Source organism: Contarinia nasturtii, unplaced genomic scaffold (genome assembly GCF_009176525.2).
Source record: "Contarinia nasturtii isolate CC-2019 unplaced genomic scaffold, AAFC_CNas_1.1 Cnas_scaffold_3175, whole genome shotgun sequence".
Taxonomy (NCBI): Eukaryota; Metazoa; Arthropoda; class Insecta; order Diptera; family Cecidomyiidae; genus Contarinia; species Contarinia nasturtii.
Genome location: NW_022200487.1, coordinates 229,210 through 293,209, shown reverse-complemented (window position 1 = coordinate 293,209; position 64,000 = coordinate 229,210). Strand labels below are relative to the sequence as shown.

General features: G+C 31.8%; 4 protein-coding genes across 8 annotated transcripts; 2 read left to right on the top strand and 2 right to left on the bottom strand.

Annotated features, from left to right (window-relative positions):
• Positions 1 to 3,394: 3,394 nt before the first annotated feature.
• LOC116349887 (putative uncharacterized protein DDB_G0277255) lies at positions 3,395 to 33,272 on the bottom strand. Of its 5 annotated transcripts, none has more exons than XM_031781521.1 (10): positions 33,052 to 33,272; positions 12,980 to 13,396; positions 12,044 to 12,893; positions 11,633 to 11,924; positions 11,299 to 11,550; positions 11,072 to 11,233; positions 8,563 to 8,854; positions 8,154 to 8,244; positions 7,656 to 7,940; positions 3,395 to 7,585 (listed from the first exon to the last, which is right to left on the bottom strand). In XM_031781521.1, exons 2-10 carry the CDS (start codon positions 13,221 to 13,223, stop codon positions 7,243 to 7,245), a joined length of 2,811 nt encoding a protein of 936 aa, XP_031637381.1. In that variant the 5' UTR covers positions 13,224 to 13,396; positions 33,052 to 33,272; the 3' UTR covers positions 3,395 to 7,242. The 5 variants fall into 5 exon arrangements, with proteins under 5 accessions (XP_031637381.1, XP_031637385.1, XP_031637382.1 ...); XM_031781525.1 differs by lacking the exon at positions 33,052 to 33,272 and adding an exon at positions 20,198 to 20,375; XM_031781522.1 differs by lacking the exon at positions 33,052 to 33,272 and adding an exon at positions 18,106 to 18,204.
• A 14,312-nt stretch (positions 33,273 to 47,584) lies between these two features.
• LOC116349888 lies at positions 47,585 to 50,337 on the top strand. Its single transcript, XM_031781526.1, has 3 exons — positions 47,585 to 47,626; positions 48,788 to 49,395; positions 49,477 to 50,337. The coding sequence occupies exon 3, from the start codon at positions 49,575 to 49,577 to the stop codon at positions 50,307 to 50,309; it is 735 nt and encodes a 244-aa protein (XP_031637386.1). The 5' UTR covers positions 47,585 to 47,626; positions 48,788 to 49,395; positions 49,477 to 49,574; the 3' UTR covers positions 50,310 to 50,337.
• A 6,800-nt stretch (positions 50,338 to 57,137) lies between these two features.
• Positions 57,138 to 61,935, top strand: LOC116349886 (leucine-rich PPR motif-containing protein, mitochondrial). The gene is made up of 6 exons (XM_031781520.1): positions 57,138 to 57,530; positions 57,611 to 58,025; positions 58,119 to 58,551; positions 59,599 to 59,778; positions 59,948 to 60,554; positions 60,796 to 61,935. Exons 1-6 carry the CDS (start codon positions 57,176 to 57,178, stop codon positions 61,875 to 61,877), a joined length of 3,072 nt encoding a protein of 1,023 aa, XP_031637380.1. The 5' UTR covers positions 57,138 to 57,175; the 3' UTR covers positions 61,878 to 61,935.
• A 199-nt stretch (positions 61,936 to 62,134) lies between these two features.
• Positions 62,135 to 63,459, bottom strand: LOC116349889 (histone H3.3-like). The gene is made up of 2 exons (XM_031781527.1): positions 62,690 to 63,459; positions 62,135 to 62,630 (listed from the first exon to the last, which is right to left on the bottom strand). The coding sequence occupies exons 1-2, from the start codon at positions 63,139 to 63,141 to the stop codon at positions 62,417 to 62,419; spliced, it is 666 nt and encodes a 221-aa protein (XP_031637387.1). The 5' UTR covers positions 63,142 to 63,459; the 3' UTR covers positions 62,135 to 62,416.
• Between the last annotated feature and the right edge of the window lie 541 nt (positions 63,460 to 64,000).

Below are 64,000 nucleotides of genomic sequence, written 5' to 3'. Positions count from 1 at the left end.
TATAGCCAGTATCCCTTCTGAATTTTCACAAAAATCGAACCACCCTAGTATGCGTATGTATTGTAAATTTTGCACAAGCAGCTACGATTGACGACTGAGTGCAGAATTTGTAATACATACGCATACACAGAATCGGAGTCAGTGTGTTCCTTTGTACGTTTACACGAGCTGTATTAAAACACCACTAGTAACAGAAATCGTCGAGTTTTTTAGTAGATGTCGTATTGGTGGAATCGACAAAGAAAAATCTACGATATTAGCGCTCATTGAAGGCGAAGGAACGCTGTTCGGTGCAGTTATTATTATTAAAATAATGCCAAAATGAACGCTCCAGGCGATGGAATGAAAAACAAATATAATAAAAATAACAAGTAGAGCTTCTATATTGATTATATATGTTTTGTTTTTATTTTTTTAGCTTGATACTTTTCCGCACGCACCTAGTGTGTGGGGGAAAGTATTGTAATAGGTCAAAATTTACGACACCTCAAAAACATTTTTTCTGGACGTTTCTGAGGACACGATAACTGTCCCCCCAAAAAAGTTATTTAAAATCTGACTGTTCATAATGATTGGGAGTCGCGAGGAATAGAAATCATTAGATTTTGAGCGACTTTGGTTGATGGACAAAAATCTCATGTCTGATGTGATACCTTTGAAAAAGTGTCCAATTTTCGTCCAAAAGTCATACTTAATGTAGACTTAAACACTCAAAAATATGTATGGGGGGTTTTCTTGGCACGAGACTATTTTTCACACAAAAAAGAAGATTCTGAAAGTTTGGAGAGATTTCAATCAAAATTAGGGGTACCTCCCATACAAAATTTTCAATTTTTGGCTCAAAACCTTAATTTTGGTTGAAATTTCTCAAAATACTCCGAATATTATTTTCTTTGTGAAAAAAATAACCTGTGCGAAGTTTCACGTCATTAAGCATACAGACATGGCTCCCATACAAAGAACAAATTTTTTGTGACTTTAGTTATGAAAAGTTTTTCAAAAATAATTCTTATGGCAAAATTACCGTCAGACATATTTTTTATAGTGTTTTGTTATAAAGTAAAATACTTTCAAATGTCGTACAAAACATTAAAGTGTGAAAAATCTTTTCTCGAGTACTTCTGATATTAAAGAAAAGAATATTTCAATGCCAAGATTTGAACATATTTTTTGGTCTCGAACTTTACGCCGCTTGAAAGGCTTGAAAAATCGAACAAATATTATTTTGAACTAGCTTAATAAAATACGCATCTACCACCGTGCGGAAAACTTCGTCTTACTCCCGTAAGACTCTTTATTTTTAATAAACTTAGCGGGACTCCTACTTCACTGTCAAACACAAACCATTCAATTATTTTCATTCGCGATGGCATACAAATTGGATACGAAAAAGTGTCTCAAATGGTTTTGGCGAGCTAAGTTCAAAACAAATTCTGCATGTGTCGAAAAATGAACCAATGTGTCTTCGAACCATGTATCGTGTTTCATGGACTTAATATGAATGAAAAGATTCTAGAAAAAGCAAAAAGTCCGGTATTCCCATTTTGAGTGCTCAAACCTTTCAAAACTGTCACCGAGTGCCAAAAACCGGGTAAGTCAAGCAAACATTTATTTTTGGAGATTCTAATGCTTATATCCAAATTTGAACAAAAACAATAGATTTAGACCAAAATTTAGTAAAAATTGGGTGTTTACTTCACCTCATAGCATGTTGCACTGAAAAATTCATCATTTTGGGGAGTAAAACATTCATCGCTATATCGAACCATAAATCAAGTGCAAGTGGTTTCTTTTGCATTGATAATGTAAGGGAACTACTATATAAGGCTAGAGACGTCGACAAACCGAACTTTGATAAGGGGGTGTTTGTAAATTTGGTGCTGAAACGTAAGGTAAAATTCCATTACTTGCTCTATTATCAACCAAATATTGTTGAAATCGATTGAATTCGTTAAGAACTATCTGATTAAAGACAAAATTATACTGTGCAAACAGAAAAAATTACAATAATGGCTCACTTTTTAAAAAATAGCATTTCCATGAAAAAAGGACCATCTTTTTAACTTCACAAAAAGACACCAAATTAATTATTTCTCGTCTATTTTTGGATGTATGTTATAGCGAAGAACCAAAATACTTGAAACGTACAACAATTGGTTGGTTTGAGAGAAAGTTGATAGAAATGGACAAATCGGTCTGCCAAAGCATGATTTTGAAGGTTTGATACATACTTCGACAAATCGAAGAAAAAGACTCATTAAGTGTAATTCAAATGTGCTATTCGATAGCACATGGATAAAGGTTTATACCAATAAAAAATAACTTAATATTGTATGTTTGTTTTTCAAATGGCGGACGTCTGAATTTGTGCAAAGACTTATGATACATAATATAATAGGAAGACAAAGATGGACTGGTTTATTCTGGTCCAAAATGGATGTCAGCCAAGATTTAATACATCGGAGTGGTTCGATTTTGACTTTTTTTGAAAATCAAAAAGAGTACCCCTATAACATCAGAATGATGATCATAGGAACACGAATGAATTTTCACACATTATTTTTTTTAAATTTTGATGAATTTTACTACTTTTGAAATTAAATTAAAATAGTTTTGCGATACAAAAAATATTCGATGCACTTCAAATTAATTATGTATTAGTTAAATAATCAGACCCATTGTAAATAGTTTTTTGGTTAAAATAAACACTGAACAGAAAAAAAACTAAAATTAAATTAACAAGTTAAGAGTTTATTTTAAGGCGTGGAAAAATCGGGAATTTTTCCGGGAAAATAAAACGCTGCCCATCACTTATTATTAAATAATATGAATTAGACATAAATGTTCATAAAAATAAAAATCTTTGAATATTTTATTATGCGGTTTTTGTAATTTGTTTTATTCTCATTGTATACATTTTTCATATTTCTAATGATAATAATTAATGTTTTCATTAGAATTTTTCATTTGAAGCTTATTTTTATGGTTTGGATGTGTTATTTTTCAATAAGAGATGTCACTTCAAATGAAAATACTAAACAAATCCTGTTTTCTTAATTTAAAATTGCAATCAAAGATCTAGGAAGACGCACAGACAATGTTTGTAAAGTTGGACCAACAAAATTTATTATTCTTTCATAAAGTTTAGAATTTACTTCACGACTTGAAGAACATTTAAAAACAAATTGTTAATTTATAAAGTTTCAACTAATATTTCGGCAAATAAATCATTGCATCTTCATTTTATTTTTCAAAAAGACCGACATGTCTCAAAATCCCCCATGGACCATAATAAATATAATAATTTAAAAGCTAATTTTGTGATTTTCCAATCAATAAATGAATCAAAATAATGTTTATGTCAAACGACTCCAGAATACATTTCTTATGGCTGTATTTTGTATATTGTATAACATTTATTCATTCAAATTTCTTTTATTACATTATAAGGCATGCATAGTTTCTACATAAGAAGAAAAGCGCAAAAATAGATTATACACTTTTTTATGTTTTATACAGTAATAAATGTGCAATTTTAAGTTGTCCATTTGAATCATTGCAATTAGCTTGTACATTCAATAACAAATTGAACTTAAATTTCATAATCATTAGATGTTTTTTACAGCTTTTAATTAAACTTTGTTAGGTGCAATAACAATTTTGGCACGTGAACTGCGAATAATACAGCTCGGTGTAAATTACCGAAGCGCATGATTTGTTTTTATGTGTGTGTCATTTTCTGTGTTTTAATAGAGAAAATTAAAAACCAAACAATTTTCTTGTCCAATCAAATAAAAAAAAATCGATTACGTATGCATGTATAGTGTGTAAGTGTATATATGGTTTCAATTGATGTCTTTTTTTAATGTTTCGATGAATTACATTTTTATAAAAAATATTCAATAAAATTTGGGTGCATTGTAAAAGTTATGTGTGTTGGTTTTGCTTTTTTCATTCATTTTTTGTGTGAAATTCCAATCGATTGAATAGTTTACAATTTAATTTAAATTTTCATATTAGACATTCGTTTAGAATTTGCGGATAAAATCAGTTGATTCAAAAATACAAAAACAAAAAGTTTTCTATTGGTGATTTGTGTTCTCTCTAAGAAAAGTGTTTGCAATTTTTCAAATTGTGTTTTATATTTTGTTTTTCGATTCACTTCATTTTGTTTACAATCAACATGTTTCGTTACAAAATAGCCAATATTTACAGCCAAATTAATTAAAAAAATTTAATTTGCGCACTGAATGTAGTTTTTTCGCTCCCAATTAATATATATTAATATTCTGCTTTGTCATATATTCCACTATTTCTGTTCTTTGCATTTCTTCGTTTTAAAAGTTTGGAATCTGGTTTATTTGTACAGCGCATTCTGCTAAAAAAATATTAAAATCTTTTCTTTAACAAATAAATACATTCGTAGCGATCGATAAAAGTGATTAGAATTTCTCATAGAATTCAACAAAGTTCAACAATGGTTTTTTTTTTTAAAGGAAAACAATATTAAAAATAAGCTGAAAACTATAAAAAAAAAGTTGAACAGCAGAATAGCAATAAATCTTACACGCGTTATTCATAAAATGCGACTAGCTTTTTCACTTTTGTCAATTCATATCCATTCATTCATAGTCATTCGGTTTCATTGAATTTTATTTACTGTATGCGGGTTCCGATTCTTATTGCCATTGGTCAATTCAATGTGATGATTAAATATCTGATAGTCAGTGTATGCTTTTCATTTAACAGATTTGTTTTTTTCTCGGTATTTCATAAAATTTTCCTTGTTGTTATTCTTAAAAATATAAATGTATGCTAAAAACACTTAAAAAGATTTGTGAATAAATAAATGGGCATCAACAAATTCTGTGTCATTTAATTGTATTCACATTGTAAATCGATTTATATTCAGACTCCCGAAGAAAAATAAATTCAATTATACACAATGTGTTTGTGTATTGTTGCGATATTATCAATATTGTTATTATCAAGTGCTCGGAACTCTCCAGTTCACCTTATATTGCTTATATCTCATTTGAATGCTTTGCAGCTATTCTTTAATTGTTCGTTTATATTCTTAAATAATGTCTGCAATTTGAAGATATCCGTATGATGTATTTGATGGAAAGAATATAAATAAAAAATGTCCGTATTTGATTGTATAAAGAAATGAAATACATTTTTTCAATGAAGACTTTCTCAACGTATCAATTTCAAAAAACAACATTTGTGATCGGTATCGACCAGTGGCAACAGAGTGATGATGACGGTTCACAGTTTAGTTGTCGACATATTCAATCGAATCAAAATGTTTTATTCTGAACTCACATAATAACAGGATTGCGAGATGAATTTTGCCGTAAATTTTCCATTTGATTCTTGTTTTGAAATAACAGAACATTTGCAAAATGACGTCTGCAAAATTCATCGCTCAACCGAAAATAAAAAAAATTAGTTTTGCTTACATGGAATATCTATTGTCCATTGTTTTAGCTGATTCAAATCGAGACAATACTGCACAAAAAAAATGTGCAACAAATGCTTCCTATTTAATCCTTTTCACACAAGCCATTTCAAATAAGGAAATTTCGAAAGCTATCGCTGACAACAGCTATTAAACAAGAATATCATGATACGAACGGCTTCTTCTAGAAAGACTAGAAAAGAAAATTTCTCGAGAAACATTCGAAGGATTGGATGGCGACAGTCGATTCAAATGGCCAAACAATAATTATTTTGACAACCATATTTAATACATGTATCAACAGTACTCACGTAAAAACGTCTTAATGCTTTTTTAAGATTGAAAGTTTGGGAATTCTACGAGGACAATCTTGATTCTTGATTCTACGAGGAAAATCTTGCCGTTATTGCGTACATGCGAAAATTCGTTGAAATAGATGCAGATGTTTTATACCGGATGATGTGCGAAACTAAAATAATTCCGTTGGATGATAATGTCTGTCAAGTTACAACGGGTCATATTTGTCAACATAAAGAGTATTATTTTGGTTAAATCTTCAACGTGGAAAAATTCGGTCAAGTGTTTGCACGAACAAACAATTACATTGCCAGGTTTTGATTGCTTTATTGTCACATGTCAAATGGACTTTCAATGTAATATGCGAGTTTTTCGAGAATAATTTCATGGATAAATAGTGTCTCAAATTCAAATATTTATTTATTTAATTGCTAATGGCATTCAACAATTGAATTTAATTCCGAATTTGCTTCGAGAAGTCTGAATATCAATAAATGACACAGAATTTCTCGCTCTTCTTATCCAAGATTTCCATTTTTTTATTTACAGATGCAGAAACACCCTTCATTCAAATTCACGCACATTCGTCTAAGAGTACCATTTATTTATTTTCGATTTCATGCACGTATATCATAGATAATTCATGTAAATATAAATATATCTATAGTTCTGTCTTCAAATGTATTTCATCTTATGATACCCATGCTAAAAATATTCGTCTAGGTCAAGATATAGTTTTATATGTATATATATTTGCTATTGCTAAATATCTTTATATATACGGTATATAGAATTTTTCATAAAACCTAAATAATCTGTGTTTTCTCTCTTTCATAATATGTATAATTTGTGATTAACATATTCATTTTGTTACTAATAATTTGCTATTAATGTTCAGTTTTCAAATTTCGCAAAAATTTGAAAACAACATCTCGTTTTTTTTTTTGCTTGATTGAAAACAAAATGAAAGAAGTCACTAAAGGAGTGACATCGTCACAATTCATCGAATTAAAATCGTAACACGTTTTGCATAATAACAATTAAAATTATGTGTTAAAAATAAACAATTGCAATAAATTTGAACTTTTATGCAAACTCATAAAATCATAAATAAGTAGATAACACCATTCAATTGAAGAATTCAAACTGTTTAACTGTTTACAATTCCAAGGAAGAAAAAAGCACCAATTGTGTATAAATTCTTTTCATTTTAAACATAAATTATGTTTTTTCATTTTTTAACTTGCATTTTTGGTTTTTTGCATTGCTTTTTCAGTCAGAGAATCGATCTCAATGTACATATATATATATATATATATATATATCATTATTGGCCAACAAGCACTGATCGGCCTTTTTCGAGGGGGGGAGGGGATCATTTTAGTTTTTGCTTTGTTTGTTTGTTTCATTTTCCATACACTTTTTAAAACGAAAGGAACTGAATTTATGGTTTATGAACACATCTTCATCGGTTCCATATCTTATCGCAGCCATGTCTTTTTCTTCAATTTGGTACGTAAAGTTCGAGAACGAGATTTTTTCGGTGGTGACGGCGATGACATGTATGAATAAATGTTTTGTTGACCATATTGCTGATTCGAACTACTGTTATAGTAATAGTTTCCATTACCGAACATATGATGATTATTATTGTGGTTAGTGTTATAATTTTGCAAAGGTACATTTTCAACGTAATCAGATGAAGATGGAGGTCGTTTTAAAGGCGAAGACATTGATGACACTTCGGTTGCAAATGACAAAAACGCATCTATACCTTCCTGGTGACGACGAGCTTCTTCTTCTTCACGCGAAATGTCATTTTGACTGTTTGATGAAATGAATTCATTCATTCATTAATTATTCAATTCCAAAATATCAACTGAAATATCTTTACCTTTCTTCACTGCTTTCGTATGCAGCATCAGATGATGTGCCATTACTCATATTATCGATAATGATTTCAGTGCCATGATTATTTAATGTATTAGAATCATATTTTATTTGGACTTGCTGAGGTGCTGTTGGTGGTGAGCTGTTGCCATTAAATTGAACAATCGGTTCATTCACAGTCTGGCCAAAATTAACAATTGTCGATACTGTGTTCCCTGCTGACTTTGTAGTACCACCACCGGCAGAATATGTGTGGTCTTCGCTGGGTTTGGTTGTTATAATAGGCGTTCTATCCAATAAGAAGAAAATAATTTAAATTCGGATACAATCGGATCGTGACGTTTGTGAAACATCGAAACAATTTTGTCAATGAATAAACATTTTTAATAATTTTTTTAGATTTTTCAATTATTTTTAATATCCTTGCAACTCATATCCTTTTTTATGTAATTAAGCTATTTAACGCTTTTCCAAAAAGCAATTAAAAATTACTTCAGCTTACCCAGTTTGAAATGTTTCCGAAAAAATTTTCGGACCATGTTTTAGAGCAAGCATAGCTGTAGCTGCATTCACATCATCTATATTATCCATACCTAAGGGGACAATAAAAAAAAAAAGAATATAATCAACAAATAATCGAAATGATGAAAACATAATAAAAATGAAATGCAATTGTCTGTCCAACGATTGTGTTTTTCTCACGCATACACACACACACAACCACACACACTCCTTCTATCTCACGTACACTTTGTTTGAATCAACATCATTGTTTGGTAATCTCACAGTACATTCTATTATCATGTGAATGATGATAATAGAAATAATCGAAAATGAATCAATAGGAATCAATAAGAATTATTAAGTAATTGAAAAGCAACTTTTAAGTTGATTGCCCCTATTATCCATACCCCAATCACGGGCAATACGTTCAACATTCCGTTGAGCTTCTATTGCATCCATTTCATGATCATGCGCTGTATGATTTGTGTGAATTCCATGTGATGTGGTCACTATCACACTTTCGCCATTTACATGATTATATTCATTATTGATAATCTGGTATTCTTTGTCAGCGATCAAATGCATAACATCGTTGGTATTGTTCGTGGCCGATATTTTAACGCTATTTCCATTTTGTATGTTTGCCATGTATTTAGACAAACGAGGGAACAACTCTGCATCCAATGGCCGTTTACTCGACTGAAATTCACAAATAAAAAGATAAGATCAGCTGTAAATTCGTCACTGAGCAAAGTAATATGGGGAAATTGATTTTGCATTCTAAAATTGGGGAAATGCATACCAAAATCGGAAGAACGAAAACTAAAAATGGAAAAATGCATACCAAAATTGGAAAACGCGCAGGATAAAAATGGAGAAACACTGATCAAAATTGGAAAAATGCATACCAAAGTTAGTAAAAACGCATTCCAAAATTAGGAAAAACGCATTCCAAAAATGGGGAAAACGCATTCCAAAATTGGAAAAATGCCTACCAAAATTGGAAAAATCTAAAAAAATATAACGGAGTCTATACTAACTCCATTATCAACCAAATTCATGTTAAAATACACTATCTGATCGAATAATTAACTTCTTCTTTCTTTTTTTACTGTGTAAAGTTTCGAAAAATGTGAAAAACAAAAAAAAACTGATAAAATTATTGGTGACAGGCATGAGAAGAACTCGTTCAGTTTTTTGTTTCATTCCAAAGTTTGAAATTCATACCCCTTATCTCCTTTTTAATTTAATTCATTCATCTTTCGTTCTACCCAAGTAAGGGAAGAATTTAATTTTATTTGGCTCAGGGTTCGGAAAAAAAGGGAGAGGGGATTTAAAATAGAACACAAGACCTTCATTCGCGCGCTCGCTCAGAAAGAGAGAATGTTGACAACGAATTCATTGAGTTAATCTCATTATCGTATTAAATCAAATATAATAATTATGGATGTCAAATTAAAACATATATATTTTCAGCGCATAGAACAGCAAATTTTTACCGTTATGGCTCTAAGCATTCTATATGTTGTTTAACTCTAAGACCTCTATGTTTTCTTTTAGCGCTCAATAATTTTACTTTTTCGCACACATCTAGTGTGTAAGGTAAAGTACTGGAATCGGTCGGAAAATTAACACCCATAAAAAACGTGTTTCCTGGGTGTTTTCGAAGCCAGGGAATAGAAACCATTAGATTTTTAGCGACTTTGGTTGATGGAGTGAAGTGTCATGTCTGGTGTGATGCCCATGAGAAAAAAACCGAATATGACGTTAGTTTTGCGATACAAATAATTTTCGACACACTTTTCATACAAAAATTTCAAAAAATTGGATTTTTGTATGAAAGCCATGCTTCTATGATATCGTAATGACCTGAAACTTTGCACAGCTTATTTTTTTCACACAAAGATAACATTCCAAGAGTTTGAAGACAGTTCCATACATATTCCGATTCAAAAACGAAAATTTTGTATGGGAAGTACCCCTAATATGCATTGAAATTTCTTCAAACTTTCAGAATGTTATCTTTTTGTGAAAGAAATATGTTTCTTTATATAACCTGTGCAAATTTTCACATGATTACGATATCATATATAGGCATCGCTCCGATACAAAAATTCCCATTTTTAGTAGTTTTTGTACGAAAAGAGCGTCGAAAATTATTTGTATCGCAAAACTAATGTCAGATCCAAATCCCATTTTTTCCGAATCCCAAGCCAAGTTAAATTGAAATAAAAATGGGAGAGAGTGCATAGAATGGAACACAAGACCGAACGAGCGCGCGCGCTCGTTCGGTCTTGTATTCCATTCTAAGCACTCTCTCACATTTTTTCCGGACCCCAAAGCCAAGTTGAAATAAATTATTCCCTTACTTGGCTAGAACGAAAGATGAATGAAATAAATTAAAAATGGGATAAGGGGTATGAATTTCAAACTATTGAGTGAAACAAAAATCCGAAGGTGTTCTCAGTGAGAACTTCTCATGCTTGCCACCATTAAATTAATCAGCTTTTTTTGTTTTTCACCTTTATCGACATGAATTTGGTTGATAATGGAGTTAGTATACACTCCGTTATAATTTTTTGGATTTTTCCAATTTTGGAATGCATTTTTCCTATTTTGGAATGCGTTTTCCCTATTTTTGGAATGCGTTTTTCCTAATTTTGGAATGCGTTTTTACTAATTTTGGTATGCATTTTTCCAAGTTTGATGAACGTTTCTCCAATTTTGGCCTGCGCGTTTTCCAAGTTTGGTATGCATTTTTCCATTTTTAGGTTTCGTTTCTCCGATTTTGGTATGCATTTCCCCAATTTTGTTATGCATTATTCCTACCACCAATAATATAATATTTAATGGAAAAATAGCACTATTGGCTGTCCAAACGTCCAATTTTTTCAAACTCAATTTCGTTAAAAATACCTTGGATGTTGGACTATCTGGTGAAATCGGAGTATTTTTCAATGAAGCTGTGGCTTTCTCCATTGCAGATGTGTTCGGATGATATGATGACCGGGTCAATGCAATTATCAAATTCTGCTTGTATTGTTGTTCAACGCGCCATAATGACCCTTTTCCCATATTCTATCAGAAAAATAAACATGAATTATAGAACATATATGAAAAATGTGTATATAAAAATTGTTTACCGGTGCTTTTTCAACTTTTTGGAAACATTTGTTCAACGATAAGTTATGACGAACACTGTTCTTCCAACCAGTTGGTGCAGTTTTGAAGTAAGGATAATGCTTAACAATCCATGCATAAATTTCTTTGACTGGAAGTGCTTTTTCCTTGGCATCTTCGATGGCTAAGAATATCAACGAACTGAAGCTCAATGGAGGTTTATTATTGGTATGAATGAAAGGATCGTATGGAACGTTATTATTTGATGGCTTGACCTAAACAATAGAAAATTAAAATTGTCCGAAAATGAGAATTCGAAAGTCAAGATTTTTTCAACTTTTATAAAATGAGATTTACTTGATTTTGCGTTGAATTTGGTGATGCTGATGATAATGGAACGGTTGGTTGAGACAATGATATGTCTGTTGGTGAATTTGCTGTTGAATTATTGTTTGAATTCAATAACTTTTGAGGAGCAGCTGGTTGTTGTTGCAATCTAGGACTGCTTATCGGTGTTACATATTCATCTGAATGACGATCGATATCGTTACCATGGTAAATGCGATGGTTTGAATTTGAAACTAAATTTATTGCTGAATGTGGGTATTCATTTTCAACAATAACTGTTTCGTGCTCGTACTTTGCAGTGCTATCAAAGAAACAACAAAATACATAAAATATCGGAAGATTTAAAATAATGGAATGTATTGAAGCCTTCTAAAGTAGTTTGTCTTATTAATTATTCAGAAATAATGGAAAATAACATACCTGAACTCTGGTTTCATGGGTATTGTGTAAATTGCATTCGGTGGTGGTGTTCTAACGGAAACAACAGTCGATGGGGATGAAACTTGTGCTTCTGAATTTGAATTTGTGATTTGCGTTGTGATTAGAGTAGTTTTGGTCTCGGTGCCACTTCCATTCAACGCATTCATAGCCTTAATGTACTTCTTATGGAAGTGCGTATGCGGTGTGGATGTTGTAGTAGACGACGATGTTAATGATTGTGTGCTCAACTTTTGGTGAGTGGAAATGGTTTTTATAACATTAGTTGTGCTATTTGCAGCAAATACCACACCATTATTAGTCGATAGGATCACTGGATTGGCGTTGCTTAATGGAGACGATGTATTTGGTATGAAATTCGACTTTTGCGTTAAACTAGATACAGTTTTATATTCGATAACAGTACTACCACCTGGACTCAAGTGAATAATGGATGAGTTGGTCGATGGTACTTGATTAGCATTAGAAATGGTACGATTTTTGTTGATCGTATTATTATTTGCATCGTCAATATCTTCATTATCAATTGTATCGCTGTCACGTTCTCGTGGTGTCGTTGCAAACGATTTCGGTGTCGTTCTTACTTTTCTATAAATGCTATTTCCTTGCTCTGAACCCGAAATGTTGTCCGAAGTCATTGAAGACACATTGTCTTCCGATACACCCGAATCGTCAACGAAATCACTGGTGGGTGTAGCGGCACCCGAGCTTGGCGATTTACTACTCATTGCTTGCTGTGATTGCGGCTTTATCAATGCGTTGTCAGTTACTATTTTCAAGTGATTATTATTCATGTGCTTAACGTTTGAGGGACACGATATACTATTTATACCTAATTTAAATAAAGTTAAATGAATAAATCTGTTGTTTTTTTGTTTAAATGAAATAACTACAAAATTGATGTGTGAGAAAAGTAACCTTTAAGTAAATTTTTATCATGTAGCCAAGTCAACGAAGTTAATTCTTCATCGGTACCGTTGTTTGATGTGGATGCTGTTTTACGGTTGTGATCGATTTCCATAGATTCGCTTGTAACTAGAACCACTTTAGCGCTGCTTCCATTCTGCTGTCCATTTATATATGGAGTAGTGGTTGAAATTGTGTTTGTGTTCACTGAATCCTTAATGTGATTCTGTTGCAACATTAGCTTCGAAGCTGGCATTTTAGTGCTTAGGAATTGTATGGCCGATTACAAAAATCTATTCGAAGCTGCTTTCGATATGGTTTCTGGTTGCTTAGATGAAAGTTGCATTAAATGCGATTGATATGGATAAATGGTAACCACATAATTACATCAGTGTCCACTCCCAAAAATGATAAAACTTGGCTACAGCTCTATTTGAAAAGAACGAAAATATAGATACATATAAATACATTTTTGCCTATCAATATTGTCTTAAATACATATATTACCATTCTATTTTAAACTGTTTTATAGTGATAAAAAAATAATTTCCTATTGAAATTCATAGGCCATTGATATTGATTTGTTCCATTGAAGCTTGATATATGCCTATTGCTAATCGAACCAATATTAAAGAATTGAGTTGTGAAATGGAAGAAAAACAGGCAACGTAGCAACAGACCAAATGAAAACAAAACCGAACATAATGAATATTGATAGACAACCCTACGCTTTCCATTTCATTCTTTGTTGTGCATGACGAAAAACCAACGGCAACAAATGTTGTTTACTACAATAAAAAAAATGGAACACCTAAATGTGAATCAAATAGTTTATTATGTATAAGTAAGCCTTAATACGAATTGCAAAAGGAATTGGTGTGGCTTTTTTATGTTCTACTCTTCAAATTTCATATATTTTATAGGGGAGAGGTCCGTAGGTTGAAACAGTCACATAATATTTTAAAATATGGCAACTGGTAGCACTGTGGTTTATACTTTCAAGTTGCTGTATTTTTAGCAGCTAACTTTTCATGGTAGACAGACTTACTAACTCCCATTCCTTATGTTTAAGTTAGATCATACCAAAAAATTTGTTGAAAAAATATATTTCGAGAATTTTCCTCAAGTGAAAAATGTCAATTTTCTTTAATGCTAGAAAAATATGAATATGACATTTGCACCACAGTTTTTGGTCCATTTTAATATGCTGAAGGAATTTTGAACATATCTTTGCATCCACAAGAATTTTTGTGTCAGGTAAAAATGGTGACAATGTACGTACGTTGAAACACTCGAAGATCCGTAGGTTGAAACACTATATACCTCTACGTCTTTTAGAGGGAAGTGCATACTTAATTTAAATAAATCAAATGGAACATTCTAGAAGCTCATACTACTATGTTCAATACACAGAAGTCCATGGAATTTTTGTCCGAAATTGGACCCGTTCAGCCAGCTATACCACAGAAAAAATCCAATCGCGGTCGTAGGCGTATGAAGAGCACAGTACTCACATCAATAGAAAATATCGCAAAAGTCAAGGAAAATCGGTAAAAGCGTGAAGATGCGAAAAATAAAAAGAAAGAAAGCACACAAAAGCGAAAACTTTCATCTCAAAAAGAGCTAACCAAAAAGCGAACACAGCCTACACGAGCAGCCACCACAAAGAAGGAATCGTCATCGTCGTCGGATTAAGATGTGGATTTCTGCATGATCTGCATGGAAAACCTGTCAGCCAAATTAACCAAAAACAACTCAATCGAATGCAACAAGTGCCAGCGGCCATTTCATTTAAAGTGCGTTAACATGAAGCTATTTCACGTGCCAAAATTGTGACTCGGATGCCGATCTGTTTGACGAAAATTAATGAAATTTCGATTTTTTTATTCTCTTTTTCATGTTTGAGGCCTTTCTGATAAATAAATGAACAATAAACACTTGATAGCTAGCGTTTTTATTCCATTAATTGCACCCATTTCTCAATTGCAATGTGTGTTTCAACCTACGGACCAAATTTTTTTTTGGAAAAAAATCATGTGGTCGGAAAATTGGTCATAACTTTTTTGTTCTTGAAGTAATTCAATTAATTTCTTCGGCAAAAATGTAGCCAAGAACTTTACCATTTCAACGATATATGACTCTCCGTAATATTTTTTTTTAGTAATTTTTTTTGACTAAAAATCAAAGCCCGTTTCAACCTATGGACCTCTCCCCTATATATTTTTTATAGTATTTCAATAGGTTTATATAAAAAAATAACCACTCTTTGCAAATAACCACTTCACAATTGCAAACGAGAACAGAAGAGCTTATGCGCTTAATAAATGTTTCGGACAAGAATCCATTTAATTTTGATTTTCGTCTTATAAATGTAAAAAACTTTACATACAAGAGCGAATAATCAAATAGTAAAAATAGCATATCTGTGCAACAATTATTGATGTCTCCATCACCGTAAAGAAACGTGGCAATTGTGTCGTGCGCAAAGTCGATGAGTATTTTACATCGCAGACATGCTCAAAATGTTTTGGACGATTGGATCCAAACACCAGAAGCAACCATTTCAAAGTTTGTAAAAATTGTGCACCGGTGCCAAATTCAATCATGGCTAACTTTTTACCATCGAAAATCGTGGCACAGCTCAGCGAACGGCGTTTAAAGTATAACAAAGTTTATATTGAAGAGAGTTTGGCGCTATTTCTGGCACGAGGTGAAAGGACTGAGCATGATTTCGACATTATAGGTGATCGTTTACTGTCTAAGGTGGCCGTGTATTCAAAAAATGGCAAGTAAACGCAGTGACTGGTGTATTGGAATATGCTGACGTCAATGTTGATCAACAACCACATGCAGTTGATGATGAAAATGCAGCAGAAATCGATGGATAGGTCGCTCAACAACCGTATGCAACATCTGATACAATTGTGCATCAGACAACTTTGGATCGTGATATCATGGCCGCTAAATGCATTCTCATCACATTTATGTATATAAGAAATGGATATTTGCATATTATTTACAGATATGGGAAACACCCTAGCTGTACAGTGTGTTTGGTTCGCTACAATACGGCTGAACGAGACTTTATTTTGATTACTGCGCAATTAAACCGCGTTTAACAGTCAGAGTCAATGACGCACTAATGAGCCAGATAGATTTTATCGATATTTGTTATGTAAAATTTGATCAAAAGTGCAAAAATAATCAATCAATGATGCGGCAAAAGAGCTTAGATTGTCGGAGTCGTTTGTTCAGAATGTATACGCCAGATGTATACGGTGTTGCATAAAATATGAAAATATGGATGACATTCACATCATTCATATATGCTATCGCTATAGCGATCTAACAATTTGTAAAAAGGTTTTTTATGATTTTTTGTTAAATCGTATACATGTGGCGAACTTTGAATTTTTTTTTGTTTGCAGTAATTAATCATCGTGAAAACTTGTGAATCTTATTTTCTTGCCAAAATAAATAATCTCACCAAATTTAAAGAAATTTTAATGCGAATAAAGGGTACCTCCCATACAAAAGTCCAAATTTTTTGTGAGTTTTGTATGAAAAGTGCATTGAATATTATTTGTATCGCAAAACTAACGTCATATTCGGATTCCCCGAGCCAAAAAACCCCCCAGTACATATTTTTACAACGAAAAAAACATTTTTTATGAATTTTAAAAATAGTCAAATTTCATCAAAATTTGAAAAAAACATGAATATCGCCTAGGCCTGGCGCGGTGTGAAAATTGATTTTTTTTTAATTTGTCACAATATTCGTGCTCCTATGACCATCCTCAAGAGGTTATGAGGGTATTTTTTTTTGATTATCAAAAAAAAGTCAGAATCGAATCACTCTACTATCCAGTGTCACCAATACATACTACTGGATAGTATGCAATCAAATTGTTAAGTTAACAAAACAACCTATTTGCGTGAACTAGCATTTATTTTTATCTTCGTTTTTCCACAAATATGCAATTTTCTTCACAAGGTTTTAAATAGACTATTATTAAATGGAAAAACCTGCAGGCTTCTATGCATCTGAAGATCTCAAAAAGTGCCTAAAGTAATTCAGCAAAACATCCTGACAGGAATTCGAATTGAAACATTAGCATGAATTTTATTCAGTCGATGTTGTTATGGTTACAAGCAAAACAAAAAAAAAACGTTAATATAAAATTCGTACACAAATTCCAATAAACCGTCACTATGTCGCAAACGACAAACAAAAAAATCTGAACGATGTCATAAATACACTTATACGTATACGTTTCTGTGTCGAATGCGCGTCTCTTCAATCAAATGATAATGGATTGTCGGAACCACGTAACATCGATATGAATTTTTAGTTTTTTATTCATAGTGGTTGCTATGTTTGCCACTTGTCTCAATGTGTGTGTTGTTGTGGATACTTGGACCGAAATATTTCCATTTTTATTGTTGGTACTTGATAGATAGAGAGAGAGAGAGATGTTTACTGAACGTCCTTGAAAATGTAATCCATTTTGTGTACAACTGACACAGTATGTATGACACTGGCTCGAATAAAAAAACGCAAAAATTCAAATGAAGATTGATGAAAAATAAGTAACAATAATATATAACTAACAATTATCCGTACAATTTATATTGGACAACAATGAATGACTTATAACGTAACATAACCATTTCCGAAAAATCACAATAGAATTTAGTTCAATTCATGTCCAAGTCCTTTTGGACGTTTTTTCACTCGCGGAATGATTCCCAATTGAAAATCGAATTCGAGTATTATGGTGAAAATCATAGTTTTAAATAGCTTTGAAACTCGATTTAGTAACATTCAATTGAAATTTCATTAAATTCAGGATAAATTTAAATTTGTATTGCTCTATTATTTAATTAAATAAAAAGGAAAATATTACACACACTAATGTAATCAATAAATTGTATTAACTGTATCAGATTTTTGATAAGCCAAAACAAAATGTATTAAATCACAAACGAATAGTTTTGAAAACGAAAATTTTCCACGGCTTTCGTTAGCACACGCATTTTATTTATTCTCACAAATGTTGCAAAATTACGTTTTTTCGTTTATTTTCTTCTCACACTTACAGCAGTACCTATATTGATACTGAGTCCGAATATGTTACCTTGAATGCAAAAGGTTTGCGTTGTCAATGCGAAAGAGCAGACGACGCGAACTATATGTGTACACTTAAGAAAAACTGCTTACAAACTGAAAATTGTTAGGCACAAAACAAATGCAAATGTGTATGTGGCGCAAGCTCTATCTGTGTCAGTTTCTGTCGTTGCAAAAGCAAGCTTTCGGTACATATTTTCTTTCTTGCTGTTCATATATTTGATAGAACAGCGCTTATATATACAAATCTGCCTTCCGTTGTATAGTCGGCTCTTTTACACACGGTACAATAAATTTAGAATGCCGCATCGTTGGCGCCCATGGAATATATGGGATAAACTGATACAAAAGCAGCACACACAGTTTATTTTACGCAATACTTTTCATGTACGTTTGAATGTTCGAAAAAACGAATACATGTACAGATTTTCGTTTCATTTGATTTTGTATACAAACAAAATCATTCTAAGTGGAAAGGTGTCTGCAATACCAGCAAGCACATGATACGGAAAAAAGGATGTTATACGACCATGGTTGCTATGCTTGCATCGCTACGATGACGGAGACATCCTGAATCTATTACGAAATCAAGCAAATGACGTCATAAACACGCGTTGAGAATTCAGTGATGTTGACGTTTGTATGTGCTACATTGCAAAGGACTCAAGCGCTCGTAATTCAATTCCACGTGATTGTGTATTTGATGTACAACTTATACATATACAATGTTTATTCGCGCGCTATACAATGATGCTTTGTGTGGGTTTAATTATATTTTATTCCTAGAGGTTTTAAAAGAAGTGTGTTAGTAATAGTATGAGAAGCTGTGATCGCTAAGCCAATGCTCTGACGCTATCAAGAGTGTTTTTTCTGCATTTATTTACGTCATATCATTTTTTATCTTCTCTTGGTTCAATTTCTGTTATTTGGAAATTTCTTTTATCTTTTAGCATAAACAGCATACACATTATTTATTATCGTTTTTTCTAATATTTATTATCTCTTTATTTATGGGATAATAAAATTAAATGCGAATCAATCAAACATTATCATGAAAACAAATAAAAAAATAATAGTAAAAACTTTGCCACAAGATGAGGAGGTGTTGGAAGTTTATTTCAAATATTTTATATTTATAATAATAATAAATCACACTATAAAATTTAGATAAACTATTTCTATGGATTTATAATTTGTTGAATTTTTTATGCCTTCTATTGTGTAACTTGAATAAATCATGATCACAATATATTTTAGAACTTTTCGTTTTATAAATATTAACGAAATGTTGGTTCACTGCCTTTTTTAATGGAAATTTTCAAATAGTCCTTTGCCTACCGTATACCTGTGATCAAAAATGACAAGGAATTGAAGATTTGCCGAAAAAAATTGAACTTCGGAAAAAAAAAATCGAATATTCCCAGATATGACATATGTATGCATCATCACATATTTGGTCCCCAACAAACGCCTAGTTTTTGAATTGTTTCTATGTACGAAAATGTTGACCTGGTGGACATTTTTGAAAATTTTGACTCTATCGGAAAGATAAGTCTGGAAAGATGAGTCTCCTACCTTTCCAACGACGTATAAATCATTGTAGTATCATACAGATGGCCAGAGAATTGTCCGATTGATGAAAAACTCACAAAGGGTCTCCCAAAAAATTTCGACCCCAGACCCGAGAGATATACGAGACGAAATCGAAAATGTCAAACGACAGGTATTCTCAGTTTTCCATCTACTTTCAATTAAAATTGGTTTCAAATTTTTTTTCAAAAACTACGGAGAAAAAAGCGGATATACAAACAAACCAACAATTTCGTGGTTTCGGCCATTTTTGGCGAATTAACCATATTTCGGCAACTTTTCAACCGATCGTGATGATCTTTTTTTAACGTGATTTAGGCGATCTTCAGATTCCGAATATGGCCATATTTTTTTCCGAAAAAATAGTTTCGGTGATCTCAAGAGGCCGGATATATGGGCAGACAATTCTTGATTTTTGCATAATGATAATGCACCGGATCACACTGCATAAATTATTCGAGACCATTTCGCCAAAACTTCAACTCATATCGTTCCACAACTACCGTATTCACCTGATTTAACACCGTGTGACTTCCGGCTATTCTCCCAACTCAAGAGACCGCTCCGGAGACATTGTTTCGAGTCGATTGAAGAGATACATGCCGAATCGAAGAAGGCATTGAAGACCATACCGGAAAGTGACTTTTCAGACTGTTTGGAAGACTGAAAAAAACGTTGGCATAAGTGTATTGTGTCGGAAGAGGATTACTTTGAAGGGGACGAAATTTATTTGGAAGAATAAATAAACATTTTAAAAGTTATAGCACGATTCCGGGTTTTGTTCATATAAAAAATGTATGGACATATTGCTGTTTTATTTTGACAAATTTCTTGTGGTCACGAATATTCAAGCCAATTCATATGTATGTTGTTATCGGTGGGAGCGATTATTGTATACTTTCAATACAAATTTATTTTATCGATTTCACAATACGAAATCTGTTAAAAAAGATACCGATCTGTTGCTTTACTAGCTAACTATACGGCTATGGCTGGATTACAGGCGAACCAATACAAAAGAACACACAGACTTCTATCCTGTGTATGCGTATGTATTGTAAATTTTGTAAAAAGAAATAATCGATAAAGAAAAATCTACTATATTTGCGTTCACTGGTTGGTGTTGCGTCACTTGGGGGACTACCGTCCTCGTGATACAATATATAATAAATATGTTAATTATATACAGGGTGTCTCATACAGGTGGCTCACTATCAGGGTGTATGAATTTCGAAAACCCCTTTGGAAAGGCGAAAAATCAAGAATTTCTATCTGAATATTATTTTGATTTTTTTTTTTGGGGTCGATGAGTATTTATTCAACCAAATTTTGAGCTGCTCTGCCGCGAAATCGATTTTTGGTTGAGACACCCTGTATATTTATTTACAATACTGCAACTAAGTAATTTACTGTTCACTGAACACATTTTCACGCAAGACATTAAATCGCGCCTAACATGTAGTACAATGGCAATCTCTGATGTTTTTGGCGCTACCGCACGACGTCCAATATCACAAGGTTCACCGTATGCAATAATAACATGTTTAATAGCCAAAAAATTTGCTTGTGTAACCAGGCACCATTTTATTCATACAAATTAACGAATTGCCGAGAACAAATAACTAAAGGCCAAAGCTGGTAAAGATGGTAAAGAAAATGATGAGAGATGGTAAAGAAAATGAGCAAACTTCCAATATATAGAACAAAGAAATTAATTTATGTAATAGCTACATGTTCTGTGTAATCTTGGTTTCTATACATTATTACTTTAACGAAACGAAACGAACCACATAAAAATTGACAGAAATAGTACAGAACACATTCTCCATTTTTTACTAAAAATTATTGCCTTATTAGCTATTTTAATTATTTAAAATACCAATTGGGGCCACATTTATCTTCTGTTTGCAGTCGATTTGATTATTTTTGTCAACTAAATTGATTGCGTACTCGCATTCACATATGTACATAAAGCACTGTTTTGATTTTACGCATAACGCGTTACAAAATTGTTCGCTGTGGATAGTATGAATGTTTGAAAAATGGATTACATAAATCGCACTTTTGAATGCCTTCAAAATGTTTGATTAGGAGAAGTGGATATCATTGAAATCGCTGTTAGAAAAAGATAGCTGCAATATTGTAGTTGCCATCTTTTTTCTACGGAACAAGCTGAGACAGATATAGAATTGAAACTATTTAATTATGCGAAGCGTTTAACAGGGCGAATCAAACTGATAAATTTATTTCATAAATATGTGAGGACTTAATATATAGATTAAATTGCATACGTAACTCGTTCGATGAAGTTAAATTAGTGGCACACAGCAAACACTCATCAAAACTATTTAAATGTAAAATTCGTTGCTCTTTGCGAGTTGAAAGGCATCGAAACATCGAAAAGAAAAAAAATTGCTGATGAAAATGCGCAAGTAAATCGGATCTTATTTAATGATTTGATCAAAAATGCTCCCAGACATGCTTCTACCAAATTGTTGCCGAAAATATGTTTTTGAGAATAAAATCCACCATTAAAACATGGTGTAAAATATCTCATAATCAATAAATATTGATTTTTCTACAGTAAGGATTTGACTTTCCCGTAGGCTCAATAATCATAATTTTGGTGCGCACTAAACATAAGGTGCAAGATGCAGTGGATGATAAGCATATCAACTTTCGTATCGTAATCAAAATTATTTCAAAGCACAAATAAATATCAAATGGCCAAAATTGATGTCAGGGTTAAGTTGTGATGTGCAAAAATCGTTGATACACTCGTTAAAGTCGACAAAATATTCACTTCGGATTCAATAAATGTTCACTTTGCAATGCGACAAGTACGTCAATTTAATATTTTTATTGCTGTTGTGTTCGGTTCAAAGCAAGAAAAGACTTTGTGTTTTTCGTTGCGACAGCATACGTTCATTGCATCCATTCGCTTGTATATATAGCAAAAGTCATAGCGTATAAGAATAACTTAATATTAACTAACTACCGTAATATCATTCACAATATATTAAATGATGAGTAAAAATTAAATGTTCATGTATTTAATGGCATCATTTCAATTTTTTTCTAAATCAATAACAATACACATTGAATCGTTAACGCAAGAGAGTATACTTTTATAAAATAGGAGCACACCAGACTCACACTGATTATAATAACAGTGATGGACATCATGCTTATTTGAATTTATGCACCTCATTGAATGGCGCACACAATGATACGGCTAACGGTTTAATTGTAATCTAGTTGCTGCAAACATTCATACTAGTTTTGTACAGTGTATACTATGATGTGGCTATGCATAATTTTGTTGCTGTTGCTGGAGAAGCGAAAAGGAAGATGTGCATCCGGTGTTGATAGTTACGCTATTGGTTTATCGAGTTTTGCATGAGAAAATAACAAAATACAAATATATCAACTGAATGTCATCTCCCAAATTATACATATCGTAATGAAGAATTGTGAAAACAAAATTAACAAATATCTGTTACTATTTTGATATTTTTATATTACATTACCGTCCTGATTTGCATTTAAAAATTTATTTATTTTTTCGACGAATTTAGTTTATGTTTATGTTTTGTGTTTTCTCATCTTTTGTAGAGATCGTATTTTTTATTGTTGCTTACATCGCAATCACTGTACCTAACGAAATGTAATTATTACACAGTCATTGGAATTGAAAAGAGGCAAATGCCCTTGTTTTCTTCCTAATTGGTTAAAATAGCAAGACACGTTATCAAACAGCTTTCAAACGTTTCGATAGAAATATAAAGAAGTGTTTCTATGAAGGTTTTATTCGGGCCTTAATCATAGTTTCGCAATATTATAAAATGCGGAAATGATATGAAATCAAAAAATTAAGCATAACTATGCGTATGCGCACAAATAAAAGGATATATCATCAAGTAAATGATCCAATTCCGAAATCATGTTCCGAATAAAGAAGTAAACAATTATGATTTGAAGATTCAAATTTATGCATTACATGCATACAGTTACAATGTTCTATATAATTTTTTGATTGAATTTAGGTGTAAATTCTATTTCGAGATATAAATTTTACATGAATACTCATACAGTGGATCGGATTCAAGTGACTTTGGCGATTTGTATAAAACCAGACTTATTTGAAGCTAAAATAAAATTTCATTTTTTCATGATAGGTGTTTGGTATGTTCAGCAAAATTGTTGGCAAGTTCATAAACTTTAATCATGTCTGCAAGAAATCAAAAAAATATTTGAACCTTCGACGGTAACGGCTTAAATCTGAAAATAGGTCAAAAAATGAGTAATTTTCCACTTTTTACATTAATTTAACAGAAATTATAGACCCTCGCCAGATTTTTTACATCACATTGAGTTGCTTGACAATTGAAAACTTTTTCAATTCATCGTTTTTTCCGAATTTTTCAATATATTGTATGGTCATAAATGGATTAAACCATCTCCCTTGATTTTTTTTTTCAAAATTTCATCATTATATGCTCAAGGGGATCTTAATATCTTGCCAAAGAGCCAACAATGACGTATTTTTGTTGAAAAACACACGATATACCTCAATCGAGGAATGCTCCAAAATCAAAAAATTTTGGAAAAAAAAAGAATTTTTTTAATACAAAGAAAAAGAAAGAATAGTTCAATTCTACGGAAATATATGTTTAAAAGTTTATTTATTTCAACTTTTGTTTATTCACTTCGGAACAACGCGTTGTTGGTAAATCCGAAAATTTTAAATATTTGTTAAACATTTACATTTTTGCATCCGTTCGACAAAATTACACTGTTTCGTTACACTGTATTCTTCAAAACTAAGTGGATCTAAGTGGATTCTAAATATATACATATGTTGTGGGGGTTTTCATGAAAAGTTTTTTAAAATACTGCACCCTAATAAACATTAATTCTATATGTCGCTTAAATTTTTCCGTTTGCATTTCCCTAAAATCAAAGTGTATCGCAGTATATATTTTGTGTGAAATATATTATGTGAATGTATAATTGTATAGTATAAATGGACACTCGCCCAAATGTCGGACTATTTGTTTGAATTTTCAACTTCAATTTAATATTTAACATTTTTGGTTTCATGAAAAAATATCACTTTATACACAATTCGATACAGAATTTAATTGTGCTTCATTTCACGTTTCTCAAAAGATAGTAATTTCCAAAAATGTATTATTTTTTTCCATTCTTTCGTCATAACATCGAAAATTCCAAATGTCGGATATTCGTCGTCCAATTCTCGGCTCCATAATCTCGACATATTTCATGCATTTTCACTACGAAACTTGTAAACTTTAAGTTTTGACAGCCCATGAACGCACTATTTACATTGAGGTAAACAATACAAAATATTGGAGTTAAAATTATTAGATTGATATATTTTTGCTCCATATTTTATTTAACTTATTTTTCTATAGTAAAGTGGCAAAAATATTTAAAAATATTACGTTATTTCACTGATCTAGAATATTTTTGGTTTGAATTTCACAATGATCCAAATACGACTTTAACTGTCACATCTGTCAAATCCAAAGTGTTTCACTTGAAACTTCGGTGCTTTATGTGTCGGCAATTGGACGATTTATTCCGGAATAATATTACAGTGAAAAATGAAAAATAAATATAATTGTTTTTCTTTATATTTTCAAAATTTCTGTTCAATAATTAAATTAAACTATCTACAATTCGCCGATATAATTTTTTTTCCAAACTAGTTATTTTTTCATATAAAAAAACGCATTTTACCGGCTTGTTTCAAAATGACATAGTTTAACTTTTGACGTGAAAAAGTGATAAAAATGCCGAATTTTTTTTGAACGTAATTTGTGAAAGCAATAATAGATTTTTGATTAAAATTTGGATTATAATAAAGAGATTTGATATTGATCTTTCATAATTTACTTTTAAAAATGCAATTCAAATGAATTCACCTCTCGGTATTCCGACATTTGGTCGTGTGTCGACATTTGGCAATCTACTGTAAATATAGTCAGTGTGTTGTATTTTCAATCTTTTTTCATGTCCAAAGTCCATTTTGGTCATTAGGCATGAAATGAAATTTGTTCCAGAACATCAAAAAATTGGTGTCATTAGTTCAAAGTGAGCGATATACATTTGTATAAAACGGTATGAAATAAGACAGTGACATTTGAACGTCAGATTTTGTTGGGAAATTAATCAAATCGTGGTTTTCGGCCGATGCAAAGCACAATAGGATTATAATCTTACCAAAAATCGTTTCGGTTCTGAAGGAAGAAAAACGAAAACTAGATGAATTCAATTCAAAGGAAATGAGAAAAGCATCGAAAGGATCATCGCAGAAATAGCCAGCCTTAAAACGTTAAAAGACCGCCGTTAATTGCTGCCCTTCCGAATAAAACGATGAAATATGGAATTAAGGTGTATTTTGAGGGTGGTATCTTTCAAGCTCTGTAATTTTTGGGTCAATGGACGGATTTGGTTCAAATTTTTGATTTGGAGGTTTGAAGGATGGTACTTCTCAAAAATAATATCAGTTTGGAAAAAGTGACACCTTTCATTCAAAAAGTCACGTCATTTTCGATCAGCCTAGTAATTTTTTTTGTCAAATTTCTGTTTTCACGTACAACCGTATTTATAATTAAACAAGCGATTTACATCCAATTGTCAAATGAACGGAAAATGAAAGCCTGAAACTTACTGAATGTATTCTAGTTCATAAATAAAATCATTTGTTTTTAATTATATATCTATTGGTGAGATCTAAAAGAACGCAAGTGTGTTCGACTTTGTCGCAATAAGGGAATGTATGTTTTACGCTAAGTAAATTTTGAAAAAAGAGAGTATGTATTACGGCTGAATCAGTTATTGGAAAAGGAATGCATGTTTCGCACCAGATAAATTTTGAAAAAAGAGAGTATGTATTTCGGCTGAATCAATTGTTGGAAAAGGGATGCATGTTTCAGTTTTGTTGGTTTGGATAAAAGAACGTAAGTGTCTTTTTTCTGGAAGTGGGCTTTGGTGGATCCTCAGGATCATCAGAACCGCTCCCAGTTCTGGAAGTGGACCCTCAGGATGGGCCAGGGCATTGTCAAACCATAGTCTGGTCCATCCTGAGGATCCACCAAAACCCACTTCCAGAACTGGAAGCGTTCTGATGATCCTGAGGATCCATCGAAGCCCAGTTCCAGAAAAATCATCGTTAAACATGCATCCCTTTTTTAACAACTGATTCAGAATCACTTACTTTCATTTTGCAAAATTTATTTGGTGCGAAACATGCGTTCCTTTATCAGCAACTGATTAAGCCGGAAAACATACTTTCCTTTTACAAAATTTTTTTGGTGCAAAACATACTTTCCTTTTAGTAAGACAGAATTGGCAAAACACATACATTCCTTTTCCAAAATTTAAAGCGAAAAAAAAACATACGTTCTTTTAGATCTCACCCATAGATATTTTAGATAATAATTTATACACTTCGCCTAAAGGCAGAGCTAAGCACTAGAGGGTTAAAGTTGATTACAAATTTTCAAAACAATAGAATGACTTTCTCAAAATATTATTGATGAAAAAAATAATTTGAATTATCAATAACAAAATGTCATACTCCAGTGTCGATAAATAAGTTTTCAACAATGTGAATAGCGACAAAATGTGACATTATATTTGACAATGAAATGATGGATTGGTGGAATAGTGTTTATATATTGGAATCATGGGTTTAATCGTTTGTATCTCCCCCCTAGTAGTATCATTAATATACCCAAAAATCGCCTATAATCGTGTTTTTTTTAACATGAAATATGCAATGGAAAAAATGTTTTGGGGTGACTTTAGTTTTTTTGCCTAATACAATACTTTTACCACACTAAATGTGTGGAAAAATAATACAAATGAATCGTTGCGGCGAAAGAGTAGCTCTTATTTTTCTCCAAATAATACTGCAACATAAAGTTTTTTATGAATAGTTTATTTGTTGTATTACAACAAATAAACCGTGTGAAAAAAACTTCATGTTGCAGTATTATTTGGAGAAAAATAAGAGCTACTGTTTCGCCGCAACGATTCAAATATAAAGATGAAAAACTGCTAATATTTCTAATATACATAATATGTATTACATATAATATATTTGTGTTGCGACTCCAGAAGAGAATGTGACAGCAACAAATTATTTTAAACTTTAAACACAACATCATTAATGAAGTAGAAAATGGTTTGTTTATGATTTTGAATCAGAACAGTTAATGTAAATTATGATAGATTAGAAATGGCAGATAAAAAATTGAAGCCTGACGAACAACGTTACATGTGTGCAGCAATTTCCAATTTATACTTGTATAAATATAATAAAACGGCGACAACAACAGTAAAATGAAGATGCCCGTTGACGGAGACTCAAAAATAGGTGCGTGCTCACGCTCTGCTGAGAAGTGATTTTTTGATGAGACAAAGGAGAAGTTTGAATTTAGAAATCAAAATGTATCTTAAATTTTGCTTTTTAATTCTACTGAAGAAATTTCAAAGCGATGAGTGAAAACGCACATCTATACGAAGTTTGTGTCTTTGGCTGCCAACAGAACCACATATCGATATAATTTATGGTGGACACAATGCGTTGTTTTAGGTTAATCATGTACAGCACTTGCTCCATCATAAATCTTTTAATTGGCTCTAGAATTACACATTGCAAGAAACGCGTCGTAGTATAGCTTTTAGTTGAAACGTCAGCAGCAGGTTTCAATCTTCGTAATATTTTTTTCCGATCTATCAAAAAATATGATCTATCATATATATATATGTAAATTTTTGAGAGCCCACAATTCTTCACTCTTTTTTTGTTTGTCAAATAAAATATAAACCATATGTTCGATGTGGATTTGGTCGAAACAAAACTTTAGAAACAAAGAACGTTGTGACAAAGCCTCAAAAATAGGTTCGAGAATTTAAAAAGAAAACGCTCGAAAATAGATTGGATTTCTGGCAATCTGAGTTCGTCTTTATTTTTGAAAGAAAAACAGAAACGAAACAAGATGTCGCCAAATGAAAAACTACAAAAAAAATAGTACAAAATCCGAAAAATGCCATCGCATCTCAGGCAATGCACACTCTGCGACTGTGTAATTAATTTTTCACGCCTATTTCACCAGGCTTACATACTGGGCTCAACGTATCACGGACGTTAAATTTTTCATATGATATCGACGGAACTTCTCTTTTTCTGTTTTCAGCGTATGTTTTCCGTGCAGGCAGTTGGCAATGTTTATTTCATTGTTTGATGGATGTTCGCTGTTTACTTGTTTTTGGTCAGTTTTTAAAAACACAGACACGATATAAATGAAACGAAAATGCCAACACGAAAGAATAGTTCGTTTGCTCTATAATGTTTGCTCTATTTTCCTTTCCTCGAGAAATTCTTTCTGAAGTGTTTTATACTCCAAGTAAAAAATAACATTTGAATCTTTGTTTCAAATTTTTGTTACACTTGTGTATTTTACGGATCGAAGTTTGAATGTTTAGAATTTTATTTTTCAATTGGACTAAAAATAACTACAGTATCTTTTGATTTTACCAATTGCAATTAGTCGATGTGAAAAATGAAACTTCAAAAGTTGAATCAATAGTAAGATGAATTTCATCTCATTAAGTAACAAATACAATATAACCAGTTAATTGATGAAAGAACTTTTACTTTTCTTCCATATCTATTCAGACCAATCTCTAGCAATTGTACGTTTAATCACTTGGTCACAATTCTTTTTGGGTTTATCAATAATATTTTAGCATCACTGGAGGATCGATGATATGACGCATATAGATTTTGTACACTCTTCTCTCTGGCCGAGTCCAATGTCAAATTCGAATATAAAACAAACACACAAACAAACAATCAGCATGTCACTAATGAAACACAGTTTTCTCATTCTCGAATCGCTTTATTTTTCAATTTTCTTAATATTTGTATGCCAAATAACGACGAAATTCATCTTCTGGTTTGTATAATAGAAATTGAATTGATGAAGAAGCGTCCACAGCAAAAAATGTATTCCTCTCTTGTCATTCCCTCAAATTTCAACACATACGAAAGACTGTCACATAATTTAATCGAATGTTAAGCAATACTACCGTCGTGTGTGTTTAAAATAGTAAAAACGCAAAATGCGCATGATTAGACTGAATAACGCGATACACGCGCGAGCTTGTTTCAATGATCAAATCACATAATTTAGAGACTCTTCTATCGAAGTCTACATGGCATACCAACAAGAAAACGAATGAAGCAAAGAGCAAAATAACGCACATATAACATACGGAAGAAAAAAGTCGTACGTCGAGAAATCAGTTTTAAAAAGATAACTGAATTGAACAACGTCGCAATGACGAGTTTATAAAAACATTGGAGAATTCTATATTTTGTCACCATACGATAATAATATAAATGTTGAAAACATGCGAGACTGAACAGTGAACATACAAAAAGACCATTATAAAATTAGAATCTGCGTTTTTTGTGTTATGTGTGCGTTGGTCTTTCACTCTCTTATCAAAATTTATTATTTTTCAGGATTTTTTCTTTTCCTCAATTTTGAGCCGTAAAATAAAGCTTCTTTGTTAACTGTTTATTTTACCGTTTCGATTTTTTCGTTTATGTTTTATTTTTCAACTTCTTTCGCTCGATATAAAAAATGGAATGCTCTTAACAAATTGATCAACTATTCGGGCGTTTGTGTTCTACACACTGACTTGACGCTGTTATATTACTCGTTCCTATTTTTGATAGATACTAAAAGATTATTACATAAAAAAGGCAACGGTGAAATCAAGATGAAAGTTTTCTTTAGAATCAAACTAAACCTTCTCAAATTTTACATTAAAAAATTTCATGAATTAATCGAATAAGTTAAGAAATAGTAATTCGATGACAAGTCATTGCTTTTTCCTTGACTAGTTTTTCATAATTTTGTGTACAAACAAGACAAAACTAAAGAAAAAAGAAACTACCTAAAAACATCAACAACAGAAAACAAAACGCTAGACAAAATGATTGTTTATTTGTGTACGCCTGTTATGAATATCATTGATGTAAACAAAAACAAATCGAGCGAAAAAACGATAAACTTATTTGCATATGTTTGGATTGGAGGAGTCATTGCGCCATGGACAGCAGTATTCTGAAGTTGAAAAAGACATTGGACTGGACTTATCTTTAAGTCTGTATATAGTTTATTAAGGAATTCTGATTACAGAAAAGGGATTAGCAGGTAGAAAGCTTTCTTGAAATAAATATAAAAATACTTTAGCTTAAACATTGCTAATTCAAAAAAAAAAAAAAAAAAAAAAAAAAACAAAAAATCTGTAAAATCATACAGAATATTTTAAAGAGAAGAAGTTCAAAAAAATATTCGCGTATACAATTTAACGGATAGTTAAACATCAACGTACATGTGATTAAATAAAAAATGGTCGCATTTCGGCTATACTTGACATATCTGCAAAGCGTTCAGCTTGAATGTTATTGTATTGAATATTGTGTTTTCTGTCAAGCGAATATTTAGTATTGAATAATGTCGCATGATTGTGATTGTGAGCACTCATGAGTTACTTGAGTTACTCGATCAATTGCGAAAAATCCAAAAGATGGACTCACCGCCGTGATTGATATGTATTAGTAATATGGAGTGAATCCATTGAGCAAAGCTGAATAATACTTTTTTTTATTTTGAAACTACAAATTCGGAATGTTGATATAGTTGTTGTCGTCGTAAGTATATTGTTTTGATTTGTTAACACAAATTCTGTGTATAGTTCTATTATACATTTTACGACTTGTTGTCGTTGTCATTACTGTTGTTTTGTTATGTATTTTTTTCCACAGTTGTATATAATTTAAACTATAGCTATAGCTTCTGTTTAAAACGACTGAAAGTGAACTATACTTCATATGTATGTGTGTTCAAGTGTCCCAGATTACAGGCTCATTGTGTATGTATGCGTGCTTAACTCTATCTTTCTGTCTGTCGAATGTGTGTCAGTTGACTTTATAAAGATTGGTGGATTGACGTATGTGTGTATTGGAGAGAGAGGGAGTGTGTTCACTTTAACGCTCGTACATTTGATCATCACAAATCGTAAATTCAATAAACTAAATAAAAGTGATTCTAATTGATCATTATCGAATTGATTATAAACATTTCTACTACATTACAACAGGAGACGACTCATTTCGTACACTCGTTATTATATTTATTACGGACTTTCGGTTAATTTCAACAAACTCAATTTATTAATTACCCGAAAATCAGAGCTGATATAAAATCATGACATTATTTCATACTATACTAATATATGCAGTTTTGAAATAGCAATAGTGTTGCTTTTGCTAAAATAAATGAGAAATTTTTCACAAAGATCCAAAGTTCGTCAAAATAGAGCTAATAAAACCATTATGCTGTGCAAATCGATTAATGGTTGGGGCAGATTTTGATAGTTAAAGACGTTTAGTTAAACGTGCCTTAACGTTTAAACGAAAATTTGAATATTAAATGTTAAAAACAAAATAATTTTATAAAAAATGTATAACTGAATTTGAAACTCCTCTTAATTGCAGTAAAAAATTTGTTCCACCTTTTCATCGTATTTTTTGCTATACAAAAAAACCTTTGAAACAAATAAATTGCGACAAAATAAAACGCACAAATTTAGATACAATATGATAAAATAATAAAAGCAATGCTGCGGCTTCAAAAATACAACCCATATAGCTCTATTTATTGTGTATAATCATCGAAATTGGATTTGAAATTAATTTTATATGATATTGTTTTTGTAAGCACATTACAATTTTTTACTTATTGTTATTATTTTTCGTTACATTTTTCTATTGCTATTTGAATATTGATTTGGCGTGTGAAATAACGTTTTCTGTTGAAACTTCGTTTCCTAATTTTATTTTCCATTAATTTTCTTTAAAGTTCACGATTATAAGCTGAGCGCGACCACAGCTGAAAACTGATAACATAAATACAAGTGTCACGACATTGATTTGCTCTCATAACACTGAATTAATATTGAAAACCCGCATCGCTCATAAAAACAGAGAGCAGTATATTAAATTCAAACAAACACAACTACAAACGATTCTTCATAATCGCATGGAAGAAGTCGTAGCAGTTTTATATAATTTGGTTAACGACAAATATAATACACTTACATTCAAACTAAATAAAAAATTTGTGATAAACAACTTTTTGTTCGTTTTGCTTTTAAAAACTACTGTTCAACAAAAACCGATTTTATTCAACGAATATTTTTCAAAATTTCATCTTTTATAGATAAAAAATATATTTGAACATTTTCCACTCACACTGGTATATTCCACTCACTATGTTGATTGATGAACGATATATCTTTGTCTTCTTCCTTCTTCTTGAAGAGAATTTGTACTTTGTAACTGATACTTCAGTTCGAACACAGCAAATTTTATATGTCTATTTTAAATTATTATTTATTCAAATATTGTTTCTGTATTCGTTGAAATGCGTTAATGTGTATATTGTTTTTAAAGTTTTCGTCTTACACTAATGTTCAATCGTACAAAATATTAAAGTATAAAAAAATTAAGGTGCGTTTTTTTTAAATTTTGTAAACAAATAAAATGCTTTTGAAATTGTGACTCAAAACAAAAACGATATCACCGAAACGAATGACAAAACTGTAATGTTAGTGAAAATTGTGTCGAATTTTGTTTCGACCAGAGAACCGAGGTGAGAACCTCAAATGAGTTTATACATAGATATGAGAAAGAGACAACTGAACATGACGAGCAAGTGTATGTCTGCGGAACAGAACGAAATTGAAAAATGAGCCACAGACAGAAAATCGAAACACTCGAGTGGTTGTCGAAACGCATAGACAACAAATACACATTAAGCATTTTCAGACATTATGAGCGTTGAAGCGCTTTGTTTATGTGTAACGAAAGAAATTCTATAAAAAATTAAATGATTGATCCGATGTGTATGTAATATATAATATGATTGTGTGCAAGTATTCTTGAGACGTACTATGATCGTTAAAATCCAATTAAATGAGACAAAAAATCGCAGTTCTAGCTATTGAATAACTTAATAGAAGCGATTAATTTCGAATAGTTTGAAAGTTTGTCAAAACGAGGACAAATGGTTGAAAACTATGAAAATATGCAAATGGCCACTAACATCAGCAGCGACAACGATAATGATTGGTAAAATAACAGTAACAACGAAAAACATTTGATCAGAGAAAAAGAAAGACATATAGACATCATGGCACGAAGTTGAATTGTCACGGCTATTGTATATATTTATGTGCATGTGTTTATATATTACGAAACAATTTGAATTGAGAAATAAAAACAAATCCAAAATAACATACACATCAACAAATAAACAAACAAGAAGCGAATAGCGAAACGACGTCAACAGCGTGTTCGGTCTCGCTGTAAATATACTCACGCAACGCAATGATCAACAAAACAGAACGTCGACTACACAAAAAAATGTGTTCTCTTTCTAAGCATGAACGAGAACATCACAAATATGAACAGTACAGTGCCGACTCTTTTGCGAAACGGAAAATGTGTCTTTCAATGCGTCTCAGTAATATACATTTATACTTGTATTCATAGACTTATGTCTTCATTAAATTCATGAGCTTTGAGTATATAAAGGAATTTTTCGTGACGTCATAGTACACATTTCGCCCATGTTTGTATATCGCATTCGCTTGTTCGTTCGATAGTCGCCGCAGGCCGCATTCCTGTAATAAAACGTTCTAGCATGTCGTTGTGTGCGCGAGATGAACGTTTCTGGTTTTCTCTTTCCATTCACTTATACAAATTACACAAAAGAGAAAGCCAATATATTGCTCAGGTTTTTTCCATTCAAACAAATACACACGTTAACCATATGGAGACGACCTACGAAGATTTTTGTTGTCGACGCGACACTTAAAAACAACAACAAACGACAAGTGACAAGCTTTGAATTTGACCATATTGCTTTATATATATGTATGTGTCTAGCCGAATATTACAATAATAGTGTAAAGCTCAAGCAAAATGCGGTCACCATAGTTACGATGTATGTCTACGTATGGCAATGGCAACCAAACGGCATTTCTTTCTTTTTATGTGTTCTCGTTCTTGCTATGTGCGCGTGTATGTACATCATACATATATACATTTTGCTGTTGCCGTTTCTTAGTAACGAAACGTTCCTCGCTTGAATTTATGAAAGGTGATGAAATAACGGTAGTCGTGCATATGCAAAGCTCTCTTTCTCTATAAGTCTATTCTTCTCTTTTCTTTACAAACACTTACATTTATTGGATTGGTTGCGTCGGAAGCCAAACAAACTTCTATTATTCTGTACAAAAATGCTAACATTTCAATTTTGATGGAATGAAATTTTTCAGGATTTATAAGGGGTTCTCAAAAGTAATCATTGGAAAATTTTCATTTCAAAATCACACTTTGAAAATTTGAAGAAAAAGTTTATCTTATATTGTATTCAAAAATACAAAATATATTTTTAATTTTTACAGGCCTCCTTCGCATAAAGAGAACTTTTTTATTGAGAAATGATATTAAGTCGATGACGACTTTAATACACGACTTTAATGTATGCATTCTTTAGCTTGTGCGAGTTGTGTCTACTCAATATTCATATGTTGAATAAAGTATTTAATTCGCCCATGTGAAAACCATAAAATTGTTTTAAAAAAGAAGAAAAAAGAATGAACATATAAATTATAAAATATTCAGTGATTCGCACCGCACATTCAAAGATCACACTATATTGAAATATTTTTTTAATAGCCTTATTGTACTTATTTGGTTTAACCGACAAAATAATAAATATCAAACTTTGACATTGAAAGCAATAAATTTTCATTTCTTAAAAAATAAATTGGTGACGTAATTTTATTTTTTCTTTATCACACTTGAAAAATATCTCAAAAGTGTAAAAACAATCTAACATTTATCTATCTTTATGATTCCAACTGGGATCGCTGAGTACATAACTCAATTAGCACACTTTAAAGGCTGTTTGAATGAAATAGACTCAAATTATAAAATCCAATATAGTGCAGGCGTTTGTATACAAATCAAATTTTGCACATAATTTATGCTCATATTTCTTTTTATGCTTCCATCTTACGCATCATTTGTCTCCATTTCTATTTCTATTGGTCACAACTATATGTGACAGTAGGTATGTAAAAATAAATGGGTGTGTATTTTGGCGCACAATGGTCACTACTTTAAATATTTAACGAATGTAAAACTTTGAATACACATGAAATTTTTGAGAATGGCGTCTCACTTTTTTGCTTGAGGTGTAAATTGATCAAAAAGTATGTATACACTTTATGATCACATGATACTCTAATAATGTAACACATTGAAATCGGTTGCATTTTTTTTTTGGTTCGAGTCGTGCTTATATTGTTAGTGAGCAATTTAAATTTGTTATTGTTATTGAAAATCTCAGAGTAAGCAATCAATATTTTCCGCCCCAGAAAAATTATAATATGTTCGTATCTTAGCACTTAGCAATTCTAGAGATATGGATTGGAAAAGAATTTATTGCAAAATAATCTGTGATAGAACATTGTAGGTTCGCCTCATTCACACTAAACTCCCTGCTAATTTGTGAGTGATATTCTTTCAATAATGAGTTTTTCATTCGCGGCCAAAAATGAAGCATAAATGATCATAAACGCATTCGGTATGCATTTTACATGCCGGTCAAAAAAGATATAGCCACCAAAAGTTTTGTCTTGGGTGTGAGTGTGAATTTTGAGTGTTCGTGTGCGCGTATTTTTGACATGACATTAATTGGTGACTTTAAGTCGTCTTCCTTGATTTCGAAGTGATTCTTAGTTTCGGCATTGTTCTATCTGTCTGACATACTACTATTTTTAAACATCAATGCAGTAACAAAACACTAGGAACGGTTACTATTTTTTTGTTTCTTTTGTAACTTTACTTTTGTTTTGCTTTCTAATCGACAATTACAAACACCAAATATTAGAATAAAGAATCTTATGATGATCACTTTGGTCGCTCTTCCATGTTTATCATTCGGAATTTTCTTTCGACCTACAGTATTGGCTTATTGCATATTTTGTGTGACTATCGTGTGTAGGACGATAGGCTTTGTGTCTCATTTCATTTGGATGTCGAAAATGCCGTAATTTGAAAAATGTAAACGGTTTTTATCTTTTCGTCCTGTATTCATATGACAAACACATCAAATGGTCGTCCATTCTCTGTCATTTAGCATCTTCAGCACACTCTGCCATTTATATAAAATATTGCATTTCAGCATGAATACAATAAAGGCAAAACAAATACAACAAAGTGTAAGAGATTTAAAATAAAAATAAAAAAAATAAACGAAAAAGTACACACTCGAAAAACAAGAGCAATCTGAGCTGAACCAAGTAGTATCTAAAAATAAACTGAAATAACGAAAACGTTACCATTAAATAATCATAGGAATGCGCATCATTTGAATAACAGAATAGCTGTCGCTTGACTTTTATCGTTATTTGCTCTCTTTCACAACGTATATCTATTTGGTAAATGGTAAACGCATATAAATCAAAAGAAAGTCACTTAGCGTGAATAAATGCAAACGTGTACGACCGACGAGAGTCAAGTCCCAAAAAAAACTACGAGAATTGGGAACGACAAAACTAATGTGATTTTACTTTCTGAAATGCGTAGCTGTTATATGTAACCAAAATAGTATCTGTATAATGATGATTTGTCCTGCAATCGTGTCCGTCTTGCTTCTCTATCAACTGTACACTTCATTACATTGCAACTAACATTTTTTTTTATCTCATACGTAATGCTGGGACCAAATGGTATTTTGATTAAATGTCGCCAGAACGCAATTTCTCTAAAGATGCGCTCTCCTTGTGTATGCATGTGTGTGTGTTTTTTTGCTTGCCAAACGTATCGTCTCAAATCACTTTGCCTGTCTTTAAATAAAAGTGGAATAAACTGAATAATCCGGGATCATTAATTGCAAAATGTTGTAAAAAAAGGCTGCATGTTTTCGCATTTAAAATGCGTTAAACATATCGTGTTGTTTTTTTTTTCATGAAAGAAAATAAACTGCTTGTTCCAACAAACCAAGCAACAATTTTTAATTTAACGCAAAATCAATGTACAGGGTGTGCCAGAATAACTGTCGGGTTTATATGTTCGGACATGATCGGAAAATGATAATTTAATGAAATTAATATGTTCTTATAAGGAGATATTAAGATGTTTCCGACCATTTAAAATAGTATTTGGATAATGTTTTTTATTCAACGACTGATTTTTGAGCCTTTTTCTGAAAAATAAGGAAAAATGAGGTTAGGTAAAATATGAGCCTGGCGTAGCCAACATAAAGACATTGTGGTTTTGCTGGTCAGTTATTTTGCTTCCTTAGGCATCAATAGTTTATGATATAAAAGGAAAACTATTTGTGTTTCGAGACTTGGTCATGACTGGGCCATATAGTCGACCAAAGCAACTTTCGTACTGCTCCCGATTTTTTTCTGACGCATTGACGTCTCCAAAATGAACAGAAAATTTGGGAAATCAAGTCTGCCTTATTAGTCTGCCCTCTACACAACGCAAAAAAAAATTCTCAATTTGGTTGAAAAATATGCATTTTTTCTCCTAAAGTAAACCCGACAGTTATTCTGGCACACCCTGTAATGCACATCATGTGTGCAAATGTTATTCGGTCAACAATGTACATTAATTAAATTAGAGTTGGAGATTCCTCGCAGATACTGCCGAACTGTCATCAAATCCCAGCACTACATTTGTATCGTCTTTATCGAGTTGGACAAAATGTAAAATTCTTATTCTTTCCATAAAATGGAAAACTTTATGCCTAAAAATTTATGCTTTGAATGCAAATCTTTTTCTTGTTACACATGTTTTTGGGCCAGAGATCATAATTTTAAGTTTAAAAAAAATACAGTATGCGTCTTACATGTGTGCGTGTATGGGTGTGAAAGAGAGCCGAAAGTATAGATATCTATGCCATCATGATGGATCTTATGATTCAAGTCTTATGACACACTCTTAGTTAATATACGATCACAATCTTTAAATTTTGATTAGCGTTCGCAGCGAGCTCGATATCCACCTACGTCATTATTTCAATACGAAATCAAGTGGTTATGTCATTCAAAAGCGATTCTTCTAAATACCGCAACACAATATGATCATCTTTTCGGTTATCACACGGTTTCACATCTTTTAGGTTATTTAAACCCGGATTCGTTTTTACTTTTCCGCTCACACGTAGTGAACGAAAAGACTGTGAAGCGAAAAGACTTGGGCCTAAAAATAAAATATTTCATATTGGTCGGAGATGATCTTTTCTGGGTTGGGGATGAAAAATTAATCGATTTCAGACCAGATTGTTGTAGGTCTGTTCCACGTCGTACGTCGTGTTTTTTTTTACTGTATTTGTTGGGTGAATCTCTTTTCTCGTGATAGTGTTTTAAAATCTGATTTTATAGGATGATTTGGAATATTAAGGAATAGGTACCATTAGATTTTGGACCAATTGTTCTACTCCATCATAAAATTTTTATTTTTGAAAAATTTGTATGGAGGATGTCAAAATTTGTTAATTTTATAGTCAAATTTGGATTCCCCGACCCAAAATTAGGGGTTTAACACGGTTAATTAACTAAATTTCACATTATTTTTGATCTTTTGACCAATAAACATGATAATTTTGGCAGACATTATCGTTCATCATAGTTTAGACACGTTTATTGAGGTACGCCATCATGGTCCATCATGGTCTAACACCATTTAACACGGTTATTGGGGTCGGTTAAACGTCGTTAAATTGAGTATATTTATCACATGATGTTTGGATTATTGGATTATTGGATTAAAACGGGGAGTGTCCTATTTAAACAGTAAATTTTAATATAGTTACTCGTTGCTCAAGTTTCATAACTTATTGCAAGACGCCCGTGTGTGTATTGAATACACGAGAATAGTCTTTTATCCAAAAATGTTTCTAAGGCATGGATTGTCATCGCATGCCCGTTTGAAAAACGTTACCAATTTGAATACACTCGGTGCATGAATCAAAGGGTAGGATCTCCAGCCCGTGAAGTCAGCCCGTATGGTATCCAACATTGGACATCTATCTATGAGGTGGGCAGTGGTTTCCCCTTCTCCACCACACAGTCTACAGTCCGGGTCGTCTCTGAGATTTACAGTGTACATACTTTAAAAGTAGGAGATTTTAAAATTTGTCCGTCCGTCCAACTTTTAAAGTCGGACATTTCTATACCCGCAACATGACAGTGTATTTGCAATTCCATGACATGGTGCGCCATGTGATTGCGGCAGCGAAAGTGGGTGAGAAAGAAAATACGCATGAGACAAGAGCAAACAACGTATTTGCGACTAAATTTGTTTTTTTTTTTCGCTCCATTTTCTTGCTTGAAATTAATTTTATATATGAAAATGTTGAAATTGCAATGCATTTTTTATTTGTAAAAAAAATTATTTTTGAGAATGGATAATTTTTTCTACACAAATATCTTGCATTTGTGACCACAAACTGCTGCATCCAAATTGATGACAACTTTGTTACAGTGTAGTAAGAATTTTTTTGTTTTGCACTCTTCTCACCGCTTGCATTTACAGAAGCTTAAATTGAATTAGATGCCCTCATAATTTTAGTAATATTAGTCATCATTTTCGGTTTCTTGAAAATCCAATCGGAAAAATACAACAAGAGAAAGACAAAAAGACCAAATTGTGTGCATTTTTCGCATCCTTTCCCTTAAATGTTGATCGAAATTCTTCAGCGATAACTTGAGCGAAACAGTAACTCAATCAACAGAAAACTTAAAAACATCAAATATTGTCAAAAAAATTAAGTTTAGTATTTTAATTCAGGTGGATATTGTGCATATTAAAAATGAACTCTGAAATTAAAATGTTTGCATTACAAAGTGAAAGTAAATTAAAATAAAATCATTTCAGAATGGAACAACAGGATTTTTTTATAACATACACACGTTCTCAATAGGAATATTGAGATACATATTGCTTGCGTCATAAGCGCACGTAAAGTTATAGTTACAAAGAAATTTTGAATTTGAAGCAATGTGCAAATCGCTAGACTTGAAAATAAAAGCAAAAGCGAGTTGAATAAAAGATAAAATGTGAAATGTTGAATGGTGAGTTGTGTCACATGTGAAATTTGGGCCATTCATATCAATCTCTTGACAGCCAGAAGCACGCTTGCAAATGACCGATGTGAAACTTAACGCGTTCGTGTTTCATGTTTTTAAACTTTTTTGGTTCCAAATTTAAATTTGAACAATAATTAAGGTTTTTCAACAAGCTAACCGGCAGTCAACAATTTCACATATTTTTTCACTAATGAATTTATAATGAATGAATAAAAAATTTCTGGGATGCACGTAAAATGTAATACAATACACAAAATGACATTCTATCGATATTTGGAATTTAAGACATCCTGAATGTGGCCAGATCTCTTATATTTTATATTTCTCTCCTATATATATTGTTTATCGATCTCAAATATTTTTCATATGTTTAACGGTAACCATTGTTTTTGGTTTAGAAAAAGAGGGATGTGTGGATTGCTTTATTACAGTTAACGTTCGAAAATTCAAAAATTCAAATTTTTTTAATTATCATAAAAAATGTTAACTTTTTGTATACTAATTGAAGAAACATATTTTTCATGATATTTGTTACATTTTTTATTCTCTTATACTTGATTTGTCCAGAAATCTAAAGAATTCACAAATCTAAAGTCTTTGTTTGTCTTAAGATAAAGTTACATGTCATTCTGCGTAAATACACATTATTCAAAATGATATTCAATTTTTTTCAGATCGAACTTTTCTGTCTATTCAAGATTTATCTATTATTAACATTGACATCAAATTACTCATTGAATGTTGATTATTAATCACTTTGGTAATATGAAGCATCTATTTTATCGTTTCTCTTTGATGCCGTTTACAAAATTATCACTATATTTTTGAAAACTTTTTGAACTATTTTATCTATTTTGAATTTATAATGTCACATCACACTTGATGTAGATAACAACTGGATTATCGATAAGATAAAGGAATAATTTAAATTGAACATCTAAGTTTTAAACGAATTGAACACTAAACAGAATTATCTGTCCTTCGAATGATCCTTTGACATGTATCATTACTTTCACGTTGAACTGATTTTTTTATGATCAACTGAATTAAGTTTGTGTTGAATTGTTGATTTTGTTCTAATCAGTTGTTGATTAGTGTAGTGTGAATCGATAAAGTTAGAAACAGTACTTTAAAATGAAAATAAATTGATTCTCCAAACCAGATTTATGTGATTCAGTAACGCGTGAGAACGCAATGATAATGCTTAATCGAATTGAGTCAAAAAATCAAAGATTGTATAAGAAAGATGCTAAAATGATTCGATCAAAAAACGTTGAAATCGCGGACAAAATGCGTGTATTTGGACGACTTATTAAATAAATTGGTAAACATTTTTCGGCGTTCATTTTGAAAATGTTTTTGTTCGAAATAAAATTATGGATTGTTTTTTTTTATTCCGCATGTTGGAAATTTTGGAAATATTGAAATTTTTGGTAAAATTCAAAAAATGGACCCCTCGAAAAATGGCACTACACCTGTGACTTCAATTATGTCAAAAAACGTCATATTCGTGAATCCTACATATTTTTCCATAGCTTATAGCCAGTATCTCATTCTGTATTTTCCAAAAATCAAACCACCCTAACCGACATAAGACATTGAAATGAAAGGTAATTTTAATCAAGTTGTATCTTAGGGTGGCCCAAAAAAAATATGTGAAAACTTGTGAATCTTATTTTTTCAACAAGTTTGAAGATATTTCAATCCGATTTTTGGCCCAAAAACGAAAATTTTGTATGAGAGGTATTCCTTCTTTTTTTGGAATTTCTGCAAACTTTTAATAAATAACATAATGTTATTTTTTATAAATCAAATGGTTTCTGCAAAGTTTCATATCATTACGACACCATTGAGGCATGGCTCCCATACAAAAACCATATTTTTAATGATTTTTTTCGATTTTTGTACGAAAAGTATCGTATTTTTAATATATATTTTTAGACATTGAAAGACTTCCAAATGTTACCAAAAAGGCAGGTCGAGGAATTTACCAAATGGATTTGTAACGCCATTGAACAAAATAATGGTGTTGAAAATTAAATACTTATTTTTTGGGCCACCCTCCAGATACAAATCTGCATTTGTTGTCGGATCTGAGTTAATTATGTAGCAAATGCGGGTATTCCAGTGACCCCTGCAATAATTACTTCAATTTCTGTCTGTTTTCGTATCGATAGTTTAGTTATTTCATTTTGATTTTTGTTTTCAATCTTGTTTGTACTACTAGAGTGTATGGTAAATTTACCGATTATTATGACTTTTTTATTCGTATTGAAAGCGAAATATTGTTAATTAAAAATGCATAGAATTTTTTTATGCGACGGATATTCTAAAATAATTTAAGAAATTACGTATAAGTATACGTGTATACGTATTTACGCGATTTTTTTAAATAAAAATATTTATTTTAATAATCGCCGGGCAATCAGAAAATGGTGGTAAAATGCATTGATTTTTTCTATTTTATTAAATTTTTTATGAAAACATTATATGTGATTGATAATAATAATATTACAAAATTTGGGCTTTTCATATTTCTATGCACAGGGGAACAAACCAGACAATATTTATTTAGGTGATAAAATAAAAGAAGATGTGGTTCGTATGCATTTCAACACTCCAACAAAATAATGTAACAAAACACATTTTTTATTACTTTCTTTTTTCCAACATAGGCGTAAATCTTTTAAATTTTTATTTGTTTAGTTTGTATGTATTTTTGCATGTAGTATACAGAAATTGAAAGTACAGAAATAAGCCGGTTATTTTTGTTGATATCATATTTCGCCTATGTGTGAATTTCAAAATCCAAACAAAATCGGCAGAAATAAAAAGTCTTACACTGTATGATGAACTTTTCCGCCGTATACATCATGATGTTAAATGGTGTTGGACCATGATGGACCATGATGTCCGACCTCAATAACCGTGTATAATGGTGTTAGGTCATGATGGCCTACCTCAATAACCGTGTTAATTGGTGTTAGACCATGATGGCGTACCTCAATGAACGTGTCAAATGCTGTTTAACTATGATGAACGATGATGTCTGACCAAAATTATCATGTTTATTGGTCAAAAGATCAAAAATAATGTGAAAATTGTTTAAATACCCGTGTTAACCCCTAATTTTGGGTCGAGGAATCCAAATTTGACTATAAAATTAAAAAATTTTGACATCTTTCATACAAACTTTTCAAAACTAAAATTTTTATGCACTATAAGACCCAGATGGAGTAGACCAATTTGGTCCAAAATCTAATGGTATCTATTCCTAAATATTCCAAACCATTCTATAAAATCAGATTTAAAAATAACTATCAAGAGAAAAGAGGGTGAACAAAAACGGCAAATCAATTAATTTTTCATCCCCAACCCAGAGAAGGTCATTTCCGACCATTTTGAAATTTTTTATTTTTGAGCCCCATTACAAAACTTTTTCCTTCACACTAGGTGTGTGTGGAAAAGTAAAAAGGTAAACTCACTCATTTTTTTTCACCAGTATACTTTTATTCAATGTCATATATTTCTATATATTTTGCTCAGATTTAAGAAAAATATTTTTTTTTTTTTTTGAAAATTAGCAATTTTGGGAACTTTATTTTACAAATGTTGCCATTTTTACAATTTTTTTGGATTATCTCTCCATTTCTTTCTCAGTCTCTTTTTTCGTAACACAACCTCATAAGAACGGCGAAAGATTTTTTACGTTACAGCATAATACGAAATCAGGAAGTATGAAAGAAATAGAAGTGATCTTCAAAAGTGATTGGCGAATCAATTACTTTGCATGTGCCTCTACATTTCAAGCGGCCTTTCATTGTTGAACTGTTGCATTTTTCACGTGTTTTTTTTCTCTGTCCGCTTGTATTCTGCTCGAATTTGTTTTAGGTCACTAACAGCATTCTTGTTGTCATGTTCAAAATGCGAACACTTGAAAGCATACCATAACAAGTAAAACCAGACTGGAAGAAAGCTTGCTGAATGAAAATAAAAAGACAACACTCATGCAATGTTGTGAACTATATTAGACTTATGCTGTATGATTGTAGTTGTGAAGTGTGTCAGAGAAGAAATATTATGGAACTGAAAAGGAAACCGTAATCTTCGAAGCAGGTGTAACGACCAAGCGCAATAGAGAGGTAAATATCGAATTTGAATCTGTTACATTTAGATACAGATCAAGCCTGTTGTATAAATGTATAATGCATATGTGAGTGTGTGCACTATGTGAAACAAATCTACGTCAATATGTATATTTAATACCGCCTGATCGTGAATAAAAGCACACTTGGATTCTCGATCGATTCCGAGTTTTATACTTTGTTTATCATTTACAATTGTTCGAATCAATCGTTCGTTCTTTATTTTCGAAATTTATTAATCTATCATTAATTGAATCTTTTTGTTCACCTTTTTTGCGACGATTACAAGAAACTATAAACAAAGTCCAGTCCATGACAATAGAACACCAATTTCATTAAACTTATGAAACCTATGGAAATAAGCAACCATCAAAATGTAAATATATGACAAAAATCTTGAAGGTCAGATCATTTTGATTCTCACGAAATTAAAATTTCAATATGTACAAACGGTACGATTTAGTGAATATATTAAGCGGCTATTAACATTGGCATTGCTGCGATCGCCCTACTCAAAATGCGCACACTGAAACAATAACAACAACTGACTTCCAAAAGTATATATTGCTTACAAATGTTCCAAAATCGTAAACAGTCGTAGTGAAAATTCTGTTTCCAATAAAAATGTTGACCGTTCGAATAATATTAATAAAATTATTATACATTTGAATCTCCATTTTATTTGGCTACTTCCGTATTGTCTCTTAAGAAAAGTTTAGAATGTATGTTTTCGAAAGAACCGATCAATTTTTTTGTATTAATATGAACGAATTTGTTCAAGAAAATTTATTTTGTGTAATACTTAGTATTCAAAATTCCAATGTTTGGAGACATCAATTTTCTTTCAGCTTTGAGCCATACGTCATTGTCGCTCGTTTTTAAAACGGGGAATTTTATGAACAAGTCGATTTACACATTGTCGACACTGAAACCAAATTAGCGGAACATAAAAGAAACTAACAGCAAACAAATTTGTAAGGTTTTTAGTACATTACTATATAACGTTGAAATAGATTTTTTGCATAGTTTTAATCAATTTTAAGAATTCCAATGGGATGAAATTTTTCTGGAGGCAACATGGCGGTCAAATCGAAAAGTCCCGGAACAAAAAAGTCTTAGTTTTTTATGTACTTTAATCACAGAAAGTTTCAATTTTCTGTATCACCTGGTCACCCAGTACAAATCCGTCGAACAAGTCGACGACAGCGATTTGACAGGTGGACCACGCGAGAAACTATCAATCCCTATTAACAAAACTACACTTGACAGTTATTGTATTGAATTTTGTACGGGATTTATTTATTATATAAATATAAAAAAAACAATGTGAAATGTGAATAAAAAAGATAAAAAATTAATGTCGTGACGAATTATGTGAAAAAATAAATATTATATTTCAATTACTCAGCGGAAAGTATGCTTGAATACGCGTATACCGCTGCAAAGCGGTACCAATATATACAAACACATAAAGGTCGACCCGTTTTAGATAACATTTCTATTTTTTACACCTAATGATGGCTCATTATTTTTGTTTTTATTTTATTAATAAAACTAAATTAAAATTAAAAAATGTAAGTTTTTTTACGAATGCGATTGCGTGGTTTCATTGCTCTGCTGTTCAGCAGCAGCAGGAACATATGGAGGTTAGGTGTCCTCCTGATTCAATTTTATTGTATTATTTTTTTGTTGTTCGTTTATTTAATGCACGTTTGAAAAATTAACAAAAAACAAATGAGGAAAATTGATTTATTGTTTTATTTTATTAAAAATATTTTCATTTATAAGTTTCATCGTTGTTTCAAATTTTCTGTTCGCTATATGATACTCTTTTGTTCCACATTTGAAACAAATATCAGAAAATTTGAAACAACGATGAAACTTATAAATGAAAATATTTTAAATAAAATGAAACAATACATCAATTTTCCTAATTTGGTTTTTGTTAATTTTTCAAACGTGCATTAAATAAAAGAACTACAAAAAAATAATACAATAAAATTGACTCAGGAGGACACCTAACCTCAATATATTCCTGCTGCTGCTGCACAGCAGAATAATAAAACCACGCAATCGCATTCGTAAAAAACTTACATTTTTTAATTTAATTTCAATTTTAATTTAGTTTTATTAATAAAATAAAAACAAAAATGATGAGCCGTCATTAGGTGTAAAAAATAGAAATGTTATCCAAAGTGAGTCGACCTTTGTGTGTTTGTATATATTGGTCCCGCTTTGCACCGGTATAGACGTATGAAATCACACTAGCCGCTGAGTAATTGAATTATAATATTTATTTTATTACATAATTCGTCACGATATTAATTTTTTTTATCTTTTTTGTTCACATTCACATTCTTTTCATATATTTCTAAATAAATAAGTCTCCAACAAAATGTAATACAATAATTAATATATAACGTGCTTGACAGCAGATTTCGATAGGGACAACTAATGACATTTGTGATTTGACATCTCGGCCACGGTTTGGCCTGTCTGCACCTGGTGAAATCAGAATGAAAAAAATCGCATTCCTTATCATCTAAATCACGATCTGGATTTTTTTCACTCTTGGAGTGCTCTATACCGATTCTCCGAGAGTTTCATATGATTGTCCGAGAATGAATGTGAGTCTTCTCCTGAGAGTTTATTGAAATGTAACACCGCCATACAAAAATTGCTGACAGTCAGACATCTTCTCGGACATTCATATAAACTTGCCATGTGATACCTATTGAATAGTAAGCGAATACCAATCGTGATTGAATCGATAGGCGTTATTTGGCTATTACAAGGGAAGTTTATATGAAATTCTCGGAGACTGAGTATATTGCACACAACAGTGAAAACAATATAATGCGATAATAATAATAGCATACAACAATGAAACTTGTTCAAAAAATAAAAAGTTGTTATTTTATTTACATTTTTATCATGTTGAATTTTTTATTCATTTCAGCGGTCTCCCGTTAAAAAAATCGCTAAAAATGAAAAAAAAAAATAATTTTTTTTCCTTCGATTTACAAATTCTATTCAATTTTCTGTATCATCTGATGAAATCAGAATGAAAAAACTCTAATTCCTTATCATTGAAATCGTGATTGTCATTCGGTCACTATTCAATAGATGTTACATGGGAAGTTTATATGAAACTCTCGGAGACTCGGTATAGAGCACTCAAACAGTGAAAAAAGTACAGATCGTGATTGGGATGATAAGGGATGCGATTTTTTTCATTCTGATTTCACCAGGTGATACAGAAAATTGAGTAGTATTTGAGAATTGAGGAAAAAAAATTGAATTATTTTTTTCATTTTTCGCGATTTTCTATACCATCTATATGGGAGGATTGTATGAAAAACACGGAAGACCGCTGGAATGAATAAAAAATTCAACATGATAAAAATGTAAATAAAATACCAACTTGATAGGACTTACAATAAAACGGGAACTTATTTGCTTTGAAAATAAAACACCACCGTGCGCAGCGTAAAAATAAAAGTTCAACATGTTTAGAGTGAAAATAAAAGACCAACATGAATCATGTTGCTCTTTTATTTTCATCTCAGTTTAGTTGGTCATTTATTCTTACCGATTTCATGATTGAGATTTTTTTATATGAAAATTTGAGCTCACTTTTATCCTAACCCATTCAACTGTTTTAAGGCCGTTCTTGTCGATAACATTGCTAACATATCGCTTATGTTACCTGGTTTCCGCAAAATTGTCGACGATGCACTGGCCCACAAAGGGTGGATTCGGGAATGGTTTTAAATATTTGAGGGAGCAGTATCGCGACAACGTCAAAACAAACCTGACAACGCATTGCGAGTCTCCATTGCGGAAGTTTTTTAAAATGAGAGTATTCGAACTCAACGACTACATCATCAAGTACAATTATTTCAACAATTTGTACGGTTTGATCGAATTCGAATTGCCATACTACGACGATGAAGATATAAAAAATGCCATCAATTATACTTATCGTTGTCGAAACACCGCAATTGGCGACGTTGAACGTGATATACGATTGGATGAACTATTGGATGAATTGCGTTGGTTGGCAAATAAAAAACTTTATCGTTGTGCCGATGTGCACCGACGCATTGTACTGCATTCTAGCAAGTGCAAAATTAGATGTTGAGAAAATTCTCAAAATTGTGCACAATAAAAAGGAATTCGATTCTCAAATTTGTTCCGATGGCGTATCTGTATCGTTGATGTACAAAAAACTGAAAGTACCACTAGTCGAGAAAACAGATGACGAAATCAAGGTAATGAAGATTTGCATACCAAACAAGAGGTATATTTGCCATTTAATAATGAATGAATCATACGATTGTTTACTTTCGAAGAGCAAGCTGATCGTAATCGAATTGCAGCTATGATTGGTGAAATGCCATCGCCAAAAGGACCATCATGACGTTTGTACATTGAACATCGTTTACGTGTAATGAATGATGGCATTGAAACATATTCGACCAAACAGTATGCACGCTTGGGACTGGACAAGCATATCGAATCGGTTCGTGCAATCGACAAGACGGCATGCAAAATGCTTCACAATCAACCATCAATTTTCTACATGGGAGCCAGCGGATCAACACCAGCCAATTCGCCGATTAAGATCAAGAAACATGTGCGATGTCCAGGCACACGGAAGCTGCTTGCAGCCATTATGAAACGTGGCAATTGCATCATTCGAATGGTCGATGAGTACATGACATCACAACATTGTCCATTGTGTTTCAAACGATTTCCACAAGCAACTCGAGGCGATCGATACAAGAAATGTGTGGATTGTGTACCAAATCCAGTTGTTGGCTTACCAACACTCATTGTAACCAATGTGAGCAAACGATTACTACAAATGCGACGAACAATTGAACGAATGTGGCGCGAGATGCGAGATATGGGCGATGTCATTGCTGCAACTCTTCGAGATGGATCGAATGCAGGTCGGTTGGTGTCAAAGAAGCAACGCTTCTACAAAACATGGCTACCAAATGTTGCAAACGTTGAAATCGAGGAAGCTGCCGGAGCACAACCAACGCTCACAACTGTGGTGTTCAAGCGGACAATTCATCCAAATGTACGGAGACCACGCCATGTTGACAACAATCAGCCATTGCCGTTGTATCGAGGTCAGAATCAGAATTTCAACAATGAACATCTGCAGCCGCAGTAGTAGCAACCCTCATTCAACAACAACAACATCATCCAATAAAATTATAATTTAGAAATTAGCTTATAACAATTATTTGTTAGTCCGCAAGGCTTGATAAATTTTGGCCTTGTCGAAGTACGAGTTACCTCTTGGTATAAATTGTACTCGGTAAGTGGAGTTTATTGCATATTGATAATTATGAGTGATCTCATTTTTTTCATATTAATCTAATTAATTTTATTGTTTTTTCTCTTTTTTTTCATTCCATTGTGACGTTGAATATTACTGAAACTACACACAAATCCGACCCAAACTTTGACCGTGAACATATGCCTGGAATGGATGATTTTGCGCCAACAATTGTTCCTTGGGAAATAATTGCTATACCATTCGCTTGTGTTTATTTGGCATAACAAACTAGTGTTTGTCAGAATAACTTTTGAGTTTTGTTCAAATAAATTCTTCGCTTTTTAAGCGGAAACACTATCTAGCAGACTCTTATTTTCCTTATTGATGGCACATTTTAAGCCGCTAATTTTTCAAAATAACAAGAGAAAAATTGAACATTACTGTAACAGTTGATTTTAAAAAAAATTCTCATAATCGAGTTGCAATTGTATCCACACTTTAAAAAATCACCATTGTTATAATGATAGCTTTAAAAATGTCCACTAAAAAATAAAACAATTGCGAAGAATTAAATTGTTCCTCGTCCATTTAAACTATGGAAACTAATTACATGTCAGCTTGTATGTATATTGTTAGAATGTTATACAAATTGATATGTGAAGCAATCGTATTTGAAGCCGAGTAATACGCGAATATCTATTGGTGATTATATCGATTTCGGCCTGAAACAGTGCACGCTTTCCGTAGTTGAAAATCGTAAACTCGCTCACATAAGCGAAAATATCACACTAAGTTATATCTTTCTTTTTATGTATATATTCTCGGCACCCTATTAGTGAGCACCATTTAAAATACATTCATAATGAGCTTCATATTTTATTTCTCACAACCAAACACGGTCATTGCTGATATTGAATTTGTGTGCAAATCCAGCCAATAATTTACTACTACGTTATGCGTATTTGTATATATTCATTATAGTTTAGTCGATGCTTTTGAGTTTACTACACTTCTTGTTTGTTTCAGTATAACTTGATGTTATTATGTGCGTAAATATGAGAAGAATTCACGATTCTTTGTTGCTGCTATTGCTATTACAGACATTAATACCGCTACCGCAGTGGGTATTATTGTATTGTATGTGTTAAGTGATAATAGAGTCAAGGATAGAGATGGATATTACCACGTTATACGTCTCTAATGCTCATTCTAGCCAGAAGGATTTTTTATAAAATTAGGTCACGCTTGTCAAGCTTTTACACATTCGTGTTTGTTGTAATGAATACGTTTTTATTTCTGGAGATGAATAGTAGGATGTAGGTGTGTTTCGATCCATGTGAGTGTGTGTTTGTTTGTGTGCTATTCATTGATCGCGCGTGAATATATTTCTTAATTGTGAAACGTACATAAGCATTGCTGCAATTATCTGGTAAATTTTATAGCTTGCTGTTTTTCAATTGGAATATCTTTATGTGCAAAATATTCAAAAAATCACTCATATCACAATGGTATAATGTGATATTCTTAATTTTCTTAACCTACTATATAGATATGACGATATAATACATCTAATAAACAAAATGTCATTCATTGTTATGCTTTATTTTAGAATTTTCAATTACACAAATTGTACAAACAACAATCGCACAACGTAAAAGTCAGTTTTCAAGGGAAAAATCGATTTAAAATCATGATTGAGCTATTTAACTGAAATGAAAAAGTGGGCAAAATTGTACTGACGATGAGTTCGTATTGCACAATTTTTTGCTAAAGCAAAGCAATTATATTGATCTCATTTCGTTTATCGCTATGAAAATATTCCCCAATCCGTGTTTTATTTCATATTAATGTATAATAAGATGTGAACAAGAATAATGTTAGTTGCAAAACTTTTTATATAAGCCGCATAACGAAAAAATCGTCATAATTTTTGTATGTGTTTTTCGTATTTCAATGGAATCGATTGTCAGAGTGAAGCGAAATGAAAACTTATGTAGTGGACATTTATTTTCCATTCGAAAACAATATTCACTGAAATCTTTCTTTGACTGAAGCTTTGAAAGGGTTAACTCACAACAGAAAACAATAAATCAATTCCATTTTTAAATTTTCAAGAAACTATTACGAACACCAAAAATTGGTCTACTTACACGTTGAAGCTAGCTTTTTTCTTTTTTGATTAATAAAATGAAATGAAATTTCTAAAACACAATCTACTATACACAATCGAATTAGTTTCATTTAATTCACGTTAGACTTGCTTTGCGGTATTTTCTACGTTTACAATGACCATTAATAAACACTTCACTCTACCTTCACAATTTTGATATGTTCATAGTTGTCCCCGAACTAAAATCAAACAGTTTTGTTCATTTGCTTAACAAAATTTCGGTGATTAAAAAAAAAATAAAACGTTCTTTTTGTTGTAGAGAAATTTTACGCCGTAGTGTTACGATTGCTGTAGTATCGGTAAAATACAAAAAAGCAATCAAAACACAATGTTCACTGCTTATTTGCAATTCAATAATGATGATGAATAGAAATGTGTTACATTTTCATTCTGGCTATCGTGGTCTGCGCTCATACATAGATGAAAATGAAATTCCACCACATTTAATGTATGCGTATGCGAGTGAGAGTGCACACTTACAAATGCTACCGTTTATCATGAATGCCGTCCTCTTCGCACATTTGGTGACTTTTGGGAATCAGATTGTTTTGGTCACACACGGCTGTCGACTATATAACTCTCCTTTTTGGTTTTGCTTTGGATACAAATAGCGCACTTATTCACTCACCTACTCAGTCCCTTGTACTTTTTGTTTGCAAGAGATACTTTTATCTCTTTTACTTTTTCACTTTTTGTAGCATTCATTCAAACATCTCCACATGTTGTTCACTCTTTCCCCACTCTGTTCAAACATTTCAAAACACTGCTCTTATCAGCTACTCACACTAGGAAAAATATTGTACCCATGTACTTACACATTTAAATTCAATATTATCATGTATTTATAAAACATACATTTACAACCAACACACGAACACTTTCATTCAATATTAATGCGGTTGAACGAATTAGAACAACTCTTAGAGAAAAGAAAGAAACCATGTGGTTCCTCATCTCAAATTCCAAGTATTCCAATACAATAGGGTGTTTCTCGCATCTGTTAAAATGTATATAGTAATTAAATACTTGCATTTGAGACCTTCACTCTATTTATCCCTGAAATTATAATCGAAAAACTCAAATATTGCATTGAAATACCATTAGACATATGACAATCAATACATATACTCGCTCTTCTAAACTTTATCTGACAAAACCTGGTTCACCAAATTTTAACCAGCTACTAGTAATACATCACAGGGGACGGTAGTTCGCGCGAGTTACGAAACCATATTAGTGTGTTGAAAAGCCGAACTCGCTATATATACACGAAATATGCGAAACCCAGACCAATCAAAATGTCTGTCTGTCCGCGATTTTGCGTACTCGATTCTGATCTTTTTGAAACATTCTGGGATTAAAGTACATAAAAAACTAAGACTTTTTTGTTCCGGCACTTTTCGATTTGGCCGCCATGTTGGCTGTAGCCGGCCTCCAAAAGTCACTTTTTGACTTGTGTCCCCACGGTTACCGAGGCACATCCACTGACACACCCCGGACATATGCATATCGTTGGAAAGGTCTTGTAGTGAGCTATCGAATGATGTTATTTGCGGTCCACAAATTTCAATGTGGGGTGGACAAATTGGCCAAAAACGAAAAAGTTACCATTCGGCCGGACACATAACGTCCATTACCTCGAAAACAAGCTCAAGGATTTTTTTGAAAATTTCACCGATTTTAGGCCCATGTCTAAGCTATAATTTGCCGCATAGCTCATATCCCAGAAAATTCTTGTTTTCAAGATATGGCCTTCGATAGTGCAAAAATGGTCAAAAATGGCCATTTTTTCAAACAATCGCTATGGCACCTATACTTGACTTATCCAGGGCATAGCATATTCGTTGAAAAGGTCTTAAAGTAAACTATCAAATGGTGCCAATTGCGACTTACAAATTTCAAGTTTAGGTGGCCTAATCGGTCAAAAATCAAAATTTGACCTTCTGGCGGGACACATAACGGATATTTTCTCGAAAAAGACCCCATAGTTTCTTTTTAGAATTTCATCGATTTATGCCCCAAGTCAAAGATAAAAAAAGTGTATACCACACACCACTGAAAATTTGCCGTCCCCATTATGAGCCATAATTTATGACATTTGGAGCCAAAAAAATAACCTAAAAGTCCAATATTTTAATTGTATTTTAAAATTATTAAAATTCATGTATTTGAAAATTACTCTCACAAAATTACTGATATCAAATAAAAAAACCTCTGACGAGGTGAAAAGCGAGTGACGAAACCAAAATGTGAAACACAAAATTTCTGATATCAGAGGTTTTTTATTTGATTATTAAATATACATTTTAATTTTAACATTTCAATCTTATTTCTATTCGATTAGCTGTTTGGAATCCAAGTCTTTCAACGGTAAAGTTGGGGTGGAGTTCACATTAGTGTGGTTTTATGGGTATTTTTTCGGAATTTGTTTGGCAAATAGCTTTTTTGCATCTATTATTATTAGACGTCAGGTGTAATTTTAGATTTTCATATTACCAGTAGGTAGCGCAAGAGCTATCTCGATTCCATGATGGATCCCTTGGAAAATTACATTTTGTACCAATATAAATCAATCACATTGCCCCAAATGAAGACAAATCATTATTTATGACCAGAATTTAGGTACTGATGATGTTTTAAGCGATTTGAATTGAAATAGAACAATTTTTACCCAACATTTTTGATTTTTTTTTTCGATTATTCCTACCAAAAATCGAAGAATGTACTAAAGATAAAACACATGGAGATAAATTAATGTGTTTTGAAGCTGGATTGCCTTTCAACCAAAAAATAGTTGATTGTATCTTTAGTATACAGACGTTTGAACGTTCCATATAACTAGTCTATATGATATAGATCGAAGACCGATACTTTTATTGAACATTAGAAAATGTAGAAGTATGGTCGAATAGGTATTTGATGGTTACCTTACAAAGATAACTAAATTGACTTCAACAATGACTTACTTCGTCGATTTTAAGCTTGAAAACAATTTCCATGCCTTTTAAAATATGCATTTTTAAAAAAACCAAAACTGACATTTGACTTTGAAATCATTATTTTTCACTAAATATCTATTCGACTAGTTGAGTTGGGGACCAATACTCTTTCGTGTCTTCTACAATGTTGTCGTCATCACTCAGCAAGCGGTAGCGTTTGTTCAATCTGTCAATTTATCACGAGTTGAATTGCAACAATAGATTGCGCAGTTTACTGCATTTGTTATATTATATTCATCGAAAACGTAGTCTGGATCAACATTGTCCTCGTTGTATTCCCAAACTTTCAATCTTAAAAACGCATCAAGACGTTTTTCATTGTACAAACGGGTTGGTAAGGTTAGTTATTACATTTTGTGCGTTTTGTTGATACATGTACTAAATATGGTTTGCCAAAATAATTATTACGGCGATTTCAATCGATTGTCGCCATCGAATTCTTCGAATGTTTCTTTCACCTTCTTTGTATTATATGAATGCCATCCCTTAAGAAAAAAACAATGAGAATTTTTTTATAAAATTTGGGAATATCAAGCTGAAAAATGAACAAACAATAAAAAAAACAATTTAATCATACCATCGTTGAAAAATTCCCAATCGTTAGTTTGTTTTGCCTTTTCATTTTCTGCTCTCACAAAATAAATAAAGAGTCCGTTCGCAAATTTTTGTGGGTTCAATACTATTTTTTTCTATCCGCAGTAACACTGTGTCATGATAGCCTTTTAGTTCGATGAAAACGTCGACACAACTGAAGTCCGAATAACACTCGGCATGAGCGATGAATTTTGCAGTCGTCATTTTGCAAATGTTCTGTTATTTCAAAACCAAAAAGAATCAAATGGAAATTTGACGGCAAAATTCATCTCGAAATCCTGTTATTATAAAAATGTGATAAATTCAGAATAAAACTATGGTTACAATTACAACAATTGAATACACTGTGTGAATACATCAAAGTTTAACGTCGTCGGCACAGATAACAACTATTTCATTTTGATATTATGAAGATAAAAAAACTAAGTATAATTTTGGTTTGATTGTGAAATTTAATATGTAACACAACTAACCTGTGAACCGTCATCATCACTATGTCGCCACTGGTCAATAGCGATCACAAATGCTTGTTTTTGAAATTGAAACGTTGAGAAAGTCTTCATTGAAAAATGGTATTTCATTTCTTTATACAATAAATCAAGGAAATTTTATTAATATTCTTTTCACGGATTTCTTCATGTTGCAAACATTATTCTTAGAGTATAAATTAAATGATAGTTGCATAGCGTTCAAACACAATGATATAAAAAATATAAGGCTAGCTGGGGAGTTCCGAGCACATGATAATAACAATATTGATAATATCACGACAATATACAAACATATTGTGTGCAATCGATTTTATTTTTCTACGGGTAGTTGAATATTACTTCTAAGAATTTTCCGATGCCCATTTTTTATTTACAAATGCAAGAAACACCCCATTATACATTCCTGTCATTGAACACAGCTTGAACAATTAGAATTTTCAGATGTCAAACAAACTAACCTTAAAATCTTAAAATTATTAACTAGTAATTTTTTTTTCGAGAAAAATGTCGTACATTACGAAAAAATTAAGTGGTGTCATTTTTTGCAATCTAAGTCGTTCTTTTGCACCTAAAAGTTTTAATTATTATTATACAAAAGATTTAAAAATATTTTCTACACGGTCAAATTATTTTTTGCCAAATGTTAGTTTCTCCTCTCAAATTCAAACCTATGCAAAGATTGATGAAAATCATATCCCAAACATACTAAAAAAATTAACATTGAATAATGTTTCCCTTCAATTTGATAAAATTATACAAATTCGTCCAAATTTGTTCAAAAATTATGGCATAAATGTTGAAAATGGATTCAAAATATTAAAGTCATGCAGTCAATTGATTGATCGAAGTGCCGAAGAACGTAAATATTTTAATTTATTTACAGTTATTCCAAAAAAATTTATTGCGTTTGAAATCTGATTTTGTGTTATTCATTTACAGGCATTAAACTAGTAAACGATGTATGGAATGAACTGTTAAAAATTATTGGAACACCAACAAAAGATCATTTAATACTTTTGTTGAAGGCGTACCGACAAGCCGGCCTAAAAAAGATGGACAATTACCACTCATTTTTCGAAAAATACAATTGTACAATCGATGCTGATATATTTGGGGAATTGATGTACATTATGTGCAAAAATGGAGACACGATGGAAAGTGCTGAAGCACTATTGAAGGAAATTGAAATTCTCGATATCCAGTTGAATGACCAAGTTTACAATGCTCTTATTCTGGGATATTCCAAACAAGGAATAGACTCAGTAAAAAATGTTCTCAAAACTATGGAATCGAAAAAAATCACGCCAACTTTGGACACTCAGACCGAATTGATTAAATCATATATCAAACATGGGTATAATGACAGTAGGCCATTACTTCCATTACGTTCCATTACATATTGATTAATTTCCATTATTTCCATTCTTTTCTTTGTGATTAACCCTAGGTATAATGACACGGCAATGGAACTACTTCAGCAATTCAGGGATTATAATAGTGATCAACTTTATGATATAATTCGATGTGGTGCACATAACAACAATGAAGCCATTGTAAGCAATGCATTGAGCTTATTGCCACAAACAATCATAAATGCGAAAATGATAGAACGAAACATTCAAAATATTTGCATAGAATTGATTCATTCTAATCGAAACCGTTCAAATGAAGTCAAAGTGGATCTTTATAAATTTATTATTCGACATTTGCCGGTACCGAAACAACAGATGGACGATAATAGTTCAGAATATGGGACATTTTTAATTAGAGAAATGGTTGTAACAAAAGAAATTGAAGCGAATATTTTTCAATTTTGTGAAAATCTAATAGAAAGTGAAAGAAACTCATATTCATTTCATGCTTGTTGCATGTATTCGCTAGTAAGTTAACTATAAAATTAGTATGTGAAATACTATTTTTTATAATTTTAAACAGCTTTAATTTTTCTACTTTAAATTACTATCCAATAAACTCAATTAAAAGAGAAATGATTTTGAAAAAAAAAACACCTTCAAGTCGTTTATAAAATGTTTTTAATATAAATGACTTAAAGGTATTTTACTTTTCCACACACACACCGAGTGTGTAAGGTCGATAGAGTAAAGTTTCTTAAGTTGATATGCCCATGAGAAAAATTCCATTTTTCTTCCAAAAGTGGTGTTTTATGCGTAGTTTAGAGCTCTCAAAAATATATATTGACGTTTTCGGCACGACAAAAACGAATATGATATTGGTTTTGCGATACAAATAATTTTCAAAAAAAAAAAAAATGTTTTGTATTGAATTCTTGAAAAAAGGTGGATGAGAAAAATATTAAAACTAATAAGGTATTTTTGCATGCTGATTCCGAATTTCGGAATCTGGTCAAAAAAATCACACCTTGGGCCGATAGAAATTTTTTATTTTTTACCCCCAAAGGGTTTTTCAAAATTCCCACCCCCTACTATATGCGCCACCCTGTATACAAAATATTCAAAAGCAGAAATGTTAGTACCCCCAAATAAGGGTCCCTAATATGAATCGGTAATAATATTCGTGAGGTCAGGAGATTTGTGAAAGTAAAAGAGCAACATGTTCATACAAAAAATGTATAGGCACGTTGCAGTTTTATTTTGACAAATTTCTTGAGGTCACAAATATTCTAGGTGGTTCATATGCATTGAAATTTCTTTACACTTTTTTATGAATTAACAACAACAATAATATGAAGAGTGTGTCAAAAATTATTTGTATTGCAAAACAAATGTCAGATTCAATTTTCTGGTGAAACAATTTATTTCAAAAGATATATGTACATCATATAATATGCATGATCACAGTGCGGAAAAGTTTATCTTACGGATGTAAGACGTTTTATTTTCAACTCATTTCACTTTTAATTTTCGACATTTCAAAAACCATAATTACCAATCACTATTTATTTACAGATGTTTAATTTTCCAAAATCTCGTGCTTTTCTTGAAGCATTAGCTGCACGGGAACCATTGCGACCGCACTACTTCTGGCCACTGTATATTCATGCTAACACACAAAATGAAGTTGTAGAAATTATTAGATTTGGGAAAAAATTGAATGCCATACCTGATACAATAACAATTTTGAAATGGGTGATGACACTTTTCCAATATTCAATCATATCTATAAGATATTCATCATTATTTATCCATTCTGTCTATTATCTTTATTCGTGCTATCGAAAGATTAAGATTATGATGATAGAATAGAATGGAAGTCAATTCATTATTTCCCTTTATTTCAATTATGATTATTCTCTAGATTCTCCCACGGGCCAATACATTGATAAATTCTGAAGAAACGATTAACACATTGGCCGAGGCTGGCGTTCGAATGCATGAGTTAAAAACGGCTGCTATAACTTATTTGTTAAGTAAACACCGACCAAGAGAAGCATTGAACATAGCAAGTCGTTCAAGTGCATATATTGATCCATTTCCATTTGTTCAACCAGCAATAAGCAACTATTTCCGAAGTCCAAACTACAAACGAAATGTTGGTCCTGCTGTCACATTGATAAAAAAACTTCGATGCCGTGATAAAGAATATGATTTAGCTGGAGAAGCTATTTTATCGATTTGTACTAAAAAAGACCAAACCGCTGGATTTCCTTTAACTCAAAAGATATTAACAGATTTTGCTTTCCATAAAGTGAAAATTTCGGCACACGCAGCCAATAAGATATTGAGTAGATTGTCTAAGCATCGACAAGTTCATGAGAAATTTGGTTCAGTTGTACAGAATTTGATTTGCTATGATATGTTTCCCAATACACAAACCACCTCGGATACAATCAAAATCGGATCGGAGGTTGAGACATTACAAAAGCAACTTAATGAATTTAAAGAAAATGGTTTACCAACGCATGGTATGAGGCATTTCTTAATTGCCGCTAATGCATGTTTCAGAGCAAATTATTATTTGACATTTTCAGTGTTGATTTGATTATTTTGACATCTAAAAAATATTTGTAAATAGAGAAAATGTTGTTAGAAGTCAAAATTTTTAGAATATTGTGCAACACAATTCGTGGCGAATAATAATATATGCCTTTATTTCCTCTATTTATATGAAAAAAATAAAAATAATATATTTCTTCTTTCTTATAGGTATTTTATATCGTCTTTTCTTAAAACACGTTCAATACGAACAATATGACCAGGCAATTGAAATAAAAAAGGAATGTGACAAAGTGGGAGTTGTTTCTGAAACACCGGCCATGCTATCATCGCTATTAAAACTATGGACTGCAACCAATTTAGATGATGAAGCTCTTCGTGTTTTGAAGATTCTAACTAGCAAACATCCACATTTCAAAGTCGACTATTACAAAATAATTGACTTGGCAACACTGTTGCTCTCAAAGAACAGACTAGAAGATGGAAACGAACTGATCAAATGTTTAGATGTGTGTAGAACAGATAATTCACATTTAATCAAGAATATTTGGGCTCTATTGGAAGCAGCCAGTGAATATAGCATTAGGCATAACAAAGAGGAAAATCTTGCTGGACAATTTCTAAATGTGTTGGTCAAAAATGGATATTGTGATTACTCAAATATTCTTCTAGGTTGCGTGATTAAAGAATACGTACATAAAAAACAAATTCATGAAGCGTTTGCAGCATTCCAACATTTTGCAAATGAATATAAGAGCACACCTCACTTCCAAAATTTGTTAATGCTCTTAATTGAAATATTAAATGATGAAAACAAAATGGAATATAACATTACGAAACAAAACGCAATTGAATACATGCAACGATTAATTGATTTGGGGCAGCAAGTTCATGGGACACAGAATTCAAATTGTAATGTTATTGTAGCATTTGCCACTGTAGGAAATGATGAACAGGTGCGGAAGATGTTAATGGATCCGAATGTTAAATTCAATTCAGAATTTATAATGAAAACTTTGAGTTATTTAAAAGGTCAAATGCAAATTAGTGCTGTTACACGTATTGCAAGATGTGCTCGTGGGCTCAATCATACATCCCTGAATGAAGAAAAACTATACCTATTACTTTTAAATAACTTTGTTCGCACCAATGACTGTAAAATGGCTGTAAACCTTTTTTACGAATTAGAACAAGACGATAGTTCTGTTATTTCAAAAAATTTCAAGAGAACACTTGCCGATCTTTTAAAGAAAAACAAACAAAAATTGCCTGAGAAATTAAGTACATATTAAATTCATCCATTCATCTGTTTTTTTCGTGAATAAAATGATAATAAATTAAAATATTAAATTAAACAAATTCAGTTCAAAATTTATTCAAAATTTATATTAGACAAGTTGGGATTTCAGTTCTTTTCTTCGAGACGGAAATTTCATAAAATTTATGAATCTGTTTAACATTTGAATTCATATTAAATTAAAAATAGTTTTTCTAATATTTTCTAATTTTTTAATCCGAATTTCGTCGAATAAATAATTCAGAGTCAATGTTTCAATTTCCCGCTCTGAGGCTATGTTAAATTTATTATTTTTCAAGCCCAAAAAATTGTCATTTTTTATTATTTCAAATTCAAACATGAAACTTTTTTTCAAATCAAATTATTGTAAACATAAAATCCTTGTCTTTTATTCAAGAGTTATAACTGAATGCAAATTCAGGCAAGGAACATTCGCATAACTTCCGAAAAAACACTACAAACACTAAATGTAATTGTGAGAGTGAAATTGATGAAGTGAGTTTTATATACAGAATTACTGTCAACAATAAATCATCATCTTCTTCCCGGATCGAGAGCGCCACGAAGAATTTGAACAAGTTTGATGTCTTTGTCAGTCAATGTTTGGCGGGACCGATGCAAGCAACATAGATAGCTGTCCTCAAATAGTTGTATCAAATAGGTCTCTGCAGCTTCCTGTAAGCATTCCAAAGTACTCGATTGCAAGCGGAAATCATTCTTAAATTCTTGCAAAATTTCACGCACCAATCTGTAAGTAAAATTATAAATACGAAAGATTTGTATAATTTTTGTTATATTAATAATTACCGTTGGAATGGTAATCGAGCAATTAGCAGCTTTGTCGACTTCTGTAATGCCACAATTTCTTTGATCACACGTTTCTTGCGCTTCGGTTTTGCTTGTTTTCGTACTGATTTTCGATCACTAGTCGGTCGGTGAACTGTATTTCTAGTTGTTTGTCGTGGTGATGTTTGTTGGGAACTATCGTCAATTTCGTCACTATCTTGTGATTGCTGGTTTGATTCACTTGGTTCATGTGATGGTGGTCGTCCAAGGAAATCTTCTTCAGCTGATTCTTCGTCACTTTCAGAGCGACCATTGGCATTCGAATGATCGGACTTTCTGTTTGAAAGTTGTGGCAGTACCTTACCACGATTTCTCGATGGTGTTTGACGCACATTTCTCCGGGGTGTTCTATTATCTGGTGGGGACGCTTCCACTGCTCGTGCAGATTTTTTGCTCACTTTGGCACACATCATTCGATTTTGTTTTCTTTTTTGAACAATCTTCGTAAATTTACGAAGTTTAATGTTTCAGTCTTCAATGAATATCGTTTATTAAATAACTATCCCGGTTATTTCATAAAACAAATTCACTTGAGTTGGTAAGATTTTAAAATGTTTTCATGAAAACAGTGTATATATATCACAAAGTCTATAACGCAAATGACGCTAACGAAAAATCAGTTTAAATGTTTGTTTTTGGAGGTTATGTCATTACACGAACGCGCCAAAATCATTTATGTATCGACATCTGACGGTGAAGTTGAACATGATGACTTAATTAATCGTAGGACATTTTTTTCTCCTAAATATAATTTCCTATTTTTGTCGAGGTTTGTAAGTATATTCAAATTTTGGATGAAATTTGTTACCAAAAAGGTTAGTTAGTTAACTTTTTGCTCCAAATTTATTTAAAATATGTCAAACAAATTTCATGCAAAATTTGAATATACTTACAAACTCTTTATTATAATAATTATATTTATTTAAATATGTTCAACGTTTTTTCTAATAAATAAATATTTCGTGGTTATTCCAATTCGCTTAGGATTTTGAAAACGTTTTTGATTTTCGGAGCCCGTAAATATTCAAAGTAAATTTGAAATCTCGCGGTCATTGGTTTTTATTCTACTTTTTCATATTATTCAAGAGGAAAAATCAATTGGCAATAAACACTGAAATTAATTAATAATTAATGCGAATTTTATTAAACAGATCTGATTTTTTCATAAATAATATATTAATATTTTAGATTTTTCATAAATAATTTGATTTGCCCAAAATATTACCTTTTAAATTGTCGTATGTATTCTAATCAGTAGTTTTGTAACTGATT

Coding starts and splice junctions, on each gene's coding strand:
- LOC116349887 (XM_031781521.1), bottom strand. CDS start 13,223: ATGCCAGCTTCGAAGCTAATGTTGCAACAGAATCACATTAAGGATTCA. Junction 12,894..12,979: donor TGATAAAAATTTACTTAAAG/GTTACTTTTCTC, acceptor TATTTAAATTAG/GTATAAATAGTATATCGTGT. Junction 8,855..11,071: donor CAGATAGTCCAACATCCAAG/GTATTTTTAACG, acceptor TGTGAATTTCAG/TCGAGTAAACGGCCATTGGA.
- LOC116349888 (XM_031781526.1), top strand. CDS start 49,575: ATGAATGATGGCATTGAAACATATTCGACCAAACAGTATGCACGCTTG.
- LOC116349886 (XM_031781520.1), top strand. CDS start 57,176: ATGTCGTACATTACGAAAAAATTAAGTGGTGTCATTTTTTGCAATCTA. Junction 58,026..58,118: donor AAATCATATATCAAACATGG/GTATAATGACAG, acceptor GATTAACCCTAG/GTATAATGACACGGCAATGG. Junction 58,552..59,598: donor CTTGTTGCATGTATTCGCTA/GTAAGTTAACTA, acceptor ATTTATTTACAG/ATGTTTAATTTTCCAAAATC.
- LOC116349889 (XM_031781527.1), bottom strand. CDS start 63,141: ATGATGTGTGCCAAAGTGAGCAAAAAATCTGCACGAGCAGTGGAAGCG. Junction 62,631..62,689: donor GCTCGATTACCATTCCAACG/GTAATTATTAAT, acceptor TTTTACTTACAG/ATTGGTGCGTGAAATTTTGC.